This window comes from Hevea brasiliensis, chromosome 15, assembly GCF_030052815.1.
Source record: "Hevea brasiliensis isolate MT/VB/25A 57/8 chromosome 15, ASM3005281v1, whole genome shotgun sequence".
Lineage (NCBI taxonomy): Eukaryota > Viridiplantae > Streptophyta > Magnoliopsida > Malpighiales > Euphorbiaceae > Hevea > Hevea brasiliensis.
Window position 1 is genome coordinate 4,146,879 of NC_079507.1, and position 72,089 is coordinate 4,218,967.

The window sequence follows — 72,089 nt, forward strand, 5'->3', positions numbered from 1 at the left end:
TTTGTGTTTCTTTTGATATAAATTTGTAAGGTTGTGTATAAATTATTTTGTTTTTAATGAAATATGAATGATATTGATTGTCAGTATTTTGAGAAATATTGAACTTGTGAATTTTGAGAAATTGATTGAGTTTGGTATGAAACCAGTAGTGGTTAAGAAAATTTTTAGAAGTGCTTTTACTATTTGAAGAACGGTTTTCTCAAAATACAGAGGAAACTCTGTCAAAATTTCTATAGAATTTGCGAAAAACTAAAATTGACTAAAAATATTAACTAGTTTTAATTTTAACTAAATGTTTTAAATGCCTATTAGAAAATGCTCACCACTTATCAAAAATAAGAAAATTGTTTTAAAATCCCTTGTAGGGTACTTAATGAGTTATCGGTAGGTGAAGTTCGATAGTTTATTAGGTATTCTACGGGATCATGTTATGCCTTACGGAGGGTAAGGTGTGACAATTATGTTAACTAAATAGTTAATTTTTTTAAACCATAGGGACATGATCATTAATTATGACAAACTACAAGAACTCAATAATAATTTATCTCAAATTATTCTTAGTTGTATCACAATTATTTCATAATAGTTTTGTCCCAAAATATAATATTTATTATTTATCAAACAACTGCAAAACATTTTATTTTTTTGGTCAAAGGAAAATAATAGAAAAATATTTTTTATTAATTAGCATTATACAAAAATTAAAGACTTTTGGTCAATTGTTGTTGCTATGTTATCTTGTCTTATACATTAATGCATTCCATCACTAAATTGGCCATGATCATTTTATATGATTTTGAAGAATTACCGAAGTTTCTCTCTTACAAATTGAACAAGAAACAAGGAAGGGGGGAGGGAATACAAAACTAGAAAGAAAGTACTTTTTACAAGTATTAGGATTGAAATAAAAGAGAGAGAGAGAGAGAGAGAGAGATAAAGTGTACCTTTGGCGTTCAATAAATGGATAAGATTAATAATGAACAATTTTTGAAATAAAAGGACTTGATTGTTAAAATTTATATTAAGAAAAAAAAACTTTTAGGAATTGACTATAAAAGCAAGTACACTTATATGATTTCAGATGTTATTCCTTGATTGATAAGGATGAAAAGGTCTTTTAAAGAACAATATTTATTAAATAATATAGATTAACATGCAGAAGCAAAATGAGGTACATCAGACTTTCTTTTACATGTTTACTCTTTTCATTATAAGGAAGTGCATAGATGCATTACACGTTCAAGTGAAATTGAATAGATGTCTTAATGTGTAGCAACTACATAACATAAAGCAGGTGCAAGGGAGGCATATTGTAATTATTTTCAAGCATAAGTTTGATTATCTTCTAAGGGATGGAGGATAACAATTTCAAAGGAAGAAGGAAATATAGTGCAGTGAAACAAAAACATCACCAATTTACAAAAGTTTTACACCAATAATTTAAATTTAAATATAAGTCATCTTGTTGATAGTTTTTAAAAAATTCATGAAATTAGTGGGTCATTTGGTTTGTTTTGAAGCGATTCAACTGATTCCACTATATTGTTTCCAAGTCCAAAACCATTTCCAACTCAGTTAATTAAAACCCCTCCTTTAATTCTAAGCTTCTGATTGCTTAATTTTATTTTATTTTTCCTTCACCTTCTTGTTGCCTATGCCACGGATCTAAAAATAATTCCCTTATAGAATAGTATATCATGACTTTCATCGATAATTACCTCACATGCTTCAACTAATCACATAGATAGCCATGTTCATTCTGAAGAAATAAGTAATAGAAAAAAATGCATTTCAAAATCATGTTTGCATTAGAAAAGATATTCATAGCAACTTACTCAACAATCTTGTATTCTTCATAGAATCCTGGCAGTGAATTTTCGGTACAACTATATTCTTCATATCCATCAATCCCAATCCTACTATGAAGCCATTGTGTTCCTATTGTCATCATCAACAAAATAAGAATCAAATACCTCTCATCATATGATGTATAATTAAATAATCTGAGATAAGAAATTCTTAATTTTATCAATCTCAAAATTCCTGAAGACTTCTAAATGGATCAGAATATAATGCCATTGATTGATTGCCATTAAAACAAGATGAATGAATATATAGTCTCACATGAACAGAAAGATACAATTATAAGTTGTGCCTCTACTGCTCTAAAAAAATATGATCATTACCTGAAGGAAGGTGCCCCATGGAAATAATTCTACCCCCAATCCAGGGAACCATTTTAACAATCTAATCACCACTTTTCAGTTTATTAGGGATTCCAAAAAGCTCTGCTCCCTTTGGTCCTAAAACCTCTTCAACATCTAGAATATGCTTAGAACTTTCTGCATTGAACAATGAGCAAAGAACATGACATTACTTAAAAGTTCACAATTGATATATAGGAATATTTGAAGTTTAGTATTCATCAGTAAATTTATTTCTGAAAAAATTGATTTAGTAACTATCCTATAAAAAGAGAAGAAAGAGAGATAATATTTTACATTTGCCACTTTAATAAGAGAATCCACTATAATATATAAGAAAGGAGGACTCCTAAAGGTCCAGCAACAACAGGTAAAATCTGTAACACACCTTGTACAGTGTAGCCGAGCAAGGCATGCCACACAGAGTGCCGGAGCACTTTATCTAATTTTATCATATTTTCTAAATACTCATTTTAGATTTAAATAGTCTTTGTGTAAAATTCACATCATTTTTTGTTATTATTTCAAACTTTGATAAAACTGAGTTTGCGCAATTTTTAACGAAAATCGTGAGTGCAGTGTAATTTGGACAAGCGGTTCTTATACACTGTCAAAAACAATTTTTATATAATATTCCAATTTCTCATACTCAATATTTCTCAACATAGTCTCAAAATTACTCAGAAATTCTCAACAGATTATTAAAATCTCAATAATTTAGTCACATTAATTCCACAGTCTCATACAGTCCATAATAATCTCAAATACATAAAAAAATATTCAATATTATTTAATTACAAAATATACAAATATTACATAAACTTTAAGTTTCATAATTTTACAAAGTACGTGGCAAAACCCCAAAACTGCTACAAAATACAGAATACAAAATCCACCTAATGTCCTACAATGTATGCAATGTAGTGCAGGTGACTCTGGACTCCTGGAGATCTGCCTAATCACTTGGCACGTAGTGCTGGGCTCCCAGTGTGTCTGTGCATAGTACTACAGCGTAGTAAGCGGCGCTAAATAATACTACTTAGTGGTTCCAATATAAAATAGAAATAAACTAAAATAGAATAAAATAAATGTTTATGCAATTTTATTGTCAATAGCACTTCTAATTTCATTCATCAAGTCTCAAATTGGTCAATTCCCATCAGTTTACACAAGTCCTCAATAATCAATACAGAACCCTAATTCACAAAGTCAAGGTTAATAATATATACTTGCAAACAATTAGTTAATACATGAAATTTCAACTAACAACTTACCATACACTTCCACTAATCTATCAACACCATAATTCAACATTAGAATTCATGGAATTACCAATCCCTTAAGTACCTCAAGGCTACCACATTTAAGCTCAATTGTCCGAAGTCTTTAATAATTGTTCAAAGCCCTAATTCAATTTTCATTTCAAACACACACATGCCAATAAACTCTAATACATTTATTTACTTAAATCAACATGCCTAATCATCATTTACATGTAAAGTAAACTCGATAGTCTTCCATGGCTGCCAAATTTGAGCCCATCAAATACTCATCCAATTCTCCTAATTTCTCAACAATTCAACTCATCATAACCTTAATTCAAAGTTTAACTAAGCAAGGAAGGAAAATTGGAAACTACCCTTTTTTTTGAGCTTTATGAAACCTCACCAAATCTCCTCCTTTTTGCCTATCTACTTCCCAAGATGTGTGGAACAAGTTTAATGAAGAGAATTTATGGTTTTATGTTGAAAATGGGAGAGAATTAAGCTTTGCATGGAAAATTTTCCATGAAGAATTGGGAGTGATCAATCGGCCATTGTTGGAAGCTTGAAGAAAATGAGTTAGTGGAGAAATCTACCTTAACATGTGTATTTATACCCCCACTAATAATGGTAATATTATTATAATAATCAAGTTTTAATTGTTCTAATTATACCCCCTTTATTTCCCTTAATTACATTACATATATAATTTCATTTTTCATGTGATTTTCAAAATTTAACACCACTTATTTTTAATAGACATTTAGGTCAAAAGTCAACTCTATGTGTCAAATGACCAAAATGCCCCTCTTGAGTTGTATTTCAAATTTTTCGGTAACACCGATTAAATTCCTGATCTGGCGTTTTCTTAAATTTTCGTTTTTATTTGTACCAATTAACTAAATTTCCTTTGACATTTTTAATGTCATTTATACCTGAGTAGACCTTTAATTAGGTCTCAAAAATTATTTTCTAGGGTTCCCCGCTGTCTTGAGGTCGACAATTGTCTTCGTCGTAACTTCATAGTGCGGTCACCCATCACTACGGTTCCGGCTCGTTTAACCTAGTTACATTTCATCTCCTTTATTTTTTCTTAATTTTTCTTGTATTTTCTTATCATTTATTCCATCATTTTATGCTGCTCACTATCATTTAAATGTAGTTTCAGACATTCTGACTTGTCCGGATAGCCATGAGTTTATAATGTATAAAACAAAAACTAACGTCTATTACAAAATATAAAATACAAAATACAAAAGAAACCCTAATAGTCCTACCAAGATGTCTGATAGTGGAGATGACACTTTGAACTCTATGCGGTCGGGGCGCTCACCCGGTTTGAGTCTGTGGGCTCTCTATCGGTGTCTTCAGTACCTACCCATGGCAAACAGTGATGCGCTAAGCAATACAGCTTAGTGGTGCTAATATAAAATAAAAATAAACTGAAATAATTAAATATGCAGGTCTCTTGTTGATATTTTATGCAAACAGAAATTTTGTTAAATAATAATAATATTATTATTAATTTGGTACTTTTTATGTTCATTATTTGACAATAATTTATTAAAACTTAATTTAGTTGCCCAAGTAACCTATGCAAATTAACCAGAATGGATAAATGAGTAAACTGGCACTGGGTATCAAGTACCTCGGGCCATCACACCATCGATCACAAAGTGTCTCCAGGTATGCAATAAAACAGCTAATAAGCCGTAATAAGCATCGGGCACAAGGCCAAGTAAAATCAAGAGTATCAGAATGGCCAAAAGCCATAGTATTGCAGAATGGCCACAAGAGCCATAAATCACAGAATGGCATGATGTCATATGCAGCATGATGTCATATGTAGTACTGCTATCGGAACTCTATTGAAATGCCAACCTATCCAAACCAATCATACTAAGCATACTAGGGCATGTTACAAAGTTAACTGTGTAATTCTTTGTATTTGATATTTACTAGTTACTATTCACTTTACTAGTTAACCAAAATGTTGACTTTTTCATAAACAATAGGTATGTTAGTTCTAATAACACCAACATACCACATTTTGAACATTATATGTGTTGGCATTGGTTGCCAAATTCAATTCTAAGCCCAATCGACATTATCTCAAATTCTCAGTTTTGGGTCACCTAAGTTCACTGTTTCATTAGATCTTTCTACAGTAAAAATTTAGCTATACTCTCTTCATCAAAGTTATTCCTTATTGTGTCTACTTTAATTTTATTTTTGAATCACTCCATTTGGAGTTTTGTAGCTCATGTTATGCCATTTTTCCCATGGCTGGCCAAATTTGATTCTGGCAGTTTTGGTGTCCTAATTTTGGCTAGCAATTCAAGTGGGTTATGGCCAGAATTTGGGTTTATTTTCCCCATGAAAGTTTTCTAAATTGTCTAAGCTTTCCATTGACATAAAAACAGGTTAATTGGACATTTCTACCTTTGAGTTATGACCATTTGAACAAACACTATTCATTTGATCATTTTCGGGGCGACATGTTGGTTACCCAGTTGAGGCAATTTTTAGGTCAACTTAAATTGGTTTTTGGGCAGGGTTTCTTCACCAAAAATGTGATATTATGTGTCAAATTTCACCTCCAATTGGTCTTGCACCACTTGGAGCTACCTAAGTCGATTAAGGCTGCCCAAACCTACTAGACTCAAGTCGAAGTGCAGCACAATTGGGACATCACCTAATTCACATTCCAATGCCACAAATCATTCTAAATTATGGTCAATTCACCTTAAATGGTTACTAATTGACCATTAGAACACCAATCAACCCTCATGGCATAAAATCCCCAATTTAGTCACAAACCCGAATTAATCCAATTCTTAATCTCATACAAACTCATAAAATTTCAATTCTAATTCATATATACACATCCATTAACATTAATATACAAACTTAATTTCAACTAAACCATCAAAACCCTAACCCTCTCTTGGCTTTTGAAAATTGACCCTTCAATTGTTCATCACCTTCTTTCAATTTCATAAGAATTTAACTTAATTCACTTCACTAGCAAGGGTTAAAGAAAGGAAATAACTTGAATATGGCACTAACCTCTCTTGAGTCCCAACTTGAGCTTGCCAATCTTCAAGTTTTCGTCAAATTTTTGCTTCCTTAAGCTTGCCCAAGGTGCAAGGATAATTTTTATTAAAAGGAATAAGGGGTTTTAAGGTGTAACCAAATGGGAGATGAAGCTTTAATGGGATAACAATGGTGGAACTCTCTCTCTCTCTCTCTCTATGGTTCGACCAAGAAGGTGAAGAGGGTGGCTGATGGCTTTTTTTTCAAGTTTGACTTGTTTTCTTCTTTTTAATAAAGTTTAAATATGCTTGTTAAGCTTTGATTAGCTAACACATTTTTATTGCATCATGCTTGCAAGTGCATGATGTCAGAATTAGGTTTTTAATTTCATTTTCTTTTCTTTCCTTTTCTACTCATTTTTAATTAAATTTTTAACAATATTTTTTCATATTTTATTTCATAAAATTCACTTACTTAAATGGACAAGTTGGTCAAAAATTGTCTCCAAAGGTGAAATTACCAAAATGCCCTTCGTTTAGCTTAACAAGCTAAAATTATGCATCTGGAATTGATTTAATTTTTCTTGTGGTTTCTTAGCAATCTATTGTCATCGAAACCTCCATAATCCTTCCCTGGAGTCCCAAAAATTATTTCATAGGGTTCCCCACAGGTTTAGGATTGCTAGCTGTCCTCACAGTAGCTTCCCGTTAGGGTCACCCATTGCCGGAGCTACGGCTCATTTAACCCTAGTGCATTTCATTTCTAAAATTTTTCCTTAATTTTTCTTACTATTATTTGGTTATTTATGACTCCTCACCTAGTCTAAATATAGTTCCGGACATCTTTGGCTATCCGGACGGCATTAGTCACGAAACGATCAAATGTCTGAACTAGCTAAAGTGAGGGTGTTCTGACTCTTCCCCTCGATTAAAATTTCATCCTCTAAATTTACCTGATGCAAACAGTTGAGGGAACTGTTGCCTCATTATCTCTTCACTTTCCTAGGTTGCCTCCTCAATGTTGTGGTATCTCCAAAGCACTTTCACCAATGGGATCTGCTTGTTCCATAGTTCTTTCACTTCCCAAGCTAGAATCCTTATCGATTCCTCTTCATATGTCAAATCCGATTGTATTTCTATTTCTTCCATGGAGATGACATGTGAAGGATCTGATTGTAACTTTTGGCATGGATACATGAAACACATTGTGGATCTTGTCTAGCTCGGTGGTAAAGCTAGCGATAAGCCCTTTGGACTCACATGTTCAATAATTTCATATGGGCCAATGAACCTAGGGCTTAACTTACCCTTTCTCCCGAACCTCAGTACTTTCTTCCATGGTAATACTTTGAGGAACACCTTGTCATCAACTTCATATTCAATGTCCTTTCTCTTTAAGTCGGCATAAGATTTCTATTGGTTTGAGGCAACTTTCAAGTTGGCTTTTATCAGTTTCACCTTCTCCTTTGTCTGTTTGACCAGGTCTGGTCCCACGAGCTTATCTTCACCCAACTCAGTGCAACACATTGGTGTTCTACACTTCCTCCCATACAATGCTTCATAAGGAGCCATTTGTATGCTAGCTTGATAGCTATTGTTGTATGTGAATTCTGCCAGTGGGAGTTATCTATCTCAACTTCCCTCAAACTCAATAACAACTCCTTAGCATATCCTCAAGGACCTATCACATATTGCATGTCACACCCTACCCCTCCGTAAGGCATAACATGATCCCATAGTATGCCTAATGAATTACCAACTTCATCTACTGATAACCCATTAAATACACTACAAGGGATTTTAAACCTTTTCTTACTTCTTTTTACAGTGGTGAGCACTATTTACAGGTGTTAAAAATTTTTAACTGAAGTGAAACCAGATAATACATTTAAAGAATTAATAATTTCTGTAAAAATTTTGGCAGAGTGCCATCTGTATTTTGAATAAAATAGTTCTTCAAAAACCTATAAAAAGCACTTCCAATAAGTTTGTTCAATCCCCAAACTCCAATATCCAATCAACACAATAAGTTTCTCAACATTTGTCAACTCAAATCCATAATAATTTTCCAATGTTTTCAAAAGCTGAGATAAAAGAAATATACATCATAATATTTTTACAAGCCAAGATAATTTATAATTTTAATATACAATTTTAATGTACAATTTTAAGTTACAACTGCTCAAAACCAAGAACAATATATATATACAGTGAACATACATTACAATACAAAATGCAAAATATAGTATACTCAATATACCTGATGAACTCTCAATGAAGCACTAGCAGCCTAGTCTGCTGCCCTGTCAGTTTGTCTGCCTGCGACAGCAATGAAAAGCTATCGCTAAGCCAATGTCTCAGTGGTGCACAACATTAACAAAATGCAACTTTAAGTCACAAATCATAAGTCATATAAATAATGGATACTTAAAACCATAGTTAAATTGAAAGACAGTGAATGTCATAAAGAATTTAAACTTCATTTCACAATATCACAATAAATATCAATAAATCATACACACAGCTCAATCATTTTCCAAAGTCCAATTCGTCCCAAAAGCCAATGGCTAGTGAGGAATAACATAGCTAGCTAATAATAATATGAGTACTCATTCTATTCGTCCTCAACAGGCACACACCTCAACACTTTACGCGGAGAGAATTCAAAGTCAATTCATCTCACTAGACAAGCTAGCGAGGAATTCAATCAATATACATGATAGCTGTGGTTTCAAACCAATTGCAATATTTTCAAACAATAAGTATCCATCAAATTTCCATTCAAACAATTTTTCACAATTCAAAACAATAACATACAAAATTCTCATAATTTATTTCAATTGAAAAGTCAAAAGAAATAACTTTTGTGCACAAACCTCTGATAAATGTCTCTTGGCTTTGACTCAGTGTTTCCTTCCCCTTCCATGAGTCTTTGCTAACTGAAACACACAATTTGAAGTGTTTCATTACTCATTTAAACTGTCTCTAACAATAAGGCTTAATGATTAATTTATTGAATTCTATTATTTTCCTTAGTCAACCTAAAATGTTGACCCTCGATACACTCTAGGCGAATTAAGTTTAATGTTACCAATATGTCACATTTTATGGCCTTTTATTATTGGTACATGTTACCAAATTCACTTTCAAGTATATTGCATTTTATTGCAATTTGCCAGATTTCGGTATACTAATTTGACCTAGCTAGATGACCTAGTTTCCTCGATTTTCGAGTTTAGGTCCAAACTACAAACTTGTAGGTCGATGTCGTATTGCATGTGGGGCAAAATTTCAGGTCATTCTGAGTTGTGTAGACCAAGTTATGGTCAATCTACCAATGCTGGACAGAATGTACCAAAATGGTAATTTTAGGTCATTTTTAGGTCACTTTTGGTTCGGCCAGTTTTTGGACTTGAACTTGTGCAAGCTATGGTTCTGGCCATTTCTCGGCTTTGGTATCTTCATAAGAATTGTAGATATATGTCTCAACTATTCATGGTAAAAATTTTAGGTCATTTGGACCTGTTTTGAGTGAGTTATGGTCAAAACACTAACTACTGCCCAAATGGTCAATTTTCAAGCTTTCAAAGCACTAATCCGGTTGGTCATTTTCAAGTCACCTTCTAAGCAGAATTTTAGTAAGCTTCCTTCATGAAAGTTGGCACATTTTGTGCCTAGTTTCACCTCTAATTGGTCTCATAACAATTGGAGCCACACACTTAAGGTTCTAAGCCAAAACATACACTGCCCTATTACAATTTGTTCATCCTTTACCAATTACACATCCAACATTTACCAAATTAATTCTTTCATGCCAATTCTGGTTTGTACCATAACATTAACACACTTTACTTCACATTTTTTGTCATTTTGGCAGCTTATAACCACTCTCCACATACACATTATAACTCAGAATTTTTCCAAGTCTAATTACAACAATTAACCACATGACATACCTCATTTACATGTCCAAATTCAAACCATTATACACATATCCAAATTCAAACAATTATTCATATACACATGCTGCCATCAATGATAACATAATTCAACAATATTTCATGAACTCAAATACTTCAATCTTCTTCATGAGGCTGCCACAAGTTTACACATACCCATCAATTTCCATTTTCACTTTTCAAGCTTCCAAATCAAACCTTACACATGGAATTCAACTACAATACAATCAAACATTTAAATCATCATTCCAACCACTATTTACATGCAAGAATAAGCTATTCATATTGAAGTTCCATGGATGCCAAAATGTACATCTCCATTAATTCATCAAACTTCAAAAATTCTTCCATAAATCAATTACCCACAACCTTGGTTACACTTTTAATGAAACAAGAATTGAAAACACTCACTTACCTAAACTTGAGCTTGATAAAACCTTGAAATTTTCTCTCCTTTTTGTTGCCTATATGTTTCCCAAGATGTGTAGGCAAAATTTAGTGAAGGAAAATGCAAGGATCATGGCTTGAAGATGGAAGAGTGGAGCTTGCATGTAATTCGACCATGGAGGTTTCCTTTACCAAGGTTTCGGTTGGTTTTGCAAAGTGAGGAAGATGAAGGCATATTCTGTCCATATGTTGATTAAATATCCACTTAAGTGGAGTTAGTGGAGCACTAATAAGATTAAAAGTATTTTTTTATGTTAAACTTTCTAATTTTCCACATTTTCCTCCTATCTTTTGCTATTTAGATTATGTACCACTATTTTAATTTTTCATGATATTTTCCAAGTGTAATATCATTTATTTTTAATGGAAATTTAGGTCAAAAGATAACTCGGGGTGTCAAATGACCACAATGCCCCTATTCGGGTTACATTCCTGATTTTTTGGTAACACCGAGTTTTGTCGTTTTCTCGATTTCTCGTCTTTCTTTGTATTAATTATTTAATTTTTCTTTGATATTTCTAATGACATTTATACTTCAATAAGTCTTTAATTATGTAATATTTTCTAGGGTTTCCCACGGTCCAGGGCTAGTCAACGGTCCACGCCGCAACTTCCCGGTGCGGTCACCCATCGCTATGGTTCTCGGCTCATTTAACTTGGTTACATTTTATTGCTATTATTTTTTCTTTATTTTTTTGTATTTTCTTTTCTTGTATTTCATTATTTTATGTCTCCTCATTAATATTTAAGTGTAGTTCTAGGCTTTCTAGCTATCCGGACAACACTGATCACCGGAACAGTAGAACGCACTACCGAACATAGGGGTGTTACATTGCATGTTATTATTATCATTTCAATTCAATATTTGTACTAATTTAATAGGCTTCAATGTTTATCTGGATTACTCATTCTGACTGTCCATCCATTTAAGGACGAAAAGCCATGCTAAAATAGAGTTGTGTGCCCAAGACTTCTTGCAACTTCTTCCAAAATCTGGATGTGAACCTTGGGTCTTTATCAGATATGAAGGAAAGTGGGATTCCATGCAGTCTAACTATCTCACTGATATACAATTCTGCTAACTTCTCTAGTGAGTAGTTAGTTCTGACTGGCAGAAAATGTGCTTACTTGATCAACCTGTCCACCATCACCTATATTGCATCATGTTTCTTCTGGGTGAGAGGTAGACCACTGACAAAATCCATAGTGACCCAGTCCCATTTCCATTCAGGTATGTTTATAGGCTGTAACAAACCCGATGAAACTTGATGTTCTGCCTTGACTTACTGACATGTCAAGCATCTAGTTACATAGCCAGCTATATCCTTCTTCATATCAGGCCACCAGTAGTGAGGCTTCAGATCATGGTACATTTTTGTGCTTTCTGGGTGCATAGCATAAACACTGCTGTGTGTTTCTTTCAGAATACTGGTCTTCAATCCCCCATCATCTGGTACACACACTCTTCCCTTATAGTACAAGCACCCATTCTCTTTTATTTCATACTCATTCTCCTTTTCTTTTGTGATCTTACCCATAACAGCTATTAGTTTCTCATCTACCTTCTGCCCATCTTGTATTTGTTGTAACAAATTTGGCTTCACTTGCAACTCAGCCAAAATAGCTCCATCATAAGCTAAGCATAAACAAGCATTCAAAGACCTCAAAGCTGCAATGGACTTTCTGCTCAAAGCATCAGTAACTACGTTTGCCTTCCCAGGGTGGTAGTCAATTAAATAATCATAATCCTTCAGGAACTCAATCCATCTTCTTTTTCTAAGGTTGAGCTCCTTCTTGGTTGGTAAATATTTCAGACTTTTGTGGTCTATGTATATGTAGCACTTTTCACCATACAAGTAGTGCCTCCATATCTTCAGTGCGAAAATGATTCCTGCTAGTTCAAGATCATGGGTAGGGTAGCTCTTTTCATGTGGCCTTAGTTGTCTAGAAGCATAGGCGACCACTTATGTGAGGCATCACCGTAGACCACGAAGTCCTTTCCCAACATTGGCTATGTCAACACTGGTGCCTCTGTCAACATAGCCTTCAACCTTTCAAAACTGGCTTGACTCTTATCATTCCAATCAAATTTCACATTCTTGTATAGTAACTTGGTCAGTGGAGCAGCTATCAGAGAAAACCCCTTCACAAACCTTATGTAATACCCAACTAGCTCTAAGAAACTTCTGACTTCAGTTGCATTTCTGGGAGGTTTCCATTCCATCACTGCTTCAATCTTCTTGGGATCTACTCTAATCCCATCAGCTGATACTATGTGTCCAAGAAATGCAATCTCACTCAACCAGAATTCACACTTGAATAACTTAGCATACAACTTCTTTTCTGTTAAGGTCTGCAGAACAATCCTCAAATGCTCATCATGTTCTACTTTATCCTTGGAATACACCAGGATATCATTAATGAAGACCACTACAAACCGATCTAGGTATGGATGGAAGATGCGGTTCATAAGATCCATGAAAGCTGCTGGTGCATTAGTTAAACTAAACAGCATCACCAGAAATTCATAGTGCCCATACCGAGTCCTGAATGCAGTCTTATGCATATATGTATCCTTTACCCTCAGCTAATGATACCCTGATCTGATATCAATTTTAGAAAATATGCCTGCTCCCTTCAATTGATCAAACAGATCATCAATTCTAGGTAATGGATACTTGTTTTTCACAGTCACTTTGTTCAACTGCCGGTAATCAATACATAGCCTCAAAGTCTCATCCTTCTTCTTTACAAACAGCACCGAAGCTCCCCACGGTGACACACTGGGGCGTATAAACCCCTTATCCAGTAATTCTTGCAACTGGATTTTTAGCTCCTTCAATTCAGTGGGTGCCATCCTATAAGGAGCAATTGAGATCGGAGCTGTACCCGGCATTATCTCAATGGCAAATTTAACTTCCCTTTCTGGTGGCAAACTAGGCAATTCTTCAGGAAATACCTCAGAGAACTCACCTACTATGGGTATGTTAGACAGTTCAAGCTTAGCCTGCCTAGTATTAACCACATGTGCCAAATAGGCTTTACAGCCTTTTCTCATCAATTTGTGAGCAACAGTGGCTGAGATGACATTGGACAAAAAGTCTGTCCTTTCACCCACAATTGTTATTTCTTCATTCTTAGAAATTTTCAGAGAAATCCTCTTTAGTTTACAATCAACTATTGCCTGATAACGTGACAACCAATCCATTCCCAAATCACATTGAATTCGTGGAAAGGTAATTCAATTAAGTCTGCCAAGAACTCATACTCCTGAATCCTCAATGGGCAACCTTTATACACCTTATTCACTACCATGCTGTGGCCTAGTGGATTAGTGACTAGAATATCTTGGTCACTTTCCTCTACTTGTATCCCCCTTTCTACGGGTAGCTTAATGCAGATATATGAATGGGTGGATCCTAAATCTACCAATGCATACACAGATGTGTTGTAGAGGGAGAACATACCCCTGATGATATCTGGAGCATCCTGCTCCTTTCGAGCCCTCGTGGTATAGGCTATGGCTGGTACTCTAGCCTCTAGTCTCTCTACTGACTCTGATGCAGGCCTCTATGAAGTATCGACTACCTCAGCCTTACCCGGCTTTCTACCCCTTAGAGCTGCAGGGGCGGTGCGTCGGTGATCTGGAGCAAATGTAGATCCTATAGGGGCAATCTCTGATATAAAGATCTGTGGACCGGCACCGAAAGCATCCTCTAGTTACTCTCCAACACTCGCCACTGTGCCACTTCAGACAATGTGGGCACACGGTAGAGGCTGTAAGGGCTAGTCCCCTATACACTATCCCTGGAGAGCTACCTACTGATGGTGTGGACTGACCTCTCCTAGGTGTAAACTGTGGCCTAGACCTCTGTGACTGACCCTGACCTGGTGCCCGTCTAAGACTCTGAGTAGGAGGACCTCTAAACCTCTTACTGGGTGCAGAAGATGAACTGGTCTGACCCGGACCTCTCTTCTACTATCTATCCCTTCTACTCTGCTCATTAATTCTAACTTTTTCAACCTTTAGTATAGTTTCAACTAACTTTGCAAAGTCTGTAATCCCCAAGGCTGTAACCATTAATTTGATATTGTCGTTCAGCCCTTCTTTAAATCGCCTACACCTCTCAACCTTATTAGGGACTATTTCTCTTCCATAGCGGCTTAATCTGATGAATTCTCTCTCATACTCTACCACTGACAACTTTCTCTGCTGTAAACTGATGAATTCTCTTCCTCTCTCTTCTAAATACACACTGCCCACATACTTCTTTTGAAATTCTGCAAGAAAGAAGTTCCATGTCACCTGATCTGGCTGCACCTCACTGGATACTGTGTCCCACCACTAATATGCATCATCTTGGAGCAGGGACACAACGCCCTCCAGGTTCTGCTCTGGGGTGCAGTGGAGTTGCTTCAGTACCCTTCCGGTTCTATCTAACCAGTTCTTAGCTACCACTGGTTCATCTTATTTCTTACCCAGGAAATCCACAGCTCCAAACTTTCTGATCTTTTCCAGATAAGATTTCTGCTATGGAGGTGGTGTTCTGTCATTTGCTGAAACATGGCCTGTGGAGCGTGCGGGCACTTAGTGCTTGGTGGAGCGGGTTTCCCCGCCTCCGGGGCCAGCGGGTGGAGCATGACTCTCTACCTCTTCCTCAACTGCTCTCTGCGAAGTTGGGTCCATATCCTAACCAAAATAACCAAAACAAATAGATCTGTATTAGTTTCACCTCAACTCTTATAAATACAATGCATAGTATGGACTCTATCTAGACCTAGAAATGCCTAAACCGTGCTCTGATACCACTAAATGTGACACCTCTCACCCGTCTATAGTGTGACATACCTTGCTCGGCTATACTGTAAACGGATGAGGGGTGTCACAAGATTACTTTTTATGAATAATGATATATTTTTATTATATATATGTTAACTAATTTGTTTCTTCTGCTACTTCCACATTATTTATTTTTTTATATAACTTTCTATTACTTTTTATATACGCTATTACTTTTTATTAATTTTAATATTAGTTTAATTGATTATATAAATAAAAGATTTATTAATTTAAGAATTTTTTAGTTGAATCATATTTTATAAAAATTATATGTTATTTTATTAACATGTAATCTTAAATTAATTATAAAATTAAATGTAATATAATAAAAAATACAATAATAAGTTTTAAAAATATAAATGGATGAAGATATTTAAAAATTAAAGTAAAGTAAAAATAAATGTAAGTTCTCACATATATTATGCAAAAACATGATTAGATTTTCTTGTAGCCTTATGCTGAAAATTAACAATCTAATTAAGATTTATTAATAAATTAAAAAATAAAAAACATGTTCATGTGCATAAGGAAATTAGTAAATTATAATTAATTTAAATTTAAACTAAGTAGATCTAAGGAAATTAAAATATCATACTACCACATATAAAATGCACTTTTTTATGTAAAAATGATATTAATAATTCCAAATATTATTGGACATATCACTATTAAAAATAAAAGAAATAGGAAGATCAATATATCTTAGCCTATGTAAATATATTGAATTTGTAAAGATATTATTTGATATTAGTAATAAGAACAAAATTATAGTGATCGCATTCACATATAACTACCCTCTTATGATACTTGTGACATACAAAATAATACGTCTATTACTAATTTCTTTTTTTTTTTTTAAAAAGCTACAAAATTAAAATAAGTAAAATGTTTGTCACTGAATAGGATTAGAATTTTATATCTATTGATATAAATAAAAAAAATTATTACTTAAATAGTTAATTTTTAATAATAGTTTTATAATTATGTGTACTAAATAGTTACTTTTTTAATAGTAATTTTATAATAATATAATAAGTATGTAAATATTTAGAATATTAAAAAAATAAATTAGTGAAAATTAAATTCAGTGTTTAAAGTTGTTTATTATTTATATTAGAATAGACTAACTAACTTTTAATGAATTAATAAGATTATAGAATTAAGAAGATATAATCATAATATGGTTTTTGGTATAAGTAGAATTACTACTAAAATAATTTTAATTTATATCAATGATAGTAATATTAGCAATTAAAATTATTTATAGATTTAATGATACATAAATCGTCGCTAAAAATTATTAGTGATGATTTTGTGTAGAATAATTTCCTCATTGCTGAAAGTATCAATGAGCATATGTAATCCTTAAAATTATTAGTAACAAATTTGTATATCATAACTTCTCATTGTTGAAAGTATTAGTGACGGATATGTTATCACTAAAGGTCATTAGTGATGAATTTTTCTGTATTATTTAAGGTATTAGTGACATACATACATTTGTCACAATAGATATATTTTTATTGGTATTTTCATAAATAATATAAGTCATAAAGGTGATCTTGAGTAATCCTAATATTCCCCCCTTCATACATATACATATATTCTAGGTAATGTATGTACGCAGGGTATATTGAATAATTTCTCAAAATTAAGAATAATCTAATAATGAGACTATAGCCTTATTTAATTGGGGATAACTTGGTTAACAAACTTCAAGTGCTCAGGAAAGTGCAAAAATCAATATTATTTCATTAGTATTTTATCTCAACTTGTTGCGAAGTCAAGGAAGCAATTTCTATACCCAACCAATTACTGGTTGAATATAAATTTTTTCTAAAATTCTTGTAGTGTAATGCCCTTTGCTTTGTCAGTGTAAATGTGTCAAATTATTCATCCATTATAAAATAGTGCTAATGGGTAAGGCTATGCATGGTTTTTAGGTCCCCCACCAAAAACTAATTTTATACATATTTTTCTATGATTTTTTAGAATGTATTATATATTTGCAATATAATTATATATTTATACGACTATATATATATGCTTAATTCTTAGATTTATATTTATTTTATAGTTAAAGATTACATAATTAAAAAATAGCTAAAAAGTATATTATATGATATACGTGTACTACTATATTATATATAACTAAGCCTTAATCTCAAATATTATATAATTTGCATAATTCTAAAATAGATGTGGATCATATAGTTAAAGATTATAAATTTAAAAATAGCTAAAAAGTATGTTAAATAATATATTGTGTATTAATAACCAAACTAATTTTAGAGCTTAAGTGCCTGTTTGGCATTGCATTTGGGGGACCGAAATCGCTTTTATGAATAAAAGCATCATTTTAGATACTATTAAAAAAATAGTTTGGAACAGGCTATTTTATTATTTTAATGTTTTTATAATTGAAACTTATCAAATTTGATTTTAAATTATTTTTTAATACTCTCAAATTAATATATTTAAAAAAGTGATTTTCTCAACGGTAGTTCCAATAGCAATATCAAATACGTCCTAAATGCAAATTCATGTATAATTTTTTATAAAAAAAAAAGCATAAAATTGTTTTAAGAATCAAAACTGTACAAAATAGATCTGAAACTAAAGAATCGATAACTAAATTGAATTGAAACCGAAATATTAATGAATTGAACCAAAAAACCATACCGAATTTTAGTTTGGCTCCGGTTGCAAGGTAAAGCTTGAACTGGAACCGAAACAGTACACCCCTACTAATGGGTATTAAATTAAATGAACAAAAATAAACTAATAAATAGGTGTTGCCACTACTACTACTAATCTATCACCAAATGCATAAATGGGTAGACTGGAGTTTGTTTGGGTTACATTGATATAGGTATCCATACAAATTTTAAATGGAAAATAAATAGTTAGACCGGATATTTACACTCCAACCTATAACTACCTAATCCACCCATATACCACTTTTATAGTAGGCCACCTAATACACAACCCCCCCCCCCCCTAAACTCCCTCTCTCTCTCTCTCTCTCTCTCTCTCTCCACCTTCTCTTCTTTGTTTCCTCTACTACCCAACCATTGCACATCCCTTTTGTCTTTGCGAGTAAAAACTATTATGGCTATTACAACAAAGATAGAGCCATTTCATTGCGATTACAAATACCCAATTCCAAAACAAGAAATATTGTATCAGAAGGCAAAAATTTTGATACACAATGGCCAAAAGATTATTGATTGGCCATAGTTTAGACAGCTTGCTTACAAAGCTAGTGCTACTACTAGACCCATAAAACCCCATTCAATAGCACTTTCAAGGTTTTGCTCACAAACACCCTTATTCTAAATAGAACTTTGAGAAATAGCAAGGGAAAGCAAATGTTCCATACAAACAGCATTTCATGAGCTTAAAGGTTGCGCACATAGCTTTATAAGCTACTAAACTTACTATAGGCCTGCAATTAGTTGTCTCTTGAAGTTTACGAACTTTTCCCGCACTTCACATGCAATATATATATATATATATATATATATATATATATATATATATAAACCATAAATCTCATTGCCAATCAGAGAGGGAAGGGCAGAAACATAAACAAAGAGGTCTTATTTGTCGCACATAACATTTATCAAAAAAAGATAGTTGAAAACTAAGGGAGTGGTGATGCTATACACAGTAAGATAGTAGATATCCACAGTTATCTTCCTTTCGTTCTTTCTTTTGTTCCCTAATTTCCCACCCCTTATTGCAAACTCGATAATCTATTTTGTTTACAATGGATTTTTCTAGTACAGTGATGATTGCAAACTATATATTTCATAAGCTATATATTGCATATCTAATGAAATATGAATGTAAATCTAACAATAATCCCAACACAATATGCACACCAAAAAAGTCACAAAGAGGACAAATTAGATTCAAAGAGAAAAAGCTAAAAGGGTCAAGTAAATTACCAATTGCATGAGATAAAGATTTCAAGACAGTAGTGTGTAAAGCAAATGGACCAAATGTAATAACAAGATATGAGGCTGAAATAATGAATTGAACAATTGATTCCTTCTTAAAATCAATCTGCTTTGGCGATAAATTAGGTAGGTAAAGATATAAGAGTGAGCTTAAAGATTTTTAAACAGTTTTGCTAACTCTTTACCTCACAACATCGTATGTTGTCAGCAAGAACTCCACCACTTGGAAGAATAGCTAGCACCCCATGATGTGATTGATACAAGGGTACATTATCAGAACCATAACCATGTGAATCTGTGTTCCACGTGAAAACCTATATTTTTAAAATGAAACTGCTTATATTTGGATGTGGATCATGCCATAAACTTCCTAATTTGGTTTGGATATGGAAGACTTTTTTTAATGAATACAAAAGGGATTTGTAAGGTGAATGTATGGCGCTGGGAATCTCTAAATACGTTGCCCTGACTACAACCCAAAATTACTTTGCCAGTGCTATCTTAATTTACGATCAAGAGATGAAACTTTTTCTCGATTGCTTAATTTAGAATCACTAGATGCCATCAATGGAACTCAGGCAACAATTCAAACTAACGTCTTATTAGATTGTAGATAGGGAATAAACATCATTGAAAATGTTAGTCCAACTGCTATGAAATGCCAAGAAAATAAAAATAAAAATAAATTAATCCAAGTCCAAGAAATTTCAAACTAAAACCATTTCCATGGTTGGAACAACTACAAGAGTCCTACAAAGCAACAACTAAAACACAAAGCCAGCTTCAAAACAAAATATTAAAGAAAGACTCCATCAGATATACATGAATTTGCATGTATGTCAATATGTGGAATGAAGTTGCATGTGCTACAGCCTCTGCCACAAAATAGTAGATCTATTTCTAACCAATTGTTGCTTCAATCTCCATTTGGTCACCACCAAAATTCCCTGCAAATTTTATTTCACAATTGTGTTAAATTAAACAAAATTATAACAAACGAAATGCTATAAACATAATCACTTTCTAACAGTAAATTGCATAATACAGTTTAATGCAACCACAATCATATAAAATAAAATCACCATGTCCTTCCATGTTATATAGAAAAAAAAAGATTTAAAAGATTCCCATTAATAAAAAGAGGGGAAAAAATGAAAATGCAAGGAGTAAATAAATTCTCTCCCTGGGTGTTTATAGCCACAATATCAAAATTTACACAACTGAATAATCATGCCTCTTGAATACCATGCAATGATTAGAAGATAACACAGAGATCTTAAAATCTTTATCTTCCAAATTCATACGCCTATTCATTTCCAAATCAGGCACTACTCTTGTACATCAATCTTTACACAAGCAAACACTTCAGGTTTTCAAAACAAGTAGTTCAATCATTCACCATATGAAAAAAAACAACAAAGCAAGCCTCCTCAAAGGCAGAAACACTGCAGTGTATTCAAATAGAAGCTTGTTTGGATTGTGGAACCACAAGAATACCATATTATATCAAATCACTAGAATAAGTGCTTGCAAATTAATGACAGTTTCCTAATGACTTTATTTATGCTTATGATTATGGATGCATTAAACTACAAACCGTATTAGGCAATTTCCTGCTAGAAAATGAGACCAAAGTCAGAACAAGTATCATCATCATCTCTCACCCTATCGAAACCAATGACATGTTCACTCATTTCATGAAGAACAGTAGCTATATGACTAAATGCATCAGCTACTTATTCTCGCCAAAACAATGCTTAAGAGCTGTTAGGGAAAGTCAACTATATATTCCTAATTATTATGTATTCCTTGTATAGCCAAGTGTATAGGCATATTTTTGTCTTTGAGAATTTTAGTTCTCTGATTTGAAATCTCTCAAGAGTCCTATGTCTTTGTTACATATTATAGAAGGAAGAAAAGAAATAATAATGTTAGGCAGAATAATCTAGTAGAGAATGTTTTGGAGGGAAATTTTGTTGAGGAAGTTAGAAGGAAGAAACTGAATCACAGTCAGCTAAGGAAGAACTGAATCTGGTCACTGAATCTGGTCACAGTTAGTTGTGTAACTGCTCTATAAAAGGAAAGACCCTCATCTGTATTTAGGCATTCCATTAATGAATCAATAACAGACTCTCTCTCTCATTCTACTCTTTTCTTTTCTCATCTAAATCTAAATTCTCTTCTCATCTACTTCTATTCTCTTGATCTGTTTTCAATCTTGCATTCAGAGGATAAATTAGGGTTGAACCCTAACAATTTGGTATCAGAGCAAGGTTACGACGGGATTAGATCTGCAATTGTGATTCAGCGTCGCATGATGACCAGATCTGGAGTAGTTACTCAGGATTCAACTAATTCAGCCAAAATAGCTGAATTGGAGGAACAAATTAGGGTTATGCAGGAGGTATCGAAGAAGGATAAGGAAGAATTGAGGGGAGAAATTAAGCAAAATGTAGACAAGACCTTGGAGGAGATGCGATCCTTGTTTGCAGTTGTTATGATGGATAAAAGTAAGGGAAATAATTCTGGAGAAAATGAAGTAGTGGATCTCAGAATCGCTGCTTCCTCGGATGGAAGGGAATTCTGCCCAAACCAAACGAGAATGGGAATCAAGAATGTAAAGAAGATAATAATCTTTGGATCTACAGCAGACAATGAAGGTATGTCAAAGATCTTGCCTAAAGTCAAATTAGTGACATTTGATGGGAAGGAACCTAGGGCTTGGGTTAGAAAATGTATCAAATACTTTGAGGTGTATAGAGTACCTAAAGATCAAATGGTAGGAATTGCTAGCCTGTTTTTAATAGATAGGGTGATGCACAGTATCACAATTGGATAAAGGGGGATGGATCTCATGCTTGGGATGATTTTGAAAGGGAATTGTGTGGAAGATTTAGAGAGGAAGGGCTAGAGGATATTGTGGAAGAATTTATGAAGATGAGACAAGAGAGATCTATTGAAGAATACTTGGATAAGTTTGAGGATATTAGAATAAGGCTGGAAAGGGTGATGCCTAGTTTGGGAGAAGCCTATTTCCTTTCTGGTTTCATTGGAGGATTGAGAGATGACATTAGACCCATGGTGAGAATGATGAGACCTACTAACCTTGCCCACGCTTTTGAAATTGCAAAATTTCAAGAACAAATACTTAATTGTAGTAAGAAACCTAATTCTTTCACCGAACCTACGAGCAGTGCGAACTTCCTTTGTTCCATCATCATCATCTTTTCCTTACAAATCTGCCCCAACTTATCAAAATTTTCCTTGTGCACCCAAACCACCCAATTCGATCAAAATAATAACTCAAATGACCCATCTCCACCCAAAAACCAAGACTTGCAACCAGTCAAGCTTCACAACCAAAGCGCTACTAGACCAAATCCTAATATCGCACCTAATTCCAAAAACATTAGACAACCAAGGCCCCGCTTTAAATGTGGAGATAAGTACTTTCTGGTCATCAATGTAAGCAATGTAAACTGTGATCGCTATTCAATCTTGTGAATATGAGGAATCTACATTTCAAATGCAAGGGCAGGATATGGAAGATGGGGAAGAAGTGTGGCATGATGTTATGGAAGGGAATGGAAGCGGAGAAGTAGATGAAATAACCCTTTCTGTACATGCTATTGAGGGTAGACAGGGGATAAAAACTATAAGGATGTTAGGGAAGCATAAGAACAGGGAGTTATTGATTTTAATTGACTCTGGCAGCACTAATAGCTTCTTAGAAGTTAAAGTATCAAGGGATTTGAAGGTGCTGTAGTAGATGTGATTGCTTGCGATAAAGAGCTTATGGCGAGAAGAATTTCCAAGACTTGTATCAGTCTAATTTTAACTGGAAAATGCATCATTATTCTTTCTGTTTTGACTTGAGTTCTTTGGATATGGGGAGCTTTGATATAATACTTGGAGTTGATTGGTGAAAACTTTTAATCCAATTTTATTTGACTTTGAGAGTTCCTCGATCGGTTTCCACGAGTGGTACAATGATTACATTACAAGGAATCACAGATGCTACTACACAGCAAACACTTTTGAATTGTACGAACTGTGGTAAGCTAGTTCATAAGAAGGGAGGAGACTTTCAAACCCCATTATTATGTCTACAAATTTCTCCAGTCAGGGTCTAATGTCAGAAAATCGCCATGGCAACTAATTCATCCTCTACTACTTATCCTATGGATTTGCAACTATTATTGGACAAATTCCATTGTATATTTGAGGATCCTAAAGTGTTGACACCTTTTAGAAGCCATAATCACTCAATTCCTTTACTGCCATCTGCTCAGCCTGTTAATATCAGGCCATATAGGTATCCACACTTCCAAAAGACTGAAATAGAAAAATTGGTGAAAGAAATGTTAGGGAGTAGAGTCATACAGTAGAATGTAATGACCCTTATGCTTCTCCAGTGTTGCTTGTCAAGAAAAAAGATAGCTCATGGAGGTTTTGTGTTGATTACAGAAGATTGAATGATCTCACCATTAAAGATAAATTTCCAATTCCTATTATAGATGATCTTCTAGATGAGCTTCACGGTGCTTCAATCTTTTCTAAGATTGATTTGAAAGCTGGATACCATCAAATTAGAATGAATCCCTCAGATGTTCATAAGACAGCCTTTAGAACACATCATGGGCACTATGAGTTTACTGTCATGCCTTTTGGGTTGACAAATGCTCCAGCCACATTTCAAGCTCTTATGAACCACATTTTTCAATCTTTGCTGAGGAAGTTTGTTTTGGTATTCTTTGATGACATTTTGATATATAGTTCTTCATGGAAAGAGCATTTGTAGCACCTAGAAGAAGTGTTTAAAATCCTGCAACAACAGCAGCTGTATGCTAAGCTTAGCAAGTGTTCTTTTGGGCAGCATGAGATTGATTATTTGGGACACATTATTTCTGGCAAAGGCGTAGCAACTGATCCTACTAAGATACAAGCCATGATATCTTGGCCTACTCCCAAATCAGTTAAAGAACTCAGGAGTTTCTTGGGATTAACTGGCTACTATAGGAAATTTGTTCCTCATTATGGAATAATTAGCAAGCCCTTTACTGATTTACTCAAAAAAGATGCATTTCAATGGGATGAGAAAGCACAACAGGCCTTTGAGCAACTTAGGGCTGCTATGTCCCAAGCTCCTGTGTTAGCCTTGCCAAATTTTACAAAACCTTTCATAGTGGAGACTGATGCTAGTGGTATGGGTATGGGAGCTTTGGCTGCAGGATGGGCATCCACTTGCCTTCATTTCTAAGGCATTTGGTCCTAGGACAAGGTCTTTATCAGTTTATGAAAGGGAATTATTGGCTATAACATTTACTGTGTCAAAATGGAGACATTACTTGGAACAGGGACCCTTTTTCATAAAGACTGATCATGAAAGTATCAAACATTTGTTAGAGCAGAGGTTGCATACTAACTTGCAACTTCGAGGGGTTTCTAAATTGCCGGAGTGCAATACAGAATCCGATCTGAGAAGAGGGTGGATAATAAGGTGGCAGATGCCCTGTCTAGGAGACTTGCACCTTTGGAAGCTACTTTACTGGCCTTGCATTCTTCTTCTCTGCAGCCTACTTGGATGTCACAATTAATTCATAGCTATGCTACTGATAAGCAAGCTAATGACTTAATTTCTCACCTTTCTATTGATGCAAATGCACATCCTGGGTACTCTCTGAAAGATGGATTGTTGTTTTACAAAGACAGACTTTATGTGGGTAGAACAGGACATTTGAGGGAGCATTTATTAGCTCTCTATCACAATTCACACTTAGGAGGACACTGAGGAATTAATGCTACTACAGTGAGACTTAGCAGGCATTTCTTTTGGCCTGGGATGCTTAAGGCAGTAGTTGAGTAGATAAGAAGTTGTGATGTTTGTGCCAGGTGTAAGGTTGAGACTTGTGCCACCGGGTCACATTCTTACTGCATTCCTCATCAAGCTTGGCAGCACATCACTATGGACTTTGTGGAGCAGTTGCCAAAGTCCAAAGGCAAAGACACCATTCTTGTGGTTATTTGCAAATTTACTAAGTATGCTCACTTTTTGCCACTTCAGCATCCCTTTTCTGCCTCTGATGTTGCCAAATTATTCTTGGATTTTGTCTTCAAATTACATTGTTGTCCTATTACTATTATCTCTGATAGAGATAAGATTTTTACTAGTTCTTTTTGGAAAGAACTATTCAGGTTGTTGGGAACCAAATTGGCTTATACTTCAGCATACCATCCCCAATCAGATGGTCAGTCTGAAAGGCTAAACCAAAGTCTGGAAGGGTACTTGAGGTGTAATTGTTATCAACAACCACATTCTTGGGCCAAGTGGTTACCATTGGCTGAGTGGTGGTATAATACTAGCCATCATTCTTCCTTGAAAATGACTCCATTTGAGGCTCTCTATGGTTACAAGCCACCTCCCTTGACATTTACGCTTTGGATAATCTTTGTTGTAGGTGTTGTTGTTGACTTTGTGAAGGATAGGCAGACATGTCTCACTAATTAGGGACAATCTACTAATGGCTCGAATAGGATGAAACAAAGATGCAGATAAAAAGAGATCCGAGAGGACTTTTGAAGTGGGGACTGGTTTACCTTAAGTTGCAGCCCTACTGGACAAACATCGGTGGCTCTAAGAAAGAATTTCAAGCTAGCAGCAAGGTTCTATGGTCCATTCCAGGTAGAGGCTATAGTGGATTCTGTTGCTTATAAATTGAAGTTACCTCCCACAGCATCCATTCATCATGTTTTTCACGTGTCACTCTTAAAGAGAAAAGTAGGTGAAGGTAATGTTGTAGTCCAAGATTTTCCCACTTTTCAGGATGACATGATTGTGGTAGCTCCTGAGAGGGTGTTGAAGACAAGAATTGTAACTAGGCAACAGCAACAGGTCCTTCAAGGCCTCATTAAATGGCATCATTATCCTGAGTAGGAAGCTACATCGGAAGATCAGTCTTTAATCCAGAGCCACATTTCTGACTTCAAATCTTCCTGGGGACAAGAAGATTGTCTTGGGGGGGGGGGGTATTGTTACATATTATAGAAGGAAGAAAAGAAATAATAATGTTAGGCAGAATAATCTAGTAGAGAATGTTTTGGAGGGAAATGTTGTTGACGAAGTTAGAAGGAAGAACTGAATCACAGTCACGGCTAAGGAAAACAAAAGGTCACGATTAGTTGTGTAATCGCTTCTATAAAAGGAAAGACCCTCATCTGTATTCAGGCATTCCATTAATGAATCAATAACAGACTTTCTCTCTCTCATTCTACTCTTTTCTTTTCTCATCTAAATCTAAATTCTCTTCTCATCTACTTCTATTCTCTTGATCTGTTTTCAATCTTGCATTCAGAGGATAAATTAGGGTTGAACCCTAACAGTCTTCGAACTCTATCTGTGTGTACCAAACCCAATGTGAAATGAGGTCCCCCATATAAGATGATCTTTTGTTCTCACGTCCTACCCTAGAAGCACCGCTGGCCATCAACCGGCCTTCCCCTAGAATTCAGCGCCTGGAAGAACATATGGCCTTCACGTGCCCTTTTTGTTCCATTGACCTCGCCCCACAATTCGACAAGTGAGGCTGTTTTCGGTGATCGTTTTCGCTCCGGCTTGCCCCTACTTCGTCGACTTGAAGAGGGGACGCCACCCTAGTGTGCTACTGCCCTATTTGGTGACTTCTTGAAAATGCTCCTGCTCATCCTTTCTGACTACAGGTTTTGTTTCATACTATTTTTGGTGTTGCTCTCTCTAGCTTGTGCGTTTTTTGCTTGATTCGATTACTGATTCTTGGGTTTCTATTTGTGGCACTGGGTTTGTGTTTCTTGGTAGCCTGGTGAAGAATTAAGTGATGCTTTAGTTAGCCTGTGGTAGTCTCATATAGAATGACAGAAAGTTAATCTATCATAGCGGATGTGATTTCTTGAAAGAGGAAACCAGAAGGAATAAGAAGGAATTGAAAGAAGAAATTAAGCAAAGTGTTCAACAAGGAGTTCAAAGAGGTAAAATTGATACCATAAATGTTCTTCTGGAAGAATTGTGATCCAAAATTGGGGGAAATCTACTTGAAAAAAGCAGAGGAATGCATCAGGGTGACAATAAGGAAGCTGGTGCCTCTGTTGCTACTATTGGGGGAAGGGGAATTATTCCCACATCAAAGGAGAACAATAATGTAACTCAGAAAGGTGATAACAATAGCTCTGGATCTGCAATGGATGCAAAAGGTATGTCCAAGATTTTACCAAAAGTTAAATTGATTGCTTTTAATGGCAAAGAACCTAAGGCTTGGCTAAGGAAATGTACTAAGTATTTTGAGATGTATGGCGTTCCTGAGGATGGGAATAGCAAGTTTATTCTTGATAGAAAGAGTTGATGCATATCATAATTGGGGTAAGGGTGATAGAGATCATTCTTAGAGAAGATTTTGAGAAGGAATTGTGTTGCATGTGTGGGGATGAAGAATTGGGAGATGTAGTTGAAAAATTTATGAGATTAAGGCAAGAAAGCGCTCTTGAAGAGTATCGAGATAGATTTGAAGATTGAGAATCAGGTTGGAAAGAGTTATGCCTAACCTAGGGGAAGCTTCCTTTTTTTTTTTTTTTTTGTCAAGCATTATTAGTGGATCAAGGAATGACATTAGACCCATGGTTAAAATGATGAAACCAGTTAATCTTTCTCAAGCTATTGAGGTTGCAAGATTGCAAGAACAACTCATAAATTCTACCAAGAAACCGACTCCTTACTCTAGACTCTACCAAGCTAATGACAGATCTAACACTTTCTCACCTTCAGCACCTCTCACCTATAAATTTAATCAACCTTTGTCAAAGTTATCCCTATGCTCCCAAACCTCCAATGATAGACCAGAATTCCAATTCAAAACAATCAAATTCTGTGCAGAAAACCTTACCTACTACCAGTCAATCTTCTATAAATCAGCCCTGTCACTAAGACTGATTCCATCAATTCCACTAATCCAAATTCAATTAAGCAACCCAGGCCCTGCTTTAAGTGTGGAGAAAAATACAACCTTGGCCATCAATGTAAACAGAAAACATTAATGTCCTTGCAAGTGACTAAGAAGGAAAGAGAAATTTTCCTATTGTAGGGAAACGAAGAAGAGGAGGAAGAATGGCATGATGCAATGCAGGGAGATGTACTACCCGACAATGATAAGGCAATAACTCTTTCAGTTCATGCTTTGAAGGGAATTCAAAAGGCTGAAACTATTAGGGTTATTGGCAAGTTTCAAAACAGGGAATTTTCCTAATTCTGGTGGACAGTGGAAGTAGCATAGCTTCTTGGATACCAAAGTAGCTAGGGAATTGAAAGTTCCATTTGTAGAAGTAACTGCAATTTTTTTTAAGGTAGCAGATGGTAGAAAAATTGTTAGTACTTGTATTTGCTAGCATTTAGCTAAAAGATTCATCAATATCCTTTCAGCTTTGACTTCAGATTGTTAGAAATGGGCAATTTTGATATGATCCCTGGAGTTGATTGGCTTAAACACTTTAATCCCATTTTATTTGATTTCCAGTATTTTAAAATCAGTTTCAAGAAGGATGGGAAGGAGATAATATTGCAGGGAGTTAGTGATATGGGGTTTCAATCCAAGCTACTAAATTGTTTGAGTTATCAGCAGCTCTTACAAAAGCAAGGGAAGGATTTTCAAACTCCTTTATTCTGTGTGGAACTGTCTCGATCACCTTCAACTGCATTCAAATTACTGCAGTAGGTAATGTTGTTTCAAATACTCCTGATACTAATTCAGTTGAATTAAAGAATCTATTAAATAAGTATCAGTGTATTTTTGAAGATCCAAAGACCTTACCACCAATTAGAAGTCACAGTCATTCTATTCCCTTTGTACCAACAGCAGAACCTGTGAATATTAGGCCCTATAGGTACCATCATTTTCAGAAAGCAGAAATAGAGAAATTGGCGGATGAAATGTTACAAAATGAGGTCATACAACCCAACACCAGTCCTTATTCTTCTCCAAGACTTCTTGTATGAAAAAGGATGGTTCTTGGAGGTTTTGCATTGACTATAGAAAGTTAAAGGACCTCACTATTAAAGACAAGTTCCCAATTCCAATAATTGATGATCCTTTAAATGAGCTTCATGGTGCTTTAATCTTTTCTAAGATTGATTTAAAGGCAGGTTACCACCAAATCAGGATGAGTCCACCTGATATTCATAAAACAACCTTTAGGACCCATAATGGGCATTATGAATTTACTGTTATGCCCTTTGGGCTAACAAATGCGCCTGCCACTTTTCAGGCTCTTATGAATCACATATTTCAACCCTATTTGAGGAAGTTTGTGTCAGTATTCTTTGATGATATCCTCATACATAGCTCATCATGGGAACAACATTTGCAAAACTTGGAATTAGTGTTTGAAGTGTTGAAACAACAACAGCTGTATGCCAAACTCAGTAAGTGTCCATTTAGCAAAACTGAGATAGATTATTTGGGCCTTAATATATCTGGAAAGGAGTTGCCCTGCACCGCCAAGATTCAAGTCATTACGTATTGGCCAACCCCTAAATCGGTGAAAGAATTGAGAAGGTATTATGGAAAATTTGTCCACAATTATGGTATAATCGAAACCTCTTCTTGATATGTTAAAAAAGGATGCTTTCCAATGGACTGATGCAGCTCAATATGCATTTGATAATCTTAGAACAATCATGTTTCAAGCACCAGTATTAGCACTTCCTGATTTCTCTAAGCCATTTACTTTTGAAATAGATGCTAGTGGTTCTAGGATGGAGGCAGTCTTGCAACAGAAAGGGCATCCCATTGCATATTTCTCTAAGGCATTTGGTCCCAAAACAAAGGCCTTGTCAGTCTGTGACAGAGAGTTGTTGGCCATTACTTTTGTTGTCTCCAAGTATAGATATTACTTGGAGCAAGGTCCATTTTTTATTAAGACTGACCATGAGAGTATTAAGCACTTGATGGAGCAAATATTGCATACCAACTCGCAATGAAGGGGTGTTTCTAAATTATTAGGGTTGCAATACAAGATTTTGTGTAGAAAGGGTGTAGATAACAAAGTTGCTGATGCTTTGTCTAGAAAACCTACAGTAGCAGATGCTGAATTACACTCTTCATGCCTCCTTGCACTCTACTTGGATGACTCAATTGTCTCACAATTATGATGGGGATCCTAAAGCAGCAGAATTAATATCTCATCTTTCAATAGATGAGCAGGCTCATCCTGGGTACTCTTATAAGGATAGCCTCTTGCTTTATAAGGATAAGCTGTATGTAGGGAGTAATAGGAATTTAAAAGAGCATCTACTGGCTCTTTATCACAAATCTCACTTTGGTGGACACTCCGAAATTAATGCCACTTTTGTATAGTTAAATAATAATCTGCAGCAAAGAGGTATGTCAAGTTCTTGGAACTGGATTATAAAATGCTATACAGGAAGGGTATTAAAAATAAGGTGGCAGATGCTTTATCCAGGAGGTCTATTGATGTGGGTACCCACTTTTATTTTATGTATTCAGTGGTAATTCTTACTTGGATGCAAAAGTTGATTGCTATTTATGGGAGAGCCTCTGATTTAATTAAGAGGCTGTCATTGGATAAGGATGCTGTTTCTGGGTGTTAGGTGAAAAATGGGATTCTGTGTTACAGAGACAAAATGCATGTGGGAGTTAAAACCAATTTAAGGCATGGTCCATTTAAAGCCCACTAATTAGAGGTCTTGGTTGCCTATGGCAAAATGGTGGTACTATTCATCTTCTCACAATGCTATTCAAATGACTCCATTTGATGCATTGTATGGGTATGCTCCTTCCACATTTCATGAAGATTCTTCAGTTGATTCATTAGTAGGAGCTGTAAGGAAGTTATTAAAAGAGAGGCAGCAGCTTAAGCATCTATTGAAAGAGAATTGACAAGTGGCCTAGAACAGAATGACACAGCAGGCTGACAAAAGGAGGACTGATAGGGAGTTTGGTGTTGGGGATTGGGTTTATTTGAAGCTCCAGCTATACAGGCAAACTTAAATTGATGTAAGACAAGTCCTTGAGCTGCCTGCCAAGTTTTATGGGCCATACAGAATTTTGGCAAGAGTTGGGAAGGTGACTTATCACCTGGATTTGCCTCCAAAATCTACTATTCATCCTGTTTTTTCATGCGTCTATGCATGAGAAGAAGGTTGGAGATGGTGTTTTTGTTGCTACCGATTGGCCTATTATGGAAGATGATCACATTCAAGTGGCTCCTGAGCAGGTATTGTAGACGAGTTGTCATGAGAGGGGACCAGCATGTGGAACAAGGGCTTATAAAATGGCTTAATCTGTTGGCAAAAGATGCCACCTGGGAGGATAGTGCTTTACTGAAGGCCAGTTCCCTGAAGTTCCACTTTCTTGGGGACAAGAAAATACTAGAGGAGGGGGTATTGTTACATATTATAGGAGGAAATATAAGAATAAGATGTGATTAGGAATTCTAGAAGAGTTGAGGAGTTAGTAATTAGCAGGAAGCGTAACTAATTCTGTTGTGTTAACTAGAATCGTCAGCTGAAGTATTTACAAGACAGTTATTGTTTATAAATACTTCAACTGTCACCTTGTTGTAATTCATTCCAGGAATTAGCAAGAATACAGTCTCTCTCTTCTATTCTCTCTGCTTTCTATTCTTACCTCTATTCCCCTGTTTCTTTCTCTCTAACATTGAGCTTCTGGTGTTGCAAGAACTACAGCAGGTAGCCCCTGAAAAAGCATTGCAGTCACGCGTTATCACCAGGAACAGCCTACCAGTCTCAAAAGTTCTCATCAAATAGCTTCACTATTCAGCAACATGGGAGGATGCCTCTTTCATCATGTCCAAATTTCCAAATTTTGCACCCTTCTTGGGGCAAGAAGGTGCTAAAGATTGTTAAATATGTGAGGAAAAAGTACAGAAGGAAGAAGTCTAGAGAATAGTTAAGAGGATGAACTGTTATAGAGGTAGTTAAGAGGAGTCATTTAGACAAGAACAGCTGTAACTACTTCAGTTAGAATAACTGAAGCTAGCTGAAGCCGTATAAATAAGTAGAAAGAACACTTGAAATGATAACTGAAGTTCTCATCTCTCTAATTCTTTCTTCTCTCTATCTCTGCTATTAACTCTCTCTAAATTCTCTATTTCTTTTCTTCCTAATTCTTTTCTTTCCCAGTTACCTATAACTGCCTCATTAGGGATTCAAACCCTAACAAAGGGGAAGGCAAGAAGGAAACAAACAATAATCTAATCTTACTTTGTCAGTTATCTTCTTGTTTCCTCTTCATGCTCTCATGCTTCCAGTTATCTTCTTGTTTCTCTTCATGTTCTCATGCTTCCAGCTATCTTCTTGTTTCCTCTTCATGCTCTCATGCTTCTCTCCCTGCACAACCATTATCAAATTCCAACAAATGCCAAACAAAAATACTACACAAATAAAAAAGAAGCACTGAAGATGCAACAGAGGAAATTTCCTCATACAAGCTAAAACCAAAATGATCCCATCAGAAAAGAATTACAGCACGGTTAAGCCATTTCAGCACAGTAACAAGTTGGATGGTTCTGAACAAGCAAAGATGTATCATTGACAGTAACAAAAACACAAAATTAAAAGCTTACTGGGCTAAGGATATGGCAGTTCATGATATCACCCCTGTTAATGAATGAAGTTTTGATATCAAAACTGGCAGAATAAACAATTTTTGGATTAAATTCGGATGCACTGCAGTTGGTTTCCTCGAAGACAAACAATTTAAGAGTGCGGGGGTAATCATCTTCAATAGTAGCATGATATCTAAAAGGACGAGGAGTCCCAGTGTGCAGATAACAGAAACGCTGATTCCCCAAGTGCAAAATAAAACTGCTACAATCCAAGTCATAAAAAGAGTCAACTTCTTCCCTCATTGATATAGTCTTGATTGGGAGGCTGCTGAACATTCTTGGATTTTGGTCTATATTAGACAAGGGCCCTGACCTTAAGATACGGTTGTGGAGAAGTCCATGCAAACCATAAAGGTATTTGTCGCTGCTATCTTCCCCAACTGCAGTAAAAGTGAGAAAATCGTCATCGGTAATCTTCTCTTTCTCCAACTTCGTCGAGGATGTCCATTCTAAGGTGTCCAGATTGAAGACTGAAAGTACCCTGAAATGGTCTGCATCACGGCCAACAAAGAAAATAAACCTTCCGCCAACAAAGGAGAAGTGCCACCAGGTCGGAATATCTATTGGCGGATCATCAAGAACCATCCATTTATCGCTCTCAGGATCAAAGCATTCAAAGAATCTGACAGAATTATCGACGGGCATCCCTTTCTCGTTATAACAAGGTAGAGTGAAGTCAGCAGGAATGCTGCCACTAAGAACAAAAATCTTACCATCAGCCACAACTGCACATGGATTACTTTTTCCGGTGTTCATAGACACACCCCTTTTCATCGAACCTTTGCCGTCAATAGGGTCAAAGATATACACATCTTTTGGGAACCATTGATCAAAAGGAGCCATGGGATCCTCCAAGTCGTGTTCCCCACCAAGAAAGTAGAATTCAGACCCCAACTGGACGGAGCACATTCCTCTGGGATATTCTCGTTCCGGAAATTCAAGAATCGCAGAGAGATGATGAGGTTCCGCTGTTTCATCTTTTGGGATCTTGATTTCAAACATAGAGAGAACCATTTCTCCACATCCATGACGCAACAACATGTAAATCGTTGTACTCATTTCCTCGGCGAATTCGGTTTCGATAAAGGAAGAATAGGTTTGGAGCTAATCTTCAATTCGAAGTGTCTGAAGAATTTTCAGATGGAGGGCTTAGGCTCACAATTTGGGTATCGAGACGAAGGAGGAGAACATTGGGTAAAAATACCGTAAAAATGAAATATGTAATTTAAAATTAATTATAATAATAAATAATTAAATTTAGTTGATTAATAAAAATTAAAATTAATTTTAAAATAAGTAGAATTTTCTTTATATTATTAATGATATTAAAAAAATTAAAAAACATTTAAATAAACTTAATTAGTTGGATTTGAAATCTCTATTTTGATTAATTCAAAAATAATTTAATAATTATTTTTATTTTAAAAATTTTAAACTCAATTGATTAGATTGATTTTTACTTAAATTTAAATTTTATTTTATTTTATTTAAAAATTTTTAATTCTGTCTATATTTAAATTTTATTTAATTAAATTTTTTAATATAATTTAAAATAAAATTTTATAAAATAATAATTATAATTGTACGATCAATTGTTTCCCAAAATCATTACTTCATTTAAAAAAATTAATCCATTTTTTTAATAATTAACTAAGTACACAAATTCACTTTTTTTTTGTAACATTTATATTTTATAAAAGCTTGTGTATTTTAACTTCATTTTTTATGATATTTTTCCTTTAAGACTATCTTTTAAAATTGAGTAATTATTAAATTTATAATTTAATTTTTATTAATAAATTATTCTTTTAGTTAATTTATAATATTAAATTATAATTTATACATCTATTTTTGGAGAAATTGAGATTGCCAATAATGCTCTTCATCCTTTAAATTAATTATAATTATATTTTTATTATTTAAATTAATTTTTAAAATTTATATAAATTTAAAATTTTAATTTTAGAGTATATATAAATTTAAAATTTTTAATCCTAATTATACTTAATTTTAATTAAATATAAAATTTTATAAGAAGTAATTAACTCAAATAAAAATAAATTAACCCGTGAAAAATAAAAATAATAGTAAAAAACTACAAGGAATGCATTAAACTAATATTATAATATAATTTATTTCAGACTGAAAATTATTATTCAAGACCCATTTCTTCTGATATACAATTTGAAGAAAAAAGTTAAATTACTCAAGTTAAATATGATGGTGAAGATATTTACGAGTAGAATTTAGATGGTCTATCAGAGTATCAAACTTTAAATATTTTACAAGTGGCTATGGCTTGTACTGCTTATATAGTCAAAGGAAATTCTTTTGTAAAAATAGCAAAAATTACTTTATTTTTATGCATCTATGTATTTAAATATTTTGTTTTTAATAGAAAATGTTAATATATTACTAAGATTATGTGTAAAATTTATATTTATAATTTATTTCTTAATAAATAAATTTATATTATATAATGATAAACTAAAACAAAAAAAAAAAAATAAATCCATGAATATACCCCCTTGTCTTCAATTTTCCATGGAGCGGAGATACGAGGAGCAATCCTTACTTCTAACATTTTAAATCAATTTACGGGTATTTCCATAATTTTGTTTTCATATTATGCATTTTTTATATTATATTTCATATAAAGGCCTTAAAAGATTGTGTGACGCCCCTTACCCGTCTACAGTGTAGCCGAGCAAGATATGCCACACAGTGTATCAGAATACCATATTTTATTTCAATTATTTTTATCCTTCCTAATTTATTTTTTTCATAGTTATGAAATACAATTTGTGAAATATGATTCATTTTAGTCATTTATTAAAATCATAAATTATTTGAGGTTCCGCAAGTTTTATAGAAAATCTGGCAGAGTACCGGCTAAAAATAGAGAAAACAGTTCTTCGGAACCTGTGAAAAACACTTCCTAAATTTTCAATCAATCAATCCCAAACTCCATTTTATCAACAAAATCTAAATATTTTTCAATAACATTTTCATTTCTCAATCATTCAGTTCATATGATATTTATATAAAAGTCATAAATAAATATTCACTTTTTCATTCAGAAGCACAATTTTCACTATTTACATCAATACCAAAATACATTACATAAGTCTTAATTACACATGAGAAAATAAAAGTTAATTACAAAATGCCCAAAATGAAACCTAGTGTCCTACCAATGCACTGATGTCGGTGAGGTGACACGGATACTATGCAGAGCTGCAGAAGGTCTCACCCAGTCTGTGGTTTACTGGGCTCTCAGTTGGTCTCTCCAGAACCTACATGTGGCAATAGCAACGCGCTAAGCAATAATGCTTAGTGGTGCCAATAATAAAATTAAAAAAAAAAAGAAAAATAAATATGCAGTGCATATTCTGATATCTTACGCAGATAATTTTTCGATAATTATTTGTAGTCTTATTTATTATGTACTTGTTATATTTATAATTTTATTAAATTTATCCACTTTCATTTTTGGTTGCCCAAGTAACCTATACTAGATGACTGGACTGGATAAATGGATAAACTAGCACTGGGTATCAAGTACCTCGGGCCGTCACACCATCGGTCACATATGTGTCTCCCGGTGTGCAATAGAATAGCTAATAAGCTGTAATAACATTAGGCACAAGGCCAAGTCTCAACACAATGTCAGAATGGCTAAAAGCCATGAAATCACAGAATGGCATAATGCCATGTGTAGTACTGCTAACTGAATCCTATTGGCATGCCAACTTATCCAAACCAATCTTGCTAGGTGTACTAGGGCATGTTACACTTTTAGATTGTACAATTTTTGAAATTTAAGTTTAGGTGTTACTATTCATTTTATTAGCCAACTAAAATATTGACTTTTGCATAAACAATAGGTACATTGGTTCTAATACTCCCAACATACCACATTTTGCATTCTAAAATTGTTGGTTTTGGTTGCCAATATCATTTCTAAGCTTAGTGTTAGTTATTCAAAATTTTCAGATTTCAAGCCTCATATTTACTGTTCCATTGGTCATTTGTACAGTAGGAATTTAACAAAATTGTCTTCATGAAAGTTGTTCCTTATTTTGTCTAGTTACATTTTTTTTTTGAATCACTTCATTTGGAGTTTTGTAGCTTAAGTTATGGCTTAAACACCATAACTAGTCGGATTGGACAGAATCCAAAATTTTGGGCAAAACTGGTTCTGCCAGATTTGATAACCTAAGTTTGGTTGGCAATTTGACTAGGTTATGGTCAGAATTTGGATTTGTGTTTTTCATGAAAGTTGTAAGTATATGTCTCAGCTTTCTGCTGGTAAAATATCAGGTCAATTGGACATTTCTACACTGAGTTATGACCAAATGAATAAACACTGTTTATTTGGTCTTTGCCCAGGCAGAATGCAAGTCACCCGGATTAGGGCAATTTTTAGGTCAACTTGGTTTGGTTTTCTAGGCAGGGTTTCTTCACTAAAGTTGTACCAATATGTGTCTAGTTTCATATTCAATTGGCCCTGCACCAATTGAACCTATACAACTCTATTTATGGCTGCCCAAACCTGCTAGACTCACAACCAGTCCTGCAGGTCACCAAGGGCAGCATGCCTAAGGTCAACTTGGTTATCCTTACTTCAATTCCTCCTCACACACATTCAAATGGTCACTAATTGACCATTACAACATCATTTTGTGTCCAATTATATCTACTCACATATTTGAGTTTCAAACCCTAACCCTAACATTCCAAAGTTACATTTTCTTGCACTAAACTCATAAACTAATGTTTTGAGTGATACAATCATATCAAGGGCAGCCCATTCACTCATTTAATCCAAAGAAACCATCAAGACCACCACAAATCCATGGCTGCCAAAAATAGGGTAACACCTTAACATTTTTATCTTCAATGAACTTACACATATCCCAGCTCAAATTTGCATTCTAACAAAAATTTAAAGGAAACAATCAAAGATTTGGACACTAACCTCTTTTGCTAACTATAGTATCCAAAACTTCCTTCTTTCTTCTTCTTTTTGCTGGCTAGAGGTTGTTCAAGATGCAAGATCAGTTTTTTGTGAAGCAAGGTAGTGGTTTCAAGGTGATTTGGTGGGTGGTTCCAAACTTACCTTAAGCTTTCATGGAGGTTGGATTGGGGAAATGGGTTACGGCTGGAATGTTGAGGAAGAAAGGAGCATATTGCTTTTCCAATTTTTTGTCTCATTTATCCTCTTTTATTAGTTAATTAAGTGGTTATCTAATGGGGATTGGTGGGTAAGTGTTTAATGACATCATATGATGTCATAATTAGCATTTTCTTTCATTTTCTTTTTTTCTATTCTCTACTCATTTTCAATTTAATTTTTAGCAATATGTATTCAAATTTTATGTCATAATAATTATTTACTTAACTGGATAAGTCGGCCAAAAATCACCTCTGAAGGCGAAATAACTAAAATGTTCTCCGTTTGGCTTAACAGACTAAAATTGTCTGTACCGATTGAAAAATTTTTCTAAACATTTTATTTTCATTCTAATGCCATAGAATCCTCAATGACTCTTTTCTGGAGTCCCAAAAATTATTTTATGAATTTTCTCTCGGGTCTAAGGCTCCTAGTTGCGAGAACCGCAACTTCCCACTAGGTTACCCATCGCTAGGGCACCGGCTCATTTAACTTGGTTGTATTTTATTTCTAAAATTTTTCCTAAATTTTTCTTATTAATATTTGAATTAATTATGGTTTCTCACTTTAGTTTAAATATTTTTATAGACGTTCTAGCTGTCCAAACAGACACCGGTCACTGGAACAGTAGAGTGTATGGAATGGATACAGTGAGGGTGTTACAGATTGAAATTTTATATTATATTTATAATATGATACTATAAAATAAATTTTACGTTATGCAAAAAAAAGAAAAAAATATGTCTTAATTCTTATTTTATTAAGATTTGAACTTTTTTCGATATAGGTATAAAAACTTTTGTGATGAATACAAGTTATTCTTAATTTATAATATTTAATATTTATTAAAATATAAATATTTAACTTTTTATCACAATTTTTTTATAATTTAAAATATATTAAACACCATAAATTATTTATATTGAATTACAATTACTATATATTTAAACTAAGCAATAAAAAAACTGCTTAAATATTAAAATATATAAAACATTTTTATTAAGTTAGAATTATTTTTATTGAATATTAATTTTTCAAGATTAATTAAATTAATTTTAATTTAAGTAATTAAATTTAACACAAATTTATATAAAAATATTATTATAACCTATAAATCATTTGATATAAAGGTAGTGCATGGTCTTAGGGTTTCAAAAAATAACACCAAATTATATCAGAATTGAAAAAACTATTATTGTAAGAATCGAACTATATTAAAATGAATTTATATTTATTGTTTTGGTTCAGTTTTGATTATTTATCTATAATCAAATTATAACCGTATCAAAATGATATTGAATTAGAATTTAATAAAAAAAAGGACTATATATATATATATATATATATATATATATAATTTTAATACAATTATATATATCTATATGTAATTAAGGTTATCATATGTAGAGATTGATTGCAAGGAGGTGCGTTTTGCTTTTCTATCGACTATAGAAGATTGGTCAAAATTTGGAGAGATCATCTCAAATTGTAAATTGCTATTGTCTTAGGAAATCAGCACGTCCTTTATTTGGGTCATGCAACCTACTAAATATGCTCTGCGGAAAATTATCATTCTTCATTCATCCATAAGTGGCAAATTTCAACATTGTCTAACAGTGAATATGTAGCAAGAAGCAATGAGGCAAGGAAAATATGATCACATTGAGCTTATTCAAGGAAAAAAAATGAGAAGCGTTTAGCCATGCAGTAACCTAACATTTCAATTTAATTAGGGATGAATTTATCATCCAAAGGATGTAAGGGAAACATACCTGGTCAAATGTGAAACAGTGAAAACCATCCATGTAGTCAATGACCATCCATAAGATAACACAAAGAATGCCCTTCTTCCAAAATGTTTCGGCAATTTGTAAGTGCAAAAGGCTAAACAACAAGAAAAAAGGATATATGATGTCTAACTATCAAAGGCCCATAGTAAAAACTATCAACAAAACTTTGCAAAAGGGAACTATTAAACTTGACTTTCCATAGTTATAAATAAATAAAAACAATCTAGCTTGAGATCCCATAGTGGTCAACATACTGACACGCATCAACACCGTACCTCGCGAACCCTCTTATCATAATCATAACTCTAACAGCATTGTTCATAACCTAAGGCCCACTGGGGCATAAAAATAGTTCCTAAATATAGATATGCAGCATAAATCACTATCAAAAAGATATTCAAAAAATAAGACAAAAAAGAAACAATTAGAAGTTACCTAAAAACTGGATAAATTTTGACAATTGGCCTTAAACTTATCTAGTTGTAATATTACAGTCCCTCAACTTAAAAATATAACATAAAACCCTATCAACTTTCAAATTTTGCACAGTAAAATCTCTTTAACCTCTAATTATTAGTTTTTCAGTTAGACGCTGACTTGGACAGTTCCAGCATGGAGCTTAGTTATTATTTCTCTTTTCTCTCTCAAGCCATGTGTAAATTGAATCATTTTTCTCTCTAGAGGCAGAATAATTTTTCATCAGTAAAGAGAATAATTTTACACTTAGCATAAGAGATGAGAGAGAAATGTTGACTAAGCGTCATGTGGGAGCTATTCACATCAGTTTTTAACTGAAAAATTAGTAATTGAAAGTCAGAGGGATTTTACTGTGCAAAATTTAAAAGTTTAGAGGGTTTTATTTTACATTTTAAAAGAATTGTAGTGTTATAACTATATAAGTTCACGGACAGTTGTTAAAATTTATCCCCTAAAAACTACACAAGTTATCAAATGTAATTGTTTAACACTTTGAGTAAAACTCACCATGCAATTTTTTTTTTCTAAAATTAGATGCAGATGCCATGATCTTTGTTCGAATTTCAACCCATGACTCCTCCTTTTCACAATTTCTACCAACTATTAGTATATTAGGATAAATTTCAACAATTGTCCTTGAACTTATATAGTTATAATACTACAGTCCTTTAACTTTAAAATGTAACATAAAACTCCCTAAACTTTCAAATTTTGCATAGTAAAATCTCTCTGACTTTCAATTACTGATTTTTCAGTTAGAAACTGATGTGAATAACTCCCGTATGACATTTAGTCAATATTTCTCTCTTCTCTCTTATGCAAAGTGTAAAATTATTCTCTTTACGCATAAAAAATTATTCTGTCTATAGAGAGAAAAAGGATTCAATTTACATATAGCTTGAGAGAGAAAAGAGAAATACTAACTAAGTTCTATGTTGGAACTGTCTGGGTCAGCGTCTAACTGAAAAATTGGTAATTGGAGGTTAGAGGGATTTTACTGTGCAAAATTTAAAAGTTGATGGGGTTTTATGTTATATTTTTAAGTTGAGGAACTGTAATGTTATAACTAGATAAGTTTAGAGATAATTGTCAAAATTTATCCTAGTATATTAGTAGTCATGCTATTCAAAAAATTTGTAAATACCAATCTTCATTTAAGTTTAACTAATAAAAGTCGAGGAAAAATATGTACCAAGAAAAATTTTGCCCAAATTTATTTGACCTCAAATGTTAATTAGGACTGAAATTTAAAGGTAGATTAAATAAAAGCCCACTATGCATTATAGTTCTTAAAAAAGAAAAGAAATTAACGCGATAAGAGAAAGAGAACCAATATAACTCCAACAATAGTGCAACCATGAGAGTATTAATTGATGTAAGGTACATTGAATGGAGCATTTCACATTTCATCTATTTTATACTAATTATTTTTTTTTCTTTTAATTATCATTATCATTTATAATACTACCTTAACATTTATGATTTAAATTATTATTTTCTTTAAAAATTAATTAAAAATTTAAATTATGATTTGAAATTAAATTTTAAAGAAAATAATAATTTAAATAACAAATGTTAAGGTAATATTGTAAATAATTATGATAATTAAAAGAAAAATTAAAAATTAATTAATAATGTAACACCCTTACTGTAGCAATTCCGTACATTCTACTGTTCCGGTGATCAGTGTCGGTCCGGACAGCTAGAACGTCTGGAAAAATAATTAGACTAGAGTGAGGAGTCATAAATAACTCAAATATTAGTAAGAAAAATTTAGAAAAAAATTTAGAAATAAAATACAACCAATTTAAATAAGCCGGTGCTCTAGCGATGGGTAACCCAGTGGGAAGTTGCGGTTCTCACAACTAGGAGCCTTAGACCCAGGAGAAAATTCATAAAATAATTTTTGATACTCCAGAGAAGAGTCATTGAGGGTTCTATGGCATTAGAATTCCAAGAAAAGGTTTAGAAAAATTTTTCAATCGGTACAGACAATTTTGGCTCGTTAAGCCAAACGGAGGGCATTTTGGTCATTTTGCCTTCAGAGACGATTTTTGGCCGACTTTTCCAGTTAAGTAAATATTTATTATGACACAAAATGTGAATAAATATTGCTAAAAATTAAATTGAAAATGAGTAGCAAAGAAAATAAAAGAAAATGAATTAAAATTGCAATTTTGACCTCATGCTTATGTCACTAAGCGCTCTCACCCAATCACATTGTGACACATGTCCATAAACCATTTAAAATGAGTAAAATGGACAGAAAAATTGAAGAAACAATCTGCTTCTTCTTCCTTCTTCTAGCGTCACTCACTTCCCACACCCTTCCACCATTAAAAACTCCACCCAAGCTTCCAAATCTCTACCAAACCACCTCAAAACCTTGTCCTCCCTTCACTAAAAATTTCCCTTACCACTAGAGCAAGACTTGGGCAGCAATTAGAAGAAGAGAAAGTGGAAGAAAGTGAGGTGTGAACAAGCTTAGAAAATTACCAAAGAGGTTAGTGCCATATTCTTTGCTTTTACATCTTTCTAATCATGAATTTGAGCTAAGTTAAGTTGAAAATTTGATAAAAATTAAATTAATGAGGCATGGTTATGTTCCATGAAATTTTGGCAGCCTTGGCATGAGTTAGAGTTAGGAGAATTCTTTGGTTTAAAGTGACATATTAGCTCTCCCTCTTATAAATTATATGATTAGTATAGCAAATTAGGAGTAAGATGCATGAAATGGAGGCTTGGTCAATTAGGGTTAGGGTTTTGAAATTTAATTTTGGTGGTGGATGAAAATGGACATAAACTAAAGTTGTAATGGTTAATTAGTGACCATTTGGCTATGTTTGATTAGGAAATGAAGTGAGTAAGAATGTTGGAATTGAGATTAGTGTGGCTGCCCTAGGTGACCTGCAGAATTGGACATGAGTCTAGCAGGTTTGGGCAGCCATAACTTGAAATATAGAGGTCCAATTGGTGCAAGGCTAATTGGACATGAAACTAGACACATAATGGCACAACTTTGATGAAGAAATCATGCCCAGAAAACCAAACCAACTTGACCAAAAGTTTGCCCTAATCCGGGTGACCTGCAATCTGCCTGGGCAAAATGACCAAATGAACAGTGTTTGGTCATTTAGCCATAACTCAATGTAGAAAGGTCCAATTGACCTGAAATTTTACTAGCAATAAGGTAACATATAGACCAACAACTTTCATGAAGAAATCTGACCCAAATTATGACCATAACCTAGTCAAATTGCCAACCAAACTTGAGTTGCCAAATCTGGCAAAAACAATTTTACCCAGAATTTTGGAATCTGTCCAATCCGGCCAGTTATGGTTTTTAGGCCATAACTTGAGCTACAAAACTCCAAATGGAGTGATTCAAAAAAGGAAATTCAACTAGACAAAATGAGGAACAACTTTCATGTTGAGCATTTTTCCAAATTCCCACTGCAAAAATAACTAATAGAACAGTAAATACAAAGCATGAAAATTGAAAATTCTGTCCAATTAACATTAAGCTTGGAAATAGTATTGGCAAGCAATACCAACAAATTTTGAATGCAAAATGTGGTATCTTGGAGAACTTAGGTTCAATAAATTTATTATGTATTAAAAAGTCAACAATTTGAGTGAATAGTAATGTGAATAGTAATACAAAGACACAAAGTATAATAACTAAATTGGTAGAGGAAATTAAGGTATGAAATTTGGAATCCATGAAACATTCATGGATTACTTGGAATAGAAATAGTAATTTACCTAAATGACTTAATAAACATTTAAGTTATGTGAGTATATGATTAAGATTTGTATTTCCCTTACTAGTAGGTCTAATAAAACATAAGTAATACCACTTGAATATGAAATGAAATTAAACTAGATAGATTGTTGAGTATAAATAGGATGAGGTTTACATTAGGATTTATGTTTCCATTACAAATAAGATAATAACACCTTGTATGAGTTATGAATTCATATAAATATTGTAATGAATAAATGAATCACATGAAAATATAAATGAAACATTAGTTCTATTTATAAGAGAAAGGAAGAATGTTTGAGTACAATGGTATATGAACACCATTGTTGTGAATTGTGATCAATATGAATGATCTAAGAAATGTATGAATAGTATGATGAATGTATAAATTATGAAATTTATTATAAAATAATAAAGTCATAAAACATAATATATTAATATTTAATGATATTATGTGCCCTTGTATTGCCTAGACATGTGTGTCAGATTGGATAGTTTGGCATGCCAATAGGGTATTGTTTTAGCAGTACTGCGAAAGGCTTTATGCCTATATTCATGGCTTTATGCCCGTATTCATGGCTTTATGCCCGCATTCATGGCTTTTATGCCCGATTATGTGTTATCATGGCTTTTTAGCCATACTGACTGCATACGTGGTTGACGTTCTGCGTCCCATGGTATGACGGCCTGAGACACCGCGGTGTCCAGTGCCAACAACCCGTTATCCAGTTTAGTCAGCCTGTCATAGGTTACTTGGGCAGTGAAATTTATTGAAATAAGTTAAGAATATTAGTAATTAAAAATATTAGAAATTAAATAAATAAGTAAGATGACCTAAGATAAATTAGAATAGTTATTTATTAGAAAGAATCGAAATGAACTGGACCGGTATCAAAATTTACTTATTATGAAACAATCTGAGACAACCTAGAAAGTATTGAGAAAATGCTAAAAGATTAGCAAAGAAAATTATAACATACATAAATATTGCAAATGTGACTTACATGATAATATAAGTATAAATTTATTATTTTTAGATCCTTTTTCTATGTACATTATTACTGTACATTGGCGAAATAAACATTTTCAAAGAAGACTAAATTAGGATAAAACATATTAAATTTTAGAAATCGCATGAGAAGTATAAATAAATCTTAATTATTTGAATTATGTTTTATTTCTATCTTTATTTGTATATTATTTCCTTGTTATATTATTGCACCACTAAGCAGCAATGCTTAGCGTGATGGAAATGTTTCCTTCGCGCAGGTACTGAAGCTAGAACCCAATGGACGTTTGACTGGAAATTTTGGGAGTTTTGATCTGCAGAAGTATCTGAAGTATTCAAGATTGTCACCTCCTCAGCAATGCATGTAGATAGGGCCCATATAGATTATATTTTATATTTTGTACAAAATGCTTAGATATTGTATTGCAATGTATATTATGAACAGGTAATTAATAGGAATGCGATGTAAATTAATTAATTAGCTTTTTCATATGTAATTAATTTATATATCATGTAAATTATGAAATTTTGTAATTATTTTGTAAATTATGTAAATTAAGGAAATTTGAAAATTTTGCTTATGTAATTTGAGAATGTTTACATATGAATTGAGTATGAATGAAAATGCATGGATGAGATTTGAAATATGAGAAAATTATGAGAATGATTGATGAGATAAGTATGATTAGCATGGATAAGATTTTATTTTGAAAATATTATTAAATTTCAAACAGGTGAATATTGAAATATGCCAGACGATAATAAAATAGGAGAAACTCCGCTGGTTTCTCCGTCGAAAAATGATTGATGTTAAATTAAATGAATTCAAAATTATTTAAAAAAAATAAAGTAAGATAAGTTAGGGTGCTCCGGCACCGATTGTAGCACGCCTTGCTCTGCTACACTATAGTCGGGTGAGGGGTGTTACAAATAATTAGTATAAAAGAGAGTATTTATAGAATGTGAGATGTGACAAGTTTTTCAAAAAATGTGTCACATATCATTTTATTGGAAATACCTCTTTACTTTATATAAATATATATATAGACTATAAGCGCACACTATGTATTATTAAAAACAAAAAAACAGTTATTCCTTAAATTTAGGAGTGTGTAATCACTATTTTGTGAGTGAATGCACACATACATAAAAAACATTCAATAATTTATCATATGTATTATAATACTTATTAATTTATAGATATTATATAATGTTTGTATTACAATTATACAAATTTCATCATCCACATAATAAAGAGAGTTTAATTCTATTGCTCATGCATTAGCTAAATTAGTTGTCTCTCAATTTTAATTTTAATTAATTTCTATTATACGTACAACAGTGTATTATAACCATTAATGATAGATTTCACATGCATTCCCATATAATAGGATTGAAACTATTCATATGGGATATGCGACTTTGTTCATTGCTAGGCTTGTAACCATTGATATGTTACCCTATTAGTTTTTTAAATGCAAGTTCTTTTTTCTTGAAGAAAAATAATTCAATAACTTTTCTTAAAATGAAAAATCACTAAAAAGAAAATGAATAGTCACATATGGGAGTTTATCAGATTAAATTATAATTATTTAATCATATTTATTTATAATTTCATGTTTATATATATATATATATATATATATATATATATATATATAATGATAAGATATCTAATATATAAAACAATCATTACATAATTTCAACACATATTAACTCTCATGACTAAATGATTTGTTAAAATTAATTAAATGGTTAAATATTTATGTGATAAAATTATATGATAAAAATGGAGGTCCCAGCCCCGGTTTTAAAAGGAATGCTTTCACCAAAATATGATCATTACCTGAAGGAAGGTGCTCAATGGAAATAATTCTACCCCCAATCCAGGCAACTATTTTAGCAATCCAATCACCACTTTTAAGTTCAATCAGGATTTTAGAAAGTTCTCCTCCCCTTGTTCTCAAAACCTCTTCAACAGCTAGGGTATGCTTCGAACTTTCTGCATTGAACAATGAGCAATCAATATGACATTAACTAAAAGGTTCATAATTGATACATAGAAATACTTAAATTTCAGGATTCATTAGTAAATTTATTTACGAAAGAAATTAACTTACTAATTATCCTATAAAAAGAGAAGCAAGAGTGAGAATTGTTTTTTTTTTTTTTTTTACAATTGCCACTTTAATAAGAGAAACAACTATAACATAAATAAAGAGAGGACTCCTGAAGGTCTAGAAATAACAGGTAAAATTGTGCTGGTAGAGCTGCTAATACACATTATTTCTGAGGCATATTCATCCACATATAAAAATTATTTATTAGATAACAAAATTTTTTTCAAATTTACAAGATATTACTTTTAGTCTCCACACTTCCAAAATTTCCATTTTAGTCTCAATGAAAATGCAGAGAATTATACAACTTAATTTAAGCTTTATGTTTAGCCATTAACTTCTTAATTGATTTGCAATATAGGATAAGCGCTAAATTTCCACCTTTCTTAACAGCATTTAACTATAGAAACCTGATACATCTTATAAATTCAACCCCCAAATCCATCAAACACAAAATCCCATAAAAGATTTTATCTCAAGCCAAAGCCAACATTACAGTATATAGCCATAGCAAAACCTAAATCTTGTTGCTAAAAGATCCAGGGGATAAAAGAAGGGGAAGAAGGAACAATAAGAGCAAGAATAATTTGAAGTGTCAGAACATATCTGTTCATCATAATATCATAGTAATGGCAACTTAAGAAACAAAAAATAAAATAAATTATGCAAGAACTAAGATAGAACTTGGACAATTGAAATATAATGAAAGAATACAGTAAAAAGAATGATCACTTCACACCAAATATTTAGCATACACAACAATTATTAGAAGAAGATAGTTATGCCATCGATTTAATGCATCAAAACATTGTCAATAAAAAAAGCTATAGTAATATTAAAATAGATCAAACTAAGAGAAGGCAAAGGAGGATGAGGGGCAGGCTAACTAGCTATCTAGCTAACAGCTCCAAAAAAGAGATTTTTACCAAAGTGACTCCTATATTGTTGCTTACTTGTTGCTACCGGCTCAAAAACATCATTTTCTAAAGGCATTATAATTTGCACAACATCTCCATCAATGCCCCTTGAATCAACCTTTTGAACATATTAAACCAGTTTTGCAAAATATTTCAATGGCAAATCACAGGCAATGCTAACTCTAAGCCAATGTTCCTCGAGTAAAAAAGATGTTGCCATTGCATCTCCACCAAGCAATAATTGCACGTGCAGACATCTTTTGGCCCTCTTCCAAGACCCTTCTATTTCAGAAAAACACTAACAATTGAAGATTGAAGTTCAGCAACGTAACATGTAAATAGATAAGCGCCTTTGGTGAATTAATATATGTTAAGATACGTACCATAAATAGCTAGAATATGTGTATTTGTAGTGATTGTGTGAATATGTTTAGGTGTTAGAATCGTGGTTATAATTATGTATTTAATTGTGATTGTATTTCTTATTTAGTTGTTCTGTGCTGTTTATAAATTGACACCATTGGCTTGAGGGAACAACTAAGCTCTTCAATCATTCTCAATATTATTCTTCTGTTCTATTTTTCACATGGTATTAGAGCCCTCAATGGGTCTAATTTGAAATCTGAAACAAAGTCCTCATAGGGAGGAACTTTCCCTCTTTTTCCTGTCACTTTTTAACAGTCCGTGGCTGTCACAGCATAACCTAGTGGATTAAATAGCCCAAGATTGGCCTTTCCACTGACCGCCGGTGAAAGACTCCGGCACACGCGCTTCTTCTCGTTGACTCGCTGGCCTCAGGCGACCTCAACCACGCTGGTCTTGTCACCTGTTTCTCACTTTTTTATCACTACCTTTTCATACAGTAGGCTTTTCTAACGTATTTCTAAGTAACATTTTAGTGTGCTTCTCTTGCCAACATGTCTGAGATTGAGGAGTCCTCCAATACAGCCTCCAACAGAGGTTCTGAGATTCTCAAACCCATATTTTCTTCCATTAGTAACTCACCAGCTATTACTATTATTAAGTTAGTAGGAAGTCAAAATTATATGTCTTGAGTTACATCAGTGGAATTATGATTTATGGGGTAAGGGTATGATGACCAATTGGTTAAAAATGCCATAGATTTAGCTTTAGCAAATAGAGCTAATTGGACTAAAATTGATGCTCAATTATATAGTCTCTTATGGCATTCTATAGACCCAAAATTACTTAATATTTTTTAGTCTTGTAAAAACTGTTGCAAAGTATGGACTAAGGAGAAAACCTTATATATAAATGATGTGCAGCGTATTTATAAGGTAGTATCAGATATGGTTCATCTGCAATAAAATCAACAAGATATGTCTAGTTTTTTGGGACAGGTAGAATCACTGAAATATGAATTTAATTTTATCATGCCATGTACTGATAATACTTCTGAGCAACAGCGGGATAGGTTCTTCATGGTTTTGGCATTAATTGGGCTAAGACCTAACCTTGATTATGTTAGAGACTAGATATTAACTAGTCCGATTGTTTCCACTTTAGATGATGTGTCTGCCAGGCTTCTATGCATCTCACTCAATAAGAATAATTTCTTCGAAATTGAATCTTCAGTTTTAGCTGCACAAAGTGGAAACCAACCGAGACAGGGTACTTATCAGAGATGCAAGGGTAAAAGGCTCCATTGCACTTATTGTGATAAAGAGTAATCACAAACAAATAATGTGGGCTGATCAACTGCTCATATGGCTCAATCCAATGAAAATGGTATTCTTCCATTACCTGATGAAAAGGATCAGGTGTCAGATTCTACCCTATTAGCTGGAGCTGATTACAAGGTGTATTTGTAATATCAGAACAATCTTCTAGCAGTGCTCATTCTGGTAATTTCTTTGCTTGTCTAACACAGTCTTCGCTCATTAGTCCATGGATCCTAGACTTTGGTGCTTTTGATCATATATCTGGTAACAAAAGTCTTTTCTCATCTTTAGTTTCTCCTCTGGTTTTGTCTAAAGTTACTTTAGCTAATGGTTCACAAACTTTAGTTAAGGGCATAGGAGAAGTACAAATCTTTTCATCTATTCCTTTAACCAAAGTTCTGTTCACTCCAGAATGCCCATATAATTTAATCTCCATTAGTAAATTGACTAAAAATCTCAATTGTTCCGTCATCTTTACAGCTGACTCTGTTATTATGCAGGACTAGAGTACGGGGAAGATGATTGGAGTAGGATGTGAGTCACAAGGGTTGTACCATCTTTCTACTTCAAATTCTCCAGTTGCTCTTACCTCTACCACTTCCATTGATCTTTTTCACAATCGTCTAAGTTATCCGAGCCTTGCCAAATTGCAAAAATTAGTTTCTAGTCTTCTTAATTTATCTTCTTTTGAATGTGAGTCCTATCAACTTGGGAAACAAAATCGTGTTTCCTTTCCCAAGTGAGTCAATAATAGAGCTAAGTCCATGTTTGAAATTGTCCATTCAGACATTTGGGGTCTAAGTCGTGTCAGTATAACTTTAGGATTTCATTATTTTGTTACTTTTGTTGATGATTATTCTCATTGCACTTGGTTATTTTTAATGAAGACTTGTTCTGAATTATTCTCTATATTTCAAAAATTCTCTGCTGAAATACGTAATCAATTTGGTGTTTCTATTAAAATACTTCGTAGTGACAATGCACAAGAATATTTGTCTACTCTTTTTACTCATTTCTTATTTTCTCAGGGTATTACTCACCAAACTTCATGTGATTATACCCCTCAACAAAATGGGGTTGCTGAACGAAAGAATCGTCTTCTAGTTGAAATTGCCTGCACTTTACTCATTCACCATAATGTTCCTCTTCATTTTTGGGGAGATGCTATTCTTACTGCTTGTTACTTAATTAACCGAATGCCTTCTTCTGTTTTGTAGAATCAAAGTCCTCATTCTATTTTGTTTCCAGACCAAGATTCCCATCAGTTGTCCCTGCATGTATTTGGTTGTATTTGTTTTGTTCATGATCACACTCCTGACAAAGACAAACTTCAGCCCAAATCAATAAAATGTGTCTTTTTGCTATATTCTAGACTTTAAAAAGGTTACAAATGCTACAATCCACTTACAAATAAATACTTTGTGTTAGCTGATGTAACTTTCTTTGAAATATCTCCCTATTTTTCCTCCAATACTACATCCAAGGTTTTTATTCCTACCACTTTACCAGTTCCTACTCTTCTTCCACCACCAATCAGTCCACCACCTCTACACCTCTACTCACATTGTCCTTATCCTCCCACTAACACCATCGATGCTCCTTTGCTTGATATAGGTACAACACCGGCTCCTGGTGACTCTCGCCTTCCTTTATCTTCACCTATTTTGGTCTCACCTTTAACAGATGATGCTACTCCTCCCATTGCCATCCGAAAAGGTATTCGTTCGTCTCGAAATCCTCATCCTATTTATAATTTTGTGAGTTATCATTGTTTGTCTCCTTTCTACTATGCTTTTGTCACCACTTTGTCTAATGTATATGTACCTAAGACTGTTAGAGAAGCTTTGGAACATCCAGGATGGTGTAATGCAATGGTTGAAGAGATAACTGCTCTCCATAACAATGGCACTTGGGATTTGGTGCCACTACTGAAGGGCAAAACTACTATTGGCTGTCGATAAGTTTATATAGTCAAGGTGGGGCCTGATGGCCAGATTGCTAGACTTAAAGCTTGCCTTGTTGCAAAGGGCTATACTCAGATCTTTGGCCTCGATTACAATGATGCCTTCTCTCCCGCGGCTAAGATTATCTCGGTTCGCTTTCTTATTTCCTTAGCTGCCATCCATTACTGGCCACTTCTTCAACTGGATATCAAGAATGCCTTTTTACATGGCGAGCCAGTTGAGGAAGTTTATATGGAGCAACCACCATGGTTTGTTCCTTAGGGGGAGTCTAGTTTGGTGTGTTGCCTACAGCATTCTTTATATGGCTTGAAATAATCTCTAAGAGCATGGTTTGGATGGTTCAGTACTGTAGTCCAACAATTTGGAATGTCTCAGAGTGAAGCTGACCATTCAGTATTTTTCCACCATAATGGCCATGATAAGTGCATTTATCTCGTTGTTTATATTGAGGACATTGTTATTACAAGAAATAATCAAGTTGGGATCTCAAAACTCAAACAACACTTGTCCAGTCATTTTAAGACTAAGGATCTTGGGAAGCTAAAGTATTTCTTGGGGATTGAAGTGGCACAATCCAAGACAAGTATCGCCATTTCTCAAAGGAAATATGCTTTGGATATACTGATAGAGATGGGCATGTTAGACTGTAGACACGCAGATACTCCTATGGATCCAAATGTCAAACTTGTTCCTAGACAGGGGGAGCCATTGGAGGATCCTGGTAGATACCAGAGATTTATTGGAAAACTCAATTATCTTACAATCACACGCCCACACATCTCATTTGCTATAGGTGTGGTCAGTCAGTTTCTTCAAGCACCATGTAGTAGTCATTGGGATGCAGTTATTTGGATACTTAGATATATTAAAGGAGCTCCAGGACAAGGCCTATTATATAAAGATAGGGGTTATTCATAGATTATTGGTTACTTGATGCAGATTGGGTAGGTTCTCTTTCATACAGTCGGTCTACTTTAGGATATTGCATTATGATTGGAGGTAATTTGATTTCTTGGAAAAGTAAGAAGCAAGATGTGGCTGCTAGGTCAAGTGTAGAAGCAGAATATCGAGCTATGGCTTAGGCAACTTGTGAACTTCTATAGTTGAAACAACTTCTCCAAGAGTAGCTAATCTGTATAGGGAACTTAAACAAATGTAGCTAATCTGTGACAATCAAGCTGCACTTCACATTGCCTCTAATCTACTGTTTCATGAGAGAACGAAACATATAGAGGTGGACTGTCATTTCATCAAACAAAAGATTAAATCTAGGTGTATTGCCATTAGCTTTTTTAACTCAAATGACCAATTAGCAGATATCCTAACAAAATCTCTCAGAGGCTCTCGGATTGAATATGTTTATAACAAGCTTGGAACATATGATTTGTACGCTCCAGCTTGAGGGGGAATGTTAAGATATGTACCATAAATAGCTAGGATATGTGTATCTGTAGTAATTATGTGAATATGTTTAGGTACTAGAATCATGGCTATAATTATGTATTTAATTAGGATTGTCTTTCCTATTTAATTGTCCTGTGCAGATTATAAATTGACACCATTGGCTTGAGGGAATAATCAAACTCTTCAATCATTCTCAATATTCTTCTTCTGTTCTATTTTTCACAATATCCATCACTATCATCTTCAAATAATACACCTTTCGCTTGCCCTGTAATTAAGAAATAGTTCAGACATCACTTTGTTGGCTGAACAACACAGAATGATGCACTTGCACAAAGAGAGAGAGAGAGAGAGAGAGAGAGAGAGAGAGAGAGAGAGAGAGAGAGAGAGAGAACTAGAGTAGAAATATTATGTTTCTTTTCTTTCTACCATACAAATTACTAGAGGACAAGGTTCAGGCTCCCAATATGAGCAAAACTACAACTAGGCAGTCCAACGTGCACAAGACTACGAAGGTTGAATGGACACACTAGCTGGAATCTTGTACATCCTAATCAATTCATAATATATAACCCTATGCAAGGGTTTTTACATATAATCCTTATTTCTACTGTGCAGTCAAATGCCAATAAATATTTTATTTTTGGAAAAATTACTAAAATATCCTTGACATTTATCAGTATTCACCAATGAAGCACATAAATGGCACTGGGTCACGTTTCCCAGTGTCGAAAACATTTTTTATGAGGAAACAACCTAACATGGCTAGGAAACGTTTCCGGGCCATTTCCGAAAATATTGAAAATTGGAAATGCATTTCCGACGACGAAAACACATTTCTTTAAAGAAAATAAAAAAAAAAGGAAAATGGGTAGGTTAAAATCGCAAACAAATCGCACCACTTCACATTCACAATCAAGATCAATAGAAAAAGAAGAAGAAGAAAAAGAAGAAGAAGGGGAGGATTAGAACTTCAACGACAGCATCGCAGGTAAGGATTGCATCTTGCTTTCTCTTCTTTTCTCTCTGGTCTGTCCTATTCATTCTCTGATTTGCCAGATCCATTCTCATTAATAGAAGAAGAAGAAGAAAAAGAAGCAAAAGGGGAGAACCGACAGCATCACAGGTAAAGATGGCATCTGCCTTGTTCTTCTTTTCTTTTTATCTGCGCTTTGCCTGCTCTGTCAATTGGCTTTTCTGGTTCCCCTTTCTTATTCCCGATTGTGCACTCTTTTCTCATTCCCCATCACATTTAGGTATTTAGGTTTATATAGCTATTGTTTGATTAATTTATTATTATTTAATTTATTATTTTCCTTATCATTTAATTTATTATTTTCCTTTTTTAATTTCTTTGTGAAACAATTTTATTAAGCAACTTCCATTAATTAATTACAATTTTATTCCATTAATTAATCATAAATTTATCACATTTAATATCATTTTTTTTCTCTAAATGTATTCCATAATTATATTTTTCTCAAACCAAATTTGAAGAGTTATCATAAATATTTTTTTTTTAAAAGGAAGATAAAAAATTTTTTATCTCAAATTCACTAAAATTTTTTGAGATTTGCCATATTTTTATAATCAAAGTTTTAAAGGAAATTAAGGACAGATGTAAATATATTTTTAAAGTTATTTTTAAAATTATAAAATTTCAAGTTTAAATTCTAATTAATGAAAAATAAAAAAAATTCCAACATTCAAAATTTGTATTTTATATTAATATATTTTATATTTTTGTAATAATTTATATATAATGTGTTTAATATAATTTGTTCTAATGCATCGTTATATTATATATTAATATTAAAATTTTTCATAATAATTTTTATAGTCAATTTATTCAATTCTATTATTTAATTCTTTAATTTTTTAATATATAATTTGCATTGTGCTTTAATCCTTAGTATATAATTTGTTTAAATAATTTGTAAATTATATGAAATTGCATTTTCTTTTTGTCATTTTGATAGGACAATATTTGAATGGATTCTTTGAACTCTAATTCTACTCGAGCAAATAGCATGAGTGCCACTTCTTCGAAAACTAGGGAGGAAGAATTTAAACCTTTGTGGAGATATGTAACTAAACTTGAGAAAACTGGAGGAGGAGGAGGTAATTGTAAATGGATATGTAATTTTTGTGGACAAGAAAAGCAAGAGACTTATACTAGAGTGATGGCTTATTTATTGAAAATCACTGGAAAAGGGATTGGTGTGTGTAAAAGAGATGAATGATAGTATTTCTGAAATGAAGAAACAGGAGGATGAGGCAACAAATAGAGTTACCAATTCACAATCTAGGCTAGTTCCTTTGCTTATTAGTACAACTTCTGTTCCTTCATTGAATATAACTGAACCAAGTATTTTAGCAGCTTTAAAGAAAAGAAAAGTTAATGATTCTCCTCTTGGTAGAGCTTTTGACTTGCAAACTAAAGCTCAATTAGATGCAGAGATTGATAGAATGTTCTACACTGGGAGGGTCTACCTTTTAATTTTGCTAGAAACCCCTATTATGTGAGTTCTTATTCTTTTGCTGCTAATCATGCTTTGAGTGGTTATGTGCCGCCTGGTTATAACAAATTGAGAACCACATTACTTCAGCAAGAGAAAGCTAATGTAGAGAGGTTGCTTGAGCCAATTAAAAGCACTTGATTAGAAAAGGGTGTTAGTATTGTGAGTGATGGATGGAGTGACCACCAGAGGAGGCCTTTGATTAATTTTATGGTTGTTTCTGAGTCTGGCCTCATGTTTATCAAACTGTAGATTATTCTAGTGAAGTGAAAGATGAGCAATTTATTGCTAATTTGCTAAAAGAAGTAATTGATGAGGTAGGTCATCAAAAAGTGCTACAAGTCATTACTGATAATGCTTCAAATTGTAAAGGTGCTGGAGAAATCATTGAGGGAATGTTTTCACATCTTTATTAGACTCCTTGTGTTGTGCACACTCTTAATATTGCTTTGAAGCTTATATGTTTAATAAAAAATTTGGAAACTAATCAAGAAACTTATGATATGTGTCATTGGATCACTGAAATCCATGGGGATGCTTTGCAAATCAAGAATTTTATAATGAATCATTCCATGAGGCTTGTAATTTATAATCGGTTTAGCCCTTTGAAATTGCTTTCAGTTACTGACACTCATTTTGCTTATATTGTTGTGATGTTTAAAATATTTAAACTCATTAGGCGTGCTTTAGAAGCAATGGTTATGAGGGATCAATGGGCACAATACTGAGAAGATGACCAAGGCAAAGCTAGATTTGTTCATTATAAAGTGGTGGATGAGGATTGGTGGGAAAATGTTGATTACATCTTTGCTTTTACTGGGCCCATTTATGACATGATCAGAGTTTGTAACATAGACATACCATGCCTTTATTTGACTTATGAGTTGTGGGATTCTATGATTGAAAAGGTAAAGAAAGTTATTTTTGATCATAAAAGAAAGTAAACAGATAGGTTTTCTCCTTTCTATTATGTGGTTCGTCGAATTCTTGTTGATCGTTGGGCAAAGAGCAACACTCCCCTTCATATTTTGGCTCATTCATTAAATTCAAAGTAAATTTCTAACTTACACAGTCATCTTATTATAATTTTTTTTTTTATTTCCAAAATTTATTTTCTTATTTTTGAAGATTTTATAGTGAAAAATGGCTTCAAGAGGGAGAAGGTAGAGTGCCTCCTCATATGGATGGAGAAGTATCAACTGAAAGAATTAAATGCTTTAGGAGGATTTTTTTTTTCTAATGAATTAGAGCAAACGATGAATTTGCAAATTTTTCTTTGAAAAGTGGGCCTTTTGCAGATCTTGATTCTATTGAAAATATGTATGCTACAGATCCTAGGAAGTGGTGGGCATGTTTTAGTTCCAATGTATCTTTACTTCAAAGGTTGGCTTTTAAAGTGCTTGGACAACCTACTTCCTCCTCTTGTTGTGAAAGAAATTGGAGTACTTATTCCTTCATTCATTCATGTAGAAGGAATAAATTAACTCCAAAACGTGCAGAGAACTTAGTTTTTATCCATAATAATCTTCGTCTTCTATCAAGAAACTCCCAATATTATGATGAGAAGACAAAATTGTGAGATGTTAGTGGTGATCAATTTGGGACTATGGAAGATGTAGGAATTCTTGAATTTGCCAACCTTTCATTGGATGAACCAAAGTTAAGAGTTTGCTTTTTTTTTTTTTTTTTTTTTTTTTTTTTTTTATGAAAATGCAACTACAATTATGGAGAAGGAGAAAGTGAAGTAGAGGAAATGTCATAAATTTCATTATTTTTTCTTTTTTAAATATTTGAATGTGTTGTAGTTAATGTTTATTTCTTATAAGTATTAAACTTTTAAATATGTATCTTTATGGTTGAATTTGAATGTTGATTTGGACTTTATTTATTATTGAACATCTTTCATGATATATATATATATACACACCCCAATATTTGTTATATTTACACGTTTCCCCCACGTTTTCGTTTCCTATATTTTTTAAAATGCTGTTTCTGCGTTTCCCCGTGTCCACGTTTTCGTTTCCGTGCTTCATAGATATTCACACTTATGTCTTTACTTCTTTAAAATTGAATTAAATAGTCCTCAATGATTTAATTTCATAACACTTTAGTCTTTCACTTAAAATATCATATACTTTAGTCCCTAAGATTTTTTTTTGAATCACATTTTAGTCCTTGATTTTTCAAATCAAATTACATTTTCTTCCCTAAAAAAATTGAATATGAGGAACTAAGAAGTTATTACGAATGTAAATTTTACATAATGCCAAGCGGTTTTTTTTGCTAATTTTTCCTTTATTTTTTAGTTCCTTTTTTTTATTGACTAAGTGATATAGAACTAACAGAACAAAGGGGAATGAGAAATAAATTCTCAATTTTATTAATACTCAATTCAATTGTCAAATATAAAAAAATTCTACTAAAAAAAAGTAGAAGACAAGTATATATAGAGTCTATTTAACATTGTTGTTAGAGCTATCATTGAAAAAAATATTTTCTTGAATATTTAGTTAGAGAGCATTAAAATTCATTTAAAATTATTTAACATGTTCTTCATGAGAGCATCAAAATAATAAAATAGCTTTTTTCGAATAATTTTTTTCAAACAACTTTTTTTAACAATATCTAAATTGGTGCTTTTCTAAAAAGGTTTTTTTTTTTTTTTTTATTTTTTATCTTTAAAACTCAATGCACCTGCACACACACACAGAGAGAGAGAGAGAGAGAGAGAGAGAGAGAGAGAGAGAAGTAGAGTAGGAAGGTTATTTTGCCTTTCCTTAAGCTATACAAATTACTAGAGGACAAGGTTCAAGCCCCTAGCATGAGCAAAACCATAATTAGGCAGTTTAAAGTGAAGGAACGGAAGCGTGAAAAACACAAGATTATACCATTGAATTCAAAAATTTTCACCTAGGGTCACATGCACCATGCAAGATTTATTTTTATCTATTTGATTTCAATGATAAACAACATATTAAAACTCTTTTAATATGTTTTTGGATCTGTATTTGCCATTTAAGATTTTAAAATTAATCAGATTAATTTTAGAACCCTAGATTAAATCAAGAACGATTACACTAACCTCTTGATGTCTTGCCGCGTATGTCTGCCTTTGAGATTCGTTTTCAGGACACCAGATGTTGTCCCTCTAGCTTGTCCACACCGAGAACACCTATGGCAGCCCTTGAACAGCTTCTAAAGCCTTTTCTATTAATTAGAAATTCAAGTTCTGCCTTTTAAGAGATTAGAGATGTAAACAGGACACTAGAAACAATTTCTAGCGTTCTTAATTCAAGAGATTGATGGCTAATCTCTTTGAATTGATGAGAGATAAAGAGAAATAGCTGGAGAGGCTCAAAGTGGAGTGACAATTGAGAGGAGAGGCTGCTGGTTATGTTTTCTTTTCATAACCACACTTAAATAGCTAGGTTAACACATTAAACCCTAGCCACATGTCACCTTTTGATTAGCTCTAGGTTTAAGTGACCCAATCACATTGTGCCAAGTGTCAAACCTATATTTAATCTTGATTTTAATCATCTTACATGATTAAAAAACATTTGGCAAGCTTATGTGTTATGCCATGTGTCACCATCTCATGGTGCCACGTGTCACACTGTGAAATGACCAAAATGCCCCTGTGTCTTAATTTTGAGTTCTTAACCCAAAATAATTATTTTCTTCTTCTAATTAATTTATATCAAATATAAATTAATTAATTAATCTCTATTAATTAATTTCTCATCAATTAAATTCATATTTAAACACTTTAAATATAAATTTAATTTATACTACACATCCAATAATCTAGATTTGGTTTCAAGTCATGCTAGGGACTTTGCAATTTAATTGAAAACCAAATCTATTTAATTAATCAATTAAACTCTTTAATTAATTAATTAAATCATATTTAAATAGGTGATAACTTGTGTATGTGTGTGACTTACTAGGCTCATCACTAATTGGCAATGAGACATGATATCAACTCTTAATATCATCAGAACTCTTTCTTACCATAAATGATTTCTCTAAATCATTTTATGAACCTCATAGACCATGGTTAACACCTAGCATAGCATGCCATGGCCACCCAATTAGTAATAAGGTTTACCTTAAATGAACCTATAATCATATGTTACCATGCACTAGAATCTCTCTGTTACAAAATCCCAACTCAAGCTGGAGTCATGGTTTATGTCAAACTCCATTTGCTATGAATATTATGTTCTCTTTTAATTCCAGTTCTTGATTAAAAGATTTTTCTCATCAGAAACTCTTTTCTGAATAAATCTATCTGTCCTGGCCAGGAACTTGAAACATCAAGAACAATTAAATGAACATAGGATTTTAACTCTATTTACTTAGAGGAACAGATTCCATCTTGATCAACACCTACCTCCATATATAACTAGCAGGAGCCAACACATGCCCATATACCCATACATAGTACAAGTATGAAAGTAGTATCAAACTCAAACTATCTATATACAAGATAACTGTGCTATCTCAGGTCTAAAGATTATATGCACTGATATGATTTATGACAAAACATTGACAAGAGTAAACTCCATGTGCTTGTCATAAGTGTCACTGGTTCGGCCTACTTATCATTTATAAGTGCCTATCAAGTTTGTTATATGGCATGAGACTCACCATTCCATCTTATTTATATCTCATATAAATAACTTGGGAACAAACATGAATACAATCTTTCTGGATAAGTCATGTCCTTATTATGAAGTATCCTCGATTGTGAACCTATTTATGATACTTTGTGCTAGAAATATTGTCACTCATATTCTTAACAACTTAAGAATAATATTTCTAACAAAATATCAATGGACCTTTTCTATTACACATAAATATATTATGTAAATGGAAAAGTGGAAATGCCTTTTATTATTAAAAATATGTACAAGATACATACTAAATGATATGCTCTAGGGCATACTACTAACATAAAGTGCACAAGACTACCAAGGTTGAATGCACATGCTAGTTGGAATTTTGCACATCCTAATTAGGATAAACCCTACACTAGGGTTCTTACATATGGTCTTTATTTATTTTGCACATTATAATGCTAATATTTATTTTGTTTTTGGAAAAATTACAAAAGATCTCCCTGACTTTTACCAATATTCAAACTTATGTTCTTGCATTTTCAAAATTGAATTAAATAGTCCTCTTTTAAATTTCGTAAAAATTTCTCATTCACTTAAAATATTATAAAATTTATCCCTAAGATTTTATTTTGAATTGAATTTTAGTCCTTGAGTTTTCAAATAAAATTACTTTTTCATCACTGAAAAATCGAATAGCAAGGGACTAAAGTTTTTTTACATAAAAAGTGATGGACTAAAATGTAATCGAAGGACTAAAATGGACTACTTGATTCACTTTTCATAAACAAAAATGTGAATACAAATTTTACATAATGTGAAGGGGGTTTACAAAGATAAAAAAGGGGGTTTATACTTTATAGTAATTTCTCTTTATTTTTTTGTTTCCACTTTTTTGTTAATACTCAAATCAATTGTCAATCATAGAAAAATTCTCCTCAAAATACCTATAAGACAAGTATATATAGAGTATTTGTAATCCTACAAGTATTCATATTAGGAACCCTTTACTTCCTATGCTTCTCCCTAGGTAGTCCATTCTCTTAGTTTTTCATATTCTGCCACTTTTACCTTCATGCACATCAATTCATTCCTTACCATATCTATTATTGTATTTTTCACATATTCATCTTGACATCCTCATTTCTGCCATACTATCATACATCATAACTAGTAGAATTATAGTCCTCTGAAATTCTCCCTTGAATTTGGTATTTTGCAATCACATAGATCTATTTGTCTCACTTCTTCACTAGTTAATTAATGGATTCTTAAATTGAAATCCATAGCCAAAAACCTAAAATGAAAAACCATGACTATTATCTAATCTAACTAGCTCATCTAACCATTTTTTGTCAATTTAATTTTTTCAATTCTGGATCTTTTCATTTGATTACCCCTAACATGCAGCATGAAGATTGGAGATTTGATTAGCCCTAATGTGTGGTAATATTGGGGAAAAAAAGAGGTGGTTACAATTATGGGAATGGCAAGTAAGATCCAAAAGGAAATTCTAAAAACATGTTAGGAATGAAAAATTAGTCTTGAGGAATTAAGGGAGATGAGTGTAGGAAAAAGAGGAGGAGAAAGGGAAGAATAAAGGTGAATTCTCTATTAGTCAATCAATGAATTCTCACTTTACAATTTTAGATGTATATTTTACAGCTTGTTTTATAACAAAACATAAATAACTACAACTGTGCTTGCCATAATTAACTTAGAATAAGCTATTTATCAGCCTTTTTCCTTTCTCTTATATGCAACATAGCAACTCCTTACATGAAGTACTATAAGTCCTTATCATCACAAAAATTCTGTTGAAAACCTAAGCTCTTACCATTATAGTGCACAATGGTCCTTATGTGACGTAGCTATAAGTATTAGTTTATAAAAAATAAAAAATAATAAAAAAAAACCTTATAAACCAACCCACATTATTTGCATTGATATAAAGTCAACAAAGCACATACACGTTTGTGTTATAACCTAGTGATTTATCTCAGAATAAAGAGAGCAAAACCTTACATAAACCAGAAGTGGACCCAAAAGGAAGGAATTTTCAGTGGTCCCTAAGCTAGGATTTTTTGGATCTACACAAGCAGTTTGTATACATTAAGTACTGAAAAGAACATATTTTTTCCAAACTCATTCAAATGAAATGGGATAATTAAAGAGCACGAACACAATCACATACTAGTGAAGAAGGAAGGAGTTATCACTGGTGTACCCATTATATGAGGAGCATAAAACTTTGAGTATATAAGTGTGGTATAAAGCGATAACATCTCTTCAATGTCTGATGGCAAACTTCTTCACACTATTGGAAGTTGAAACTAAAGTTAGTTCATCACATAGTTGCCAACAGAATAAGATAATTAGGATAAACTTGAAAAGCAATATAGAAAATTTAAAAAGAGATAAGATAGGCGCAAACACATATGTATCAATAGGAAATCAACTCTAGGTTTTGCTTAATAAATGAAATATCTACATACATATCAGTAGGAAATCTGAAGATGGTTACTATCAAATTGCTAGTGTATAGGACAAACCTCTTCTCCAATAAACCATGGCTCATGGTCAAAAAGCCTTTTTCAGAATGCCCATGGCAAAAAGGAAACACTGCACTAACATCCATCCACCTTCCAAAAAGCTTGGGCGTTGCATTGCCAAAAAATCTGCTAATATTAGGTCTTGAAAATGGTTGATCACTGAGTCCTTGTTCATAAAGTAAAACCAAAATTATATAAAATAACTATGTTACAAGAGATGACCCAAAAAGTAATTTTTATTATTGAAGCAATTTATTTTCCTCCGATAAAAGACCATTTTCTACTTCCTTCCAAATCAAACTATTCCCAAAAAATACAGAGAATCAATGAAAAATTCAAGAAAATAAGGAAGAACGGAAGATAAGGAGGATCATAACAAGGAAAACAAGTTTCACAAAGAACAAAATTCAGCAAAATAGATATGCAATCTAGGATGAAAAGACCATCAAAATAAAGAAAGACAGAGAAAACAAATATGTAGTTGTTATATTGATTAAACACTAATCATATGTACACATATACATTCCTAGAATACCAAATTAATTTGAATGCCCTTCCAACTTGAGATTTTTGCATGCTCTCTAATGAGCCCATAAGTTAGCATTCACAGTTGGTAAGAAGAAAAAACTTGTTACATTCTCCTTACAGACTTCAAACCAACCGCCATATTCTATCCATAGACCTATAATGTGATCCCTAGCAAAGGGCCTTAACATCTATATAGTGCTTGAATGCCTTTAATATCATATCCTGTAATCACAATATCATTTGCATAGACAATTAAGACAACCTCCTACCCCTTGGCTTGTCTACAAAAGATAGTATTAACAATACAACACTTAAGACACTAAACACCATAACATTAATAAATCAACCCAACAAAGCACATGAAGGTTCTTTAAGACTAAGGTAGGATAAAAAATACGAGCCACCTTTCATGAGAAAAATGGTATATTGGGTCGACCTTCAGATGAAATGTGGTCAAAGATAATGCTTAGAAATAATTTAGTCAAACTTGCCATGACCTCAAAGCCAACAGACATAACCAAGCTCTTAGCTTGGTTATATACTATCAAGCTCACTATATTGATTGGGAGTTTAAATGCTTAAACCTAATTAGGAATGTTTCCTTTGCAAGGAATAAATTATAGGAGAAAGTTTAATGAACATAACAAGGTCTCTTTACGGGCTATGTAGAATGGCAATATTATTTCATTAATTTCAAAGAGAATTTTATATACATACACGCACGTGCACACGCATACATATATATATATTCAGAGTCCTTATAACTACGTTTGTACAATTTAGTTATCCATCGTAAATAGGAATCCTACTATATAGAGTTTAGTTGACTTTCCATAATAAACTAATGTAGTACCTATTCTGCTATACACTGTACCTATTTGAAAGTGCTTTTAAAGCAACAGACCAGATAGGAGTAACAATTATAGTAAGAAATACAAGGAGACTAGGATATGACAAGTAAGCTAAGTCTTCCTCCTCAAAAACACTCTTCATTCTTTCATCTCCACTAATTCGACCTTAACTACCAACTCCTTGAAATTGACGTGGGCATCAAAGTGTCATTTGTTAACCATGCATTTTTTTTTCGAGTATCATTTAGGGAATCAAGGTCTTTAATGCAACATTCAAAATTCAATAGTAGCCATTATTTGATACGATAATAGAAACACATAAAAGACAAGTAAAGTATCTATAAGTGAAGTTTTACAACATTTAAAATCAAAGCCCTAATACAATCATATCCTTGGTTCAACATATGCAAAAACTTTATGAAAGCCATTTATTCCGACCGTTTTTGCATTGTTGCACATTTGATAGCCTTTTCATCCTAAAGTAATTGAAATCAATCCATGGTTCAATTATGAATAAAACTAAGATTGCTAGCCCCAAAATCCAACAATCCATAGAAAAGAGGATGCAAGGTGCGTAATCTCCATTATGTTGATTAGGTAAACTTTGCTAATGGCATTCATGTAGGATATTCATAAACTTTAGGCCTCTTGCTTATTCAATTTTTCACACTTTCCTAAGACTTCTAGCCCCAAAATACAATATCTGGTTTCTCAAACTTCATAAATTACTCATCAATTAAAGAACCATGGGCATAGACATGTGCGAATGCCCCCAATTGGAAACATTATCTCCTGTCCATGTTGCAGCATTCTTTTAACTGCCAATAAATCCAACTCTAGTAAGAACAAAGGGACACTTATTTTCATTAGCTAATTTCATGCCTTCAAATGTTGATATTCCCATTAGCATGCCATATGTCTAAAAATAAAAACTTAAAGTTCAAAATTTATTTGGTTATCAACAGCAAGTATAAATAAAAACAATCACAACATGAAACTATTGTCACATCCTACCCCTCCGTAAGGCATAATATGATCCCGTAGTATGCCTAATGAATTACCAACTTCTTCTATTGATAACCCATTAAATACACTACAAGGAATTTTAAAACTTTTCTTACTTCTTTTTATAGTGGTGAGCACTATTGACAGGTGTTATTTTTTTTTTTTAACTGAAGTGAACCAAATAACACATTTGTAGTATTAACAATTTCTGTAAAAATTTTGACAGAGTGCTATCTGTATTTTAAATAAAACAGTTCTTCAAAAATCTTTAAAAACACTTCAAATATATAATTCCTCAATCCCAAACTCTAATAATTTGTTCAACACAATAAATTTCTCAACATTATCAACTCAGTTCAACAATCAATTTTTCAGTGTTTCCAAAACAAAATCGAGATAAGATAAATTTATCACAATACTTTTACAGGCCAAATAGTTTACAATTTTAGTTTACAACTGCTCAAGATGTAATACTCTAGGCAAATCCCACATCGACAAAATACGGGAGAGATGCTGGGTTTATAAGTTGGTGGTTTGTAACCCCTAGTGACGCGTTTTAAAACCGTGAGGGCTTATAAGTTGGTGCTCTAATACCACAAATGTAATGACCCGGCCCACTAGTGATATTGTCCACTCTGGGCCGAAGCCCTCACGGTTTTAAAACGCGTCAATAGGGGTTAGGAACCTCCATCTTATAAACCCAAAGATCTCTCCCGTGTTTTGTCGATGTGGATTTGCCTAGGTGTTACAATCCACCCCCTTATGGGACTCGGGCCCTCGCCGAGGTTTGCCCCACCATCGCTCAAGGTTGCACGCGAGCGCTCGATACCACAAATGTAATGGCTCGCCCACTAGTGATATTGTCCGCCTGGGTCAAAGCCCTCACAGTTTTAAAATACGTCACTAGGGGTTACGAACCACCAACTTATTAACCCAGCATCTCTCCCGTGTTTTATCGATGTGGGATTTGCCTAGGGTGTTACACAAGATCAAGTACAATATATACATACAGTGCACATACATTGCAACAAAAACTACACAATATGGTATACTCAAGATACCCGATGAAATCTCAAAATGTGGTACAAGCAGCCTACTCGCTTCTGTCATCTGTCTACACCGCGATAGTAATGAAAGCTATCACCGAGTAAAATTTACTCATGGTGTACAATAACAATTTAAAAATGCTGCATGTAAAACTTTTATTGACAATTTACAATCCAAACAATTCACAATTTTTCAAAGCTCATATAACACAAATTTGATCAAACAATTAAATAACACAGTGTTGCCAATAAAAAACACAATTTGATCAAATAACTGAATAACACAGTTTTGCCAATCAATAACACAATTTGATCAAATAACTGAATAACACAGTTTTGCCAATCAATAACACAATTTAGGCCATGAAATAAATTTTTCCGAACATGCCGTGTGTACATCACGACAAGGCACACTCACCCCACTAATCAAAATCAATGAGGGAGGAAGCTAGCTAGATAATGAGTACTCATCCACGCTCACCTCAGACTGGCAAGTCAAAGAGGGAGGAATATAATCACACTCACCCCATAAATGGAGGAGGGACATAGTAACATTGTCATGCCAAGTGCGAATCAAAACAATTCCAAATCACAATATTTCATACAAATCACATTTTATCTTAAAATTTCCATTTGCAAAGTAGGCAACACAATAATTTCCAAATAATATTCCCAAAGCTAAAATAATAAAAAATTATTCATAACTCATTTCTCCAAATAAATTTTCTAGTAAAAGCAGTGAATATAAAAAGTATTCCACACAGACCTTTGATATATGCCTCTTGGCCTAGACTCAGTGTTCCTTACGCTTCTCAATATCCTTTTCAACTGAAACATTCAATTTAAAGTGTTTCAGTACTCAATGAATTTGTTTCTAATAATAAAATCCAATATTTAAATTTTATTGGTACTATTCCCTTTAATTCATTTCATTAGTTAACCTATAATGTTGACCCTTGATGCACTCTAAGTGAGTCAATTCTAATGTTACCAATATGTCACATTTTATAGCCCTTTAGTATTGGTATTTGTCACCAATTTCATTTTCAACTGTATTGCATTTTATTGCGATTTATCGAATTTCGGTGTACTATTTTGACCTAGCCGGACGACCTAGTTTCCTCGGTTTTCGGGTTTCGGTCCAAACTACAAACTTGTAGGTCTATTTCTTATTGCACGCGGGGCAAAATTTCAAGTCATTCTGAGTTGTGTAGACCAAGATATGGTCAATTTACCAATGCTGGACAGAATGCACTAAAATGGTAGGCTTAGGTTTTTAGGTCACTTTTGGTTCAGCTAGTTTTGGTACCTGAAATTGTGCAAGCTATTGGGCTTGGTTTTGACCATTTTTGGGCTTTGGTGTCTTCATAAGAATTGTAGATCTATGTCTAAAATATTCATGGTAAAAATTTCAGGTCATTTGGACTTGTTTTGAGTAAGTTATGGTAAAAACACTAACTGCTGCTCAAATGGTCAATTTTTAGGTTTTCAAGTCACTAATCCGGATTTGGTCATTTTTCAAGTCACCTTCTAGGCAGAATTTAGGTAAGCTTCCTTCATAAAAGTTGGCACATTTTGTGCCTAGTTTCACCTCCAATTGGTCTCATACCAATTGGAGTTACACACTTAAGGTTCTAAGCTAAAACACACACTGCACTGCTATACATTCTTCAACACTTACCAATTACACATTCAATACTTACTAAGTTTACCTTTCATGCCAATTCTAATTTGGTACCATAACATTAACACACTTTACATCACATTTTGGTTATTTTGGGCAGCTTGTAACCACTCTCAACATACACATTATAACTCAGAATTTTCAAAGTCCAATTACAATAATTTAACCACATGAACATACCTCATTCACATGTCCAAATCCAAACAATTATTCACATACACATGCTGCCACCATAAGCAACATAATTCAACAATATTTCATAAACATAAACTCTTCAATCTTCTTCATGAGGCTACCATAAGTTTACACATATCTATTAACTTTCATTTTCACTTTTCAAGCTTACAAATCAAACCTTACACATGGAATTCAACTTCAATACAATTAAACATTTAAATCATCATCCAAACAACCATTTACATACAAGGACAAGCTGTTCATGGTGAGGTTTCATGGCTGCCTAAATGGCTCAACTCCAATAATTCATCAACAACAAAAATTCTTCCATAAATCAACTACCCACAACACCCACACAAACTTTAATGAAGCAAAATGGAAAACAAGCACTTACTCAATTTGAAGCTTGTTAAAACTCATCAAAACCTATCTTTCTTGCTCCCTAATTGCTGCCCAAGGTGTGGTGATCACTTTTAGTGAAGGAATTATGGTGAAATGAAGCTTGGAATGGGAGTGCATGTGGCTTGCTCCATGGACGGTAATGGAGCTTTAATGGTGGTTCATATGGCTGTTTGTTATGAGGTTGAAGATGAAGTGGTTTCTGCCCCAAATATGATATATTATATGATCACTAATCCCTTTAGTTGAGCACTAAGTTTAGTTAATGATTAATTAATTCAAAGTTTCCAATTTTGCAATTTTGTCACCATTCTTTCACTATTTACATTATGTACCCCAATTTCAATTTTCATGACATTTTCAAAGTTCAATATCATTTATTTTTAATGGACATTTAGGTCAAAAGGTAATTCGGAGTGTTAAATGACCCAAATGCCCCTATTCGGGTTGTATTCCCAATTTTTCGAATAACCGATTTTTATCGGTTTCTCGATTTCTTGTTTTTTTTTTGTACTAATTAATTAATTTTTTTTTGACATTTCTAATGTCATTTATACTTCAATAGATGTTTATTTAAGTCCTAAAAATATTTTCCAGGGTTCTCCACGGTCCAAGGCTAGTCAACGGTCCTCGCCGTAACTTCCCGGTGCGGTTACCCATCATTGCGTTTTTGGCCTGCTTAACTTGGTTACATTTCATTGCTATTATTTTTCCTTTATTTTTCTTGTATTTTCCTTTCTTGTATTTCATTATTTTATGTCTTCTCACTAATATTTAGATGTAGTTCCAAGCATCCTAACTGTCCAGACAGATACTATCATCGGAACAGTAGAACGCACTACCGAACATAGGGGTGTTACAACTATTCTTAAATTCCGTTAGAAGAAATCATTATCTTATTAAAACAAAATAAGGGAAAAGCAAAGGATGAATACATTGTGATAGCACGAGTGCTCCTGACAACCCCTAAGTTCATTATCTCCTCGATGAATATTGCTTTCAGATATTGCCCTTATTTCTATGTGAAAAGTTAAATAATGAGTCTAAGTACTATTAAAGAAATTGCAAGCACTAAGAAAATCACAATGAGAGTCACTTTAAAAACAACTGGCTAATTCATATCATTCCATATACCATCAACATCATCAGAAATGAAATCTTTAACTAAACTAGCCCACCAAGAGCGAACCTTTGATTGCGTGAAGTTAGGGACAACACAAGGCCCAGGCCACACCTCCCCTGAAAATGGGTAGGAATAGAGTAACAACTCAACATTTTTTAGAACCCAAACATCACTTTTAGAACCACTATCATACACAAAATAGCCTTCCCCACATTTGATACCAGGGTCAAGCATTCAAGTTCATTTAAAACTTGCATCATATAGATCTTTGCCCAAAAATTGTGGATCTGGAAAATGTTTTTGAAATAATTCATAACAAAATTTCTATGTCAAGAATGACAATTGTAAGTTTATCATAGAAAATACATTTCTATCTATGCCAATGTCATTGATTTAGATCTTGCTTAATGCGTAGTGAATTTGGTAGAAGGCAAGAAATTAATAAAATTATAGAGCACAATAGTAAATGCATCTAGAGGATTAGATAATCATTAATCGCTCACAAAATGTCCATAAACCTGTGTTGCCCCAATAAAACAGAGTTGTAAGAAAGATGTTTTGAACATGGCTAGACTATTTAAATACTTGCACCAAGATGGTTACTTTAGAGTGCTAGTTGTGAATGACTTATTGAGCATTGGGATTAAGCTATGATTGAGTAAATTGGGTTTGTGATTGTGTGCTATGTTTATGCCTCTAAATGCATGTTCCATAAATATGTAACATACAATTCTTAATTTGTGTAACAGTATATATACCTAAAGGCTTGAGGGAATAGTCAAGCAATTCATCCCTACATTCTTTTTCGATTACTCCGCCCACTTAATTTTCTAAATGGTATTAGAGATATAGGTTCTCATCTCCTAACATTTATTTCTCCCTTATTTCATTGTTTTGAGAAATGAAACTAATGTCTTTCAATCAAGGGGTGTTGAAGAGATACTTAGTAGTAGCACCATCTTCCGCCAAATGACTAATGTTTTTCAATCAAGGGATGTTGAAGAGATACTTAGTAGTAGCACCATCCTCCGCCAAATGCCTTTTCCACTAGAATCTTGCTACTGGAAAGCCCCCCACCGACCATAACACAGTGTCACAAGGTTCTGGACTCTTATACACATGCATGCGAATGAGATGTCGTCAACCATCCCTTTCCATTGGAATCACACTAGTCACATTTCTTTGATTACGCAACTCCTTCTAGCAGCAAACCTTCAACTAAATCCCCTGTTATCTTGGGTGTCTTAGAGAACATAAGGTTTTGGTATCTTGGATTATTGTAGATTTGTCTCCTCTCATCTAATAAAAGCATATCTTAGTATATTTTCTCTAAGAATTGAAGCCTTTGGCCCTCCATCATTTCATTCTCTAGGTATCATGAATCCACAACCATTTCAAAGTTATTCTCTAGGTATTTCAGTCTTCCCCACTCCTTTTTTTAACCATTTCTATTGCTATTGCTTTTACACTTCTTGGGCTTGTAATTTCAAGATATTGTTCCTTCCTGATTAAAGAAAAAAAAAAGGTGACTAACAAAGTAATCTCTATAAATACAATCATGTGTCATCTTGCTCATTAATTAACTCATTCTATCACCTTGATTGAAGCCCAATATGAATAATACTTGCACTATCAATTTCCTAACCAGCAGTCATTCTCATTTTCTCAATTTGGTAATATCTTGGATTGTCTAAACCAATCCTCATCCATTGAACCATGAGTCCTTGATTTTAGTGCTTCTAATCACATCCTAAGAATAAAAATCTTTTGTCCACCCCTATTTCTTCTCCAATTCAATCTAATGATACTTTAGCCAATGGATCGAAAGCCAAGATTGAAGGGTAAGGGAGGAATTTCTCTCCCTTTGTTTCTTTAACTTTAGTAGTATTTACTTC

At 33.4% G+C, this 72,089-nt stretch overlaps 1 protein-coding gene across 1 annotated transcript; it reads right to left on the reverse strand.

Moving 5' to 3' along the window:
* Positions 1-20,371: 20,371 nt before the first annotated feature.
* LOC110640197 (uncharacterized) lies at positions 20,372-34,580 on the reverse strand. The gene is made up of 3 exons (XM_021791417.2): positions 33,339-34,580; positions 32,977-33,102; positions 20,372-20,659 (listed from the first exon to the last, which is right to left on the reverse strand). Exons 1-2 carry the CDS (start codon positions 34,437-34,439, stop codon positions 33,004-33,006), a joined length of 1,200 nt encoding a protein of 399 aa, XP_021647109.2. The 5' UTR covers positions 34,440-34,580; the 3' UTR covers positions 20,372-20,659; positions 32,977-33,003.
* Positions 34,581-72,089: the final 37,509 nt, after the last annotated feature.

Coding starts and splice junctions, on each gene's coding strand:
- LOC110640197 (XM_021791417.2), bottom strand. CDS start 34,439: ATGAGTACAACGATTTACATGTTGTTGCGTCATGGATGTGGAGAAATG. Junction 33,103..33,338: donor ACTGCCATATCCTTAGCCCA/GTAAGCTTTTAA, acceptor ATGGTTGTGCAG/GGAGAGAAGCATGAGAGCAT.